The 72,089-nt window shown below is 42.9% G+C and overlaps 2 protein-coding genes across 2 annotated transcripts; one reads left to right on the top strand and one right to left on the bottom strand.

The window, feature by feature from the left end:
- Positions 1-34,226: 34,226 nt before the first annotated feature.
- TNFSF4 (TNF superfamily member 4) lies at positions 34,227-50,076 on the bottom strand. Its single transcript, XM_059674595.1, is given in 5 exon segments — positions 34,227-34,897; positions 36,841-36,889; positions 49,507-49,836; positions 49,838-50,014; positions 50,017-50,076. Coding segments are annotated over 5 exon segments (966 nt in total). The 3' UTR covers positions 34,227-34,547.
- Positions 50,077-63,928: 13,852 nt separating this feature from the next.
- LOC132220309 (repressor of RNA polymerase III transcription MAF1 homolog) lies at positions 63,929-65,501 on the top strand. Its single transcript, XM_059673272.1, is given in 3 exon segments — positions 63,929-64,409; positions 64,412-64,798; positions 64,921-65,501. Coding segments are annotated over 3 exon segments (771 nt in total). The 5' UTR covers positions 63,929-64,099; the 3' UTR covers positions 64,995-65,501.
- Positions 65,502-72,089: the final 6,588 nt, after the last annotated feature.

Raw genomic sequence — 72,089 nt, 5'->3', positions numbered from 1 at the left:
TGTTCTCTATGTGTTAAATTCCACAACAAAATCATTTAGAAAAGAGATGGATGGGTGGGAAAGACTCTGTTACATCAAAGTGTTCTTGAAGGCTGTGCCATGACACTGGGAAATCAGAGATGAGTAAGACATAGTCATGGCTCTCAGGAAGCTCCCATACACAGGAAGGGGTAGTGGTGACTGGAGGTCAGTCCAGAAAGGGAGACTAGGATAAGGTCATGAGAACTTTATACAAATGCTGCTGAGACCCTTGAACTTTTCCCAATCAGTAATAGAGAACCACTTGGGAGTTTTAAGGGGAAGCTGAGTTTTAAGAGGTATAGCTGAGAGTACAATATCTCTGATAGTCTTACATGTTTTAACTTTCTCACATGCATGCTTTCTTCCCCAATAGTTTTTAGCTTCTGAGAAGCTGTGTCACATCTTATATTTTCCAGAATAGTGTACATAATCCTTATGAGTGAACACAGTAAATACAACTTAGCTGCTTTAATTCTTTATGTTCAAATAGAAAGAAGGAAACAGCAATACTAGTTGAGTGATTAGACTGATAAATTATCTTAATATCTTGAGCCTCCTAAAACCTGTTGAGTAGTACTCAATTTTAACAGCATCACTAGGTTAGCTACTAAAGTTTGTTAGGTTCCCAATAGCATTTATCCCGTCTCTATCTCCTTTGATCCCCTTCACCATACCAGGAAAATCTAAAGAGCTATTTATAGCAAATGAGCCTCTGTCAGTACATATCTCTATAAAAATATAATTGCTTGCCCTGACCAGGTGGCTCTGTTGTCCCATACACCAAAAGGTTGTGCCTGGTCAGGGCACATACCTAAGTTACAGTTCTATCCCCAGTTGGGGATGCATAGGAGAGGCAACAGACAGATGTTTTCTCTCTCTCTTTCTCTCCCCTCCCTTCCTCTCTCCCTCTTTCTCTCTCTCTCCTCTCCCTCTCTCTCTAAAATCAATAAACATATCCTTGGGTGAGGATAATATATACATACTAGAGGCCCGGTGCACAAAAATTTGTGCACTCGGGGTTGGGAGAGGAGGTCCCTCAGCCTGGCCTGTGCCCTCTCACAGTCTGGGACCCATCAGGAGATAATGACCTGCTGGCTTAGGCCTGCTCCCGGGTGGCAGAGGGCAGGCCCAATCCCTAGGTGCAGCCCCTGGTCGGGCTCAGAGCAGGGCCAATTGGGGAGTTGGGGCACCGCCCCCTGTCATGCACAGAGCAGGGCGGATTGGGAGGTTGCGATGCCACCCTTAGTCAGGCTCAGGGTAGGGCCGATTGGGGGGTTGGGGCACCGCCCCCTGTCACACTCAAGGCAGGGTCCATAGGGAGGTTGCAGCGCCACTCCTGTCATGCACAGAGCAGGGCCCATCAGGGGGGTTGGGGCTCTGTACCCTGTCACACACAGAGCAGGGCCGATCAGAGGGTTGGGGCTCCACACCCTGTCACACTGATCCCGGTGCTGGGAGGCCTCGCTGCTCTGCTGATCCCAGGGCCAGGACGCCTCTCGGCTCCCCTGATCCCTGGCCTGGAGGCCTCTCGGCTGCTGATAACCATGGCCTGTAGGCCTCTCGGCTCCGCTGATAACCTGGCTGGGAGGCCTCTCGGCTCTGCTGATCATGGGTCCAGGAGGCCTCTGGGCTCCGCTGATCACCGGGGCTGGGAGGCCTCTCGGCTCTGCTGATCGCGGGGCCTCCGACTCCGCTGATCACGGGCCTGGAGCGGGCCGGGAGGCCTCTTGGCTGATCACCGGGGCCGGGAGGCCTCTGGACTCCGCTGATCACCGGGGCCGGGAGGCCTCTGGACTCCGCTGATCACTGGGGCTGGGAGTCCTCTCGCCTCCGCTGATCACTGGGGCTGGGAGGCCTCTTGGCTCCGCTGATCTCGGGGCCTCCGACTCTGCTGATCGCGGGCCGGGAGGCCTCTCGGCTCTGCTGATCACCTGGGCCGGGAGGCCTCTCGACTCCGCTGATCACCTGGACTGGGAGGCCTCTCGACTCCGCTGATCACTGGGGCCGGGAGGCCTCTCGGATCCACTGATCGCGGGGCGGGAGGCCTCTCGACTCCGCTGATCACTGGGGCCGGGAGGCCTCTCGGATCCACTGATCGCGGGGCGGGAGGCCTCTCGGCTCGGATGATAACCGGGGCTGGGGGGCCTGTAGGCTCTGCTGATCGCGGGGCTGGGCCGACTCTGGCCTCCGCTGATCTCGGGCCGGGAGGCCTCTCGGCTCCGCTGATCGTGGGGCCGGGAGGCCTCTCGACTTTGCTGATCCCAGGCCCTGAGGCCTCTCTGCCCTGCTGCTTCAGGGCTGTTTGGCTTCGCTCTGCTTAGAGCCTGAGTATGCAAATTAACCGCCATCTTTTAGCTTCTATAATTGAAACATTGTATCTTTTGGAGTTGTTGCTTCAGGAGCTCAGAGCCCCGCAGCTGCGGGGATCCTTGACTTTCTCCATCGCTGGGGCAACCAAGCCTCCTATTCTCAGCTGCCTGGCTGCCAGCCGCCATCTTGGCTGACAGTTAATTTGCATATCTCACTGATTAGCCAATGAAAAAGGTATCGGTCGTACGCCAATTACCATTTTTCTCTTTTATTAGTATAGGATAATTACAAGGTGAACAGGAGCCATAACTCTAAGATTTTCTTGTAGGCTGTGGGTGCTTGTTTGCAAGACTGTATTTAAGAGTCACTGCCCAGAAGCCAGGTTTGAGAAAACATTGATGGGAAAGAATAGAAAAGTCAAAGGACCAGAAATCATGTTACTGGTGTCAGCAGTTCCTCACTTGATAACACTTGCATCATGTCTGTGGGGGAATTTGAGAATGTAAGTTATTTTTAGAATTTTCTTTTCCATGTTCTGACAAGAACTCTTCCCTTTTCTTTTTTTCCCAGGGGTGTTTTTGTTGTTGTTTTTCTTCTTCTTCTTTTAAGTCAATGGTTTTGAGTGGAAAATGCCTGATAGCATGAAAAGGAGGAAGGAAGCTTCAAAAAAATCTCAGGGATTGAAATCGGGGTTCCAGTTTTTACAGGAACCGTGTCTGGTTCTGCACATGTGTGTGCATGTGTTTTTGAAGTAGAAATGGAAAAAAAAAAAAAAAAGAGTGGGTGGAATGCACCCTTCCCTAAAGAAAGACTTTATCCTTCTCTGCTAATCCTCAACCCACTCAGGCTAGGGCCGTGGTCGGCAAACTGCGGCTCGCAAGCTACATGCGGCTCTTTGGCCCCTTGAGTGTGGCTCTTCCTAAGCCTTAGGAGTACCCTAATTAAGTTAATAACAATGTACCTACCTATATAGTTTAAGTTTAAAAAATTTGGCTCTCAAATTTCTATCGTTGTACTGTTGATATTTGGCTCTGTTGACTAATGAGTTTGCCGACCACTGGGCTAGGGGAACATTTCAGTAAGGACCTAAGGAAAAAAGCCAGATACAAGCTCAGGCCCGATTTTAAAAGCTATATATGACTACAACTCCCTTGCCTTAAACCAGCAAAAAAAGTGAAGATCAGCTAGTAGTCAGGTTTGAAAACCTTCTTTATCCACCTGGACTTCATGATGTAAACTTCATCAGACATTTATCCAGAAAGGAGAGAAGCATTATCTTGGAGTGGAGTTAGGGGTGATGGTAGAATCTTCTAAGCAGGTCTCCTCCTAACATTCTCACGTCCAGGTGTGAAAAAATAAATAGAGATCCACATACCATATTCTAAATATTCGAAATATCTAAGAGGCTAATCTAAGAAGCTGCTAAGTTAAACATGTTCTATCATCTTGCATGGATTATAATAGTTTGGAAGACCAAGTTCAAGTTCAGAATTTGCAGGCTCTACTCAGAGTTCTCTGCTCAAATGTGATAGCATAGTGAGCTGGTCCCCAGCCCCTAGCCCAAAGTCTGATTCCCCTTTCCATCTTGGGCTCTATCCCAGAGTGTTTTGAGCCATGAACATGTGTGTGGGCACTCCAGTCTGCCCACACCAAAGGCATGAACCAGGAAAGAGTTGATAAACTGGACTTCATTGAAAGATACTGTTAAGAGAATGGAAAGATAAGTCACAGACTGGTAGAAAATACTTGCAAAAGACACATTTGAGAATGAAATGTTATCCAAAATATACACGGAAGGCAATTACACTCTTTAGTATTTACTCACTGGAGCTGAAAACATATATCTAACACAAAAACCTACAAATGGTTATTTATAGTAGCTTTACTCACAATTGCCAAAACTCGGAAGCACAAGTTGTCCTTCAGTAGGTGAGTGGATAAAGAAGCTGTTGTACATCCACACAATGAAATATTACACAGAAGTTAAAAGGAATGAGCTATCAAGCCATGGAGGGACCTTAAATGCATATTTATAAGTAAAAGAAGCCAACCTAAAAAGGCTACTTACTGTATGATTACAACTATATAAAAGTTTAGGAAAGTCAAAACTAGAGAGACAGAAAACAGATCCATGGGTTACCCGGACTTGGGGGGAAGGAGGGATAAATAGATGAAGCACAGAGGATATTAGGGCAATGAAAATACACTGTGTGGTCCAGTCGGCATGACTCAGTGGTTGAACGTTGACCTATAAACTACGAGGTCAGGTTTTGATTCCTGGTCAGGGAGCATGCCCAGGTGAGGGCTTGATCCCCAGTGTGGGGTGTGAAGGAGGCAGCCAATCAATGATTCTCATCATTGATGTTTCTCTCTCTCTGTGTCCCTCTCCCTTCCTCTCTGAAATCAATAAAAAATATATTTTTAAAAAAGAAAATAAGTGGGGGGGATGGGGGATAAGGACACATATGTAATACCTTAATCAATAAAGAAAAAAAAGAAAAGAACTCTGTGTGATAGTATAATGATGGATGCATGTCATTATACATTTGTCCATAAAATGTACAATACCAGGAGTTACCCTTATGTATACTGTGGTTTGGGATGATTATGATATGTCAGTGTAGATTCATTAATTGTGACGCACCACTGGTGGGAGATGTTGATGAGGGGGAGGCTATGAATATCTGGGGGCAGGGAGTCTGTGGGAAATCTCTATCTTCCTCTCAATTTTGCTATGAACCTAAAACTGCTCTAAAAGTAAAATATTTATTTATTTATTTTTTATTGATCACAAAAATGTGAGTTTATTTCTGTGCTCTCTACTCTGTTCCAGTGACCTACATGCCTATTCTTGTGCCAGTGTCTTTGTAGTGTAGTTTGATATCAGGTAGTGTGAAACCTCCTACTTTGTTTTTCTTTCTCAAGATTGCTGAGACTATTCGGGGTCTTTTGTGGTTCCATATACATTTTTGGAGTATTTTGTTCTACATCTCTGAGATAAGCCAATTAGGCAGATACATGCAAAAAAGAAATAAACAAGAATAAGCTCAACGTGGATTAAAGACTTAAATGTAAATCATGAAATCATAAAAATCTGAGAAGACATAGGCAGAAAAATTTCAGACCTTTTTCATAGCAATATTTTTGCCAATATATCTCCTTACGCAAGGGAAAAATAAACAAATGGAACTACATCAAACTAAAAAGCTTTTGCACAGCAAAAGAAACCATCAACAAAATGAAAAAGGGAACCCAATGAATGAAAGAACAAAACACAGTTGGTACCCCACCCACTCCTATCAGTTTCTATATAATAATTTTTAATCGTTTTTAGCATTCACTATGTTACAAATACTTGCTTGATATAGATTATTTTATGCAATCCTCTTTATCCCCATTTCAGAGATAGAGCATGAAGAGTTGTGGCCAGAAGGCACACAGGTAGTACTTGGTGGGCCCAGAACTTGAACCCAGGTATCTGGTTCTATAGAACACACTCTTAGGCTCTAGACCTCACAATCTTCCCAGATCCTCACCAGGCACAGAAAGAAAAAGCTGCATCCTGATCCCAGCTACTATTCCTGCAACTGAGGCTGATATATTTAATCTCTCTGTCCTCGTTTGTAAAATAGAGAAAATGCTTTGTTCTCCCTAGTAGTGGGCCAAGGGCCAGAGGAAATAGCTATGAAAAGTGCCTGAGCACAATGCTGGGTGTTCAATAAGTGTTGGTTCCTCCCTCCCTTCTTTCTTTGGCTACTTGACTGTTTTCTTTGACTCCTGTTTTTGTGGCTACTTGAATGTGCAATTCAGAGTAATGTTGTGGGAAAGGGGATCTGGCCCCCAGGGGGTCTGCCTAGGGCAGTGATGGCGAACCTATGACACGCGTGTCAGAGGTGACACACGAACTCATTTTTTTGGTTGATTTTTCTTTGTTAAATGGCATTTAAATATATAAAATAAATATAAAAAATATAAGTTTGTTTTACTATGGTTGCAAATATCAAAAAATTTCTCTATGTGACACGGCACCAGAGTTAAGTTAGGGTTTTTCAAAATGCTGACACGCCAAGCTCAAAAGGTTCGCCATCACTGGCCTAGGGCCTGCAGGTGGGTTCTTGACTTCCTGCAGGAAATTTTTTCACAACAGGAGTCCAGGTGAATTTTGGAGAATGTTTATTAAAGCTGGAGACTGTGAAACAAGGAAGGACTGGGAAAATGAGCCTAGGCTGGGCTGCTTTGGCTCACTAAGAAGTCAGAAAAAAGGGAGCCTTGGAAATAGGTTCAGGGGTAAACGCGGGATGAACTACCACCGCCGCATTGCTGCCCTGGTTGCAAGCCTCATGGTGTCCCTTAGACTAGAGTTTAGGAGATGCATGCCTGTGGGGGAAGAAAGAGGAGGGAGTGGAGGGCTCCAGCATGTGCCTGGGAGGAAGAACATGCACCTGGGAGGAAGAGAATGCAGGGACCTTCTTTTTGAGGGGTCTTAGGGGAGGATCTCAATAGACTATTCATTGGCTTCATGCTCATGTACCAAAAAAGAGGTTTAGTCTCTTAACTTCATCTGTCCTTGGCTGTGGTTGACAAGTGGCACTAATTGGATTTCTTCTATCTGTCTCTCTGATTTAAGGTGACTTAAAGCTATTTACCCTCTGGTTGGGGAGAAGTGCAAACCACTTAATTTTACTTGTCCTTGGTTAGGGAAGATAGGATTTATGGTTGCAAACTGCTGTTTAACTATCTGTTGGTTTCCCTATTTTGCTTGTCCTGTCTTACTGGCCTGTCTCAGTAATAACAGTGAGTTTCTTTCTGGCACATTTACTAACCAGACACGTCTCTCTACCTGTCTTATGTCTTCCATTTCTAATATGACCACATGATTGCTCACTGTGTTGTTTTTTTAACAGCCACCACAAATCCTAGTTTTTATGGGAAGGAGAAGATAGGGTGTAACTTTCAAATGAAATGCAAGGCTCTGCCAGCATCTAACTCTGTCATCACTTCTGGAAGTGGTCTTGTGAAGCACAAGCTGTTTTCTCCCAAGTCATCAGTTCTGTTCTGACGCAGAGGGACCAAGTAATGTCCTGAGGAACTCTGTCCAGTTCCTGCTCATGCTGTGGAAGGGCTGGCGTGCATTTATTCTGGGCTGCCACCTACTTTCTGTAACTGAGCCTCTTGTGACTGGGCAGCTTCCTGATTTTAGAGGTGGATCACAAACATGTCAATGTTGCAGAAGATACCAAGCATGCTTCCTAAAGAAAGGGAGGGATCCCGTTTATTAACACTAGTGGAACACTAGTGGACTCCGGGAATAATTTCCAAATCAGAGTGAGTAACACGCAGAGGGCTTCACTTTTTATAATCTTCTGGGGTCTTTGTCTTACAGATATGGTTCCGCCCCCTTTTGTGGGCTTACAGGAAGGCCCTCAGGTGTTGGGGGTCCCCAGGCCATATCTGATATCTGTCCTGGGGCCAGCGATAATGACCTTCTCCCCCCCCACCCCCCTGCCCTCCCCGGCAGTGCATTGTTCACAGTTTTTATGGCCTGACACACCTTGCAAGACCAGTTTCCTCCTCATCATGAGAAATAAGGTTGCTGGCACCGAACTACAGGATCCATTATTATTCCCAAAAACTAGCTGTTTTATTCTTTGCTTAAGGTAGTGAAAAGCAAGACCTTTCCATAGAGGTGGTGGTGGGGGGGGGGGGGGGGTGTTAGATCTTAAATTCAGAGGAGCAGAGTGATCAGGAACAGAGTCCACCTCCTGAAGCTATGTCTTCATTCTAAGAGTGGACCAAGAAAGCAGAAGTCTGAGCTGAACTGCTCCTCCCACAGGGCAGAAATGCCAATTTTTATACTAACCCCGAAAGTCCCCTGTGACTGTTTCGCCCGCCCACCAGAGATTCCTCCTGGGCTGGTCCCAGTGATTTGCATCATCCTCCCAGCCTAGTTACATCACTGAGGAGTGGAAGCCCTGGAGGGATCTGATCTCTGCCAGTTTCTCTGGTTTGTTGTTACTGTTCAAAGTGATTACTAGAGGGAAAGGGGGGTGGGAGGAAGGCAGAAGAGGGTAAAGGGGAGATAAATGGTGATGGAAGGAGACTTTACTTAGGGTGGAAACACATAATACAGTATACAGAGGATGTATTATAGAATTGGACATCTGAATCCTGTAAATTTTATTAACCAATGTTAGTTATTCGAATAGATTTAATAAAATGAGAGAGAGAGAGAGAGAGAGAGAGAGAGAGAGAGAGAGAGAGAGAGAGAGATGAAACCAGCCATCTGCTTCCTTCACTAGGCACATTCCTGAGGAGCTGTGGCTACTTGCAGGATTAGCCAAGCAAAGGAGGGAGGCTTGGGCTCGGAAGTGATGGATGGCTTCTTCATTTATGGATTGAGAGCCCAGATCCACCCTCAAAGCTTCGTTAACCTGCTTTTAATTCCCCAACTTAAGGTTGTTTAGTAGCCCGGTGATGTCTCACCTCTCTAATACCCAAATAAGGAGTTGGGGCTACTCTTGGAGAAACTGAGGGGCCTTGAGGTTCAATGTCAAGGTGACCCTGGCACCCAAGTGTGGGCAGTTAGACATGAGCAGAGCAAGGACGATGGGCCGGGTACAGAAGGTCACCAGGACATAAAGTCTCGGGTGCCTAGCAAAGGACAACTGTAGGGTGGGACCTCACCCCCAGGGTGACCTTTTCTCCCCTAGCATATTACCCCCTGACCTTTCCTCCCTAGAGATAACATCTACGCCTCAGTTGCATTTCAGCTCCAGGCCCAGAAAAATAGCAAACCAGACAAGCAGCCCCATGGCTGCCCTCAGGACCAGCTGCATTGGATAATGACCCCCTGCCCTGACACCAATCAATCAATCAATGGAGACCTAGACCCTGAAAAGAGACACCTGGAAAGCTGATGCATATTCTATTGAGATATTCCCCGGGGACCTCCTCTAAAATCTCCACCCTTAAAACCCTTAGGACAGAGGACCCAGTGCACTCTCCCTCCAGGAGCACTGCACCTTTCTCTTTCCCTTCCTCTCTTCCCCTCCCCCCAGGCACATTACCATTAGCTTCCTCACTCCCAAGCTCCAAGGGCCCTTCCTCTACCTCTATAACTTGTTTCATAAGCCCGTTTCTTCTAAAATTACTCATTCTACCTCTGCAATTTTCCAAATAAATGTTCTCTTATAGTTTGAGTCTTGGCTCTGAATTCTTTCCTGGCCAGAACTCAAGTACCGAGGTTGCTGAACCCAGGTCCAGTCTGACCCCATGGGTCTAACACAGGGGTGGGCAAAACACCTGGTGCTGTTCCTACAACACAAGGTCCTTAGATTCTCCTTGAAATTGTGCAAATAGCAAGTGGAACACTGACTAGTGCCTAATCCAAGGAGGCTTTGCAGGTGCTAATATTTTACCCTCTTCCCTTTTCTTTGAGCTCCTTGTTAATGTACAACCTGAGAATGTTGTGTGTTTTTTTGTTTTGTTTTGTTTTTTCAATAAAGGCTGGAAAGGACAACCCAACATGTTCTCCTTAATCCTTGGTGTACCTGTAGGTTGAGGGGGATTCCAGAGTAAATGTTAGGAGCAAAAATAGAATTTTGGGGACTAGCTATGGCAGCGGTTCTCAACCTGTGGGTCGAGACCTCTTTGGGGGTCGAACGACCCTTTCACAGGGGTTGCCTAAGACCATATATAATTACATATTGTTTTTGTGATTAATCACTATGCTTTAATTATGTTCAATTTGTAACAATGAAAATACATCCTGCATATCAGATATTTATATTACGATTCATAACAGTAGCAAAATTATAGTTATGAAGTAGCAATGAAAATAATTTTATGGTTGGGAGTCACCACAACTTGAGGAACTGTATTAAAGGGTCGTGGCATTAATAAGGTTGAGAACCACTGAGCTATGGTATAGGAAATATTCATCATGCTCTGTTAACCATGATTGCCTTGTGTTGGTTAAGGAAAGGACATTCTGACCTGGCTGGGAGTTGTGTGCCCCCAGGATTTGGGAGTCAACCTTTGAATGCGGTCCATTCTCATTTAAGAAGTGCCTATTATCATGGAAAGATTAACAACCTTGTTCCCCAAACTATGGAGTCCCACCCCACCCTCCTACTTCCCCATGCCTGTAATCCCTACTTCCCCATGTAATCATTGTCCTACCCTATATAAGCAGCTGGCTTATGGGGGGCTGCAGAGCAGATTTTTGTGGATGACCTGCTGCTCTCCCATACTGCTGGCAGTATTGGAATAAATGTTCATATATGATTCAACCCAGTCTCTGCTTAATTGGCTCAAGTAGTGACAGGCAGCACGAACCCATTGATTGTTTGGTTGCATAAAGACCTGGATATAAACATCCTGTTTACACTGATCCAACTCCCCAGCACCTCTCCCTTACCTCCACCCACAGCTCTCATCCACTTTGGTTTCCTGCTCAGCTGCAGCCTGCACTGATGTCATGGGCTTTCTGCCTCCCTTCGCTGACTGTACAGACTCCTCATGGACACCTGCCAGAGGTGGAAAAAGCTGAGCCAGGTTCTAATGAATGAAAAGGTAAGACTCATCACAGGACACACCCCATGGCACCTATTCCCAAGAGGCTTCCCAGGTATTGACTTGTGCTAACAGTGAAAGGGAAATTTCATAGGTGTAGGTTTCCACACCTCAACTTCAAACAACACAAGCTTGCTCAATCCTGAAACCAAAAAGGTGCTTTGCAGGTAATTAGTTTGTTCTAACTTAATTCCTTACATTTTTTCTTGCATTCCAAACATTGTTAACCAGGATTTGTGCCTTGGGCATGTTGTAGGTAGGAGGAAAATAAATATTTAACAACTGGTACTTTTTGACTGAATGCTCCAAACATAGTTCCTTTTACAAATTAAAGTTATCAGATCATTTCATAAAGCTCAGATCCTGTCTTAACTGCCTCAAAAAAATTTCTTGAATTAAAAAGGAAATAAAAGCCTCAAGGAGGGAAAAAAATCTTTGAACACTTTTTGAGTCAAGGTCAAAGCTAAAAATCAACAGGATGTCTTCTGTCCACCACTGTGTGCTAGTCTAAGGAGGGCTCACTGGAGATCGGAAACTTTTTCTTATTTCTGTGCAGTGTCTCTCACACAACTCTGAGGAAAAGGAGGTGTTAACCAGGTCAACAATGTCATAAAACCCAATTGGAACTGCACACTCAATGCTGCAAGATTCTCAGCCTCTTTCTCATTTCTGCACATATGAGCCTCAGCCTCTCTTGGAGCTCAGTGGCTTTCTCCACATTTGGATAAAAACATGGTCACGGACAGCTCTTGAGTTGGATCTCTCTCTCTCTCTCTCTCTCTCTCTCTCTCTCTCTCTCTCTCTCTCTCTCTCTCTCTCCCCACCACCCCCCCTTTCTCAAATTCAAAAGTGTTTGGGCCGAGAATTTATTAATTTGGCTTAGGAGACCCAGTGATTGGTCTGCTTTGCCCAGAGATTGGGAACAATGAGTTTTGTTCATAGAAAAACAAAAGTTTTGAATAGCTGGAGTGGGGAAGTAGCCAGTGGCTAAGATTATGAATGATCTTCTATATCTATAACAATGTTGGGTTTTATTTTAAATAGTGAAGGAGTCATAAGCACACTGCGATGGAGAAGAGAGGCTTCAGTCCATAAGGGTAGAGGGGAGGGGAGGCGGGATTGAGTCCATGTAGCCTCGCATCTGTGCCCATGGACCACAGTGTATTCCTCCTGCACATCTGTGCCCCATGCAGGATTCAGGCCCAGAGCGGCAATGACCTGGCCTTAGCCAGATCAGCCAGGAAGGGCAGAATCCTTGGAACACACTTACTCCTGACCCAGGGTAAAGGAAAGAATATTCCTAAGTTCTACTCCCATTGAGGCTTTTTTCTACTCTCTGCCCTGCCAACTGTGAGAGAATGCATGTGAGGGATTCAGTAATAGAGGGCAACTTTCATTTCTTGCCCCAGAATCATTATGGCCTTGGAGTGAGAGGAAAAAAAAATTACCTTTAATTGCATGTTTAGGAACAGCTGCAGGAGTGTCTCTAAAGTGTTTGAGAAGGGAAAGGTTTTCCTTAACTGTCTTAGGGTCCTTGGCTGGGCCTGAAAATTAAACTGAAAAAGATAGATTAACCCTTTTCGGTCCAACCTTGAGGCTGACTCGACAGACCAGGCGCTAGGAGCAGGTCCAACATCGAGCAATAAGAACATTAAAAAGTTCAACATTCAATCCCATCAATTAATTTGGACCAGACTGTTTAATTCCATAAATAACACTGGACTGCAAAGGGTTGAAGAAAAGCATAAAATTTAGTGGAGACAGTGGAGCCCGTAGAAATGGTTAAGCCTGAGCGTTTCTGTACTGTACTAGGTTTGATGAAGAGTGGAAAGTTAGGGCAAAACGTGATGGGACAAAGGGTGTGAGCTCAGGGTAGTGAACTGGGAAACTCAGCAAGACCTGTCTATTCAGATTCCTCTTAGAAGCCCTCCCTCCTCAGAGATAAAAATGCTCCTTTCCTCCAGGTATAGGGAGGGCTGCTTCCGATGAGAAGGGAAGGTTACCTGCCAATACTCAATATTCGAAGGCGCCATTTTGGAGTTAACCTGTTCTGAACTCCAGCAAATGACCTCTATCAGAATTAGTCTTGCCTAATTTGGCCTCCGGAAGAATAAAGTCTTGTTGTTTGGTATTGTTTCATTGCTGCAGAGCAGTTTGCTTACTGCTCTTCTCCCACGTGTTACTTGTTATTTATGATTAATGGTTCATGCCTACCAGCTTTAGAAAGAGGACTGAATGGTCCTTGCCACTGTTGAACCACACTGATAGGGTAGAAGCTGGTGAATGTGCACATTCTTTTCTCTCCTTTCACTGAGAACTGACATTCCATATCCGCTTCCTACTTTCCTCCTTAATTAGCAATAAACTTTGACATGTGTCATAGATTAATTTGTCTAAAAATTTTTGCTTAAACAGAAGACTGTCCAAAGGCATCCTTGCTGGCCCCGATAGTTAACCACATTGACAGCAAGTGTGTGTGGGTCCACATTAGGCCTGTACCAAAATCATAAATTCAGTCACATAAACCCCATAGTTCCCAGGCTGCTGAGTTTTGTTCTTTAGTAAATCCCATTGCTTAAGGGGGAGAAAATTAAGCATGCAATAAAACCCAGCTTCGACTTCTCCTCAGGATAGTCTCTTTTACAGTGTTTTCTCCTTTCCATTTTTTTTCTTTCTTGATAAAAATCTTCAGTCTTTTAAGTGCAATTATAATACACTAGAGGCTCAGTGCACTGATTCCTGCACATTGAAAGGAAATTAATTAGAAGGTGGCCGGTGGGGCCGGACTGGGAGAGACAGGCTGGACACGACCTGGAGCCAACCTCCCATAGTCCCTCCCTGGGCAGCTGCATGTGGGCGGTGCCAGGGCTTGAAAGGGGTCTTCAGAGTGAGCAAGGTGTCTCCAGCAGGTGGGGTCCCTCAGCCTGGCCTGTGGGGATCAGGCCGAAACTGGCTCTCCGACATCCCCCGAGGGATCCCAGATTGTGAGAGGGCAGTTCTCGGGTGATGCACCCTGGAATCAGGCTCCCTTCTCAGGTGCACCATACAAGAGCCACAGCTGCCAAGTCACCGCAGCTCATTAGTTCCTGAGTTAAGCATCTGCCCCCTAGTGATCACTGCACGTCATAACTACCAGTCGGAAGGTTGGATGGTCACTTAGGTTTTTATATATATAGACTAGGGGCCCGGTGCACGAAATTCGTGCACTGGGTGTGTGTGGGGGGGAGTGTCCCTCAGCCCAGCCTGCCCCCTCTCACATACTGGGAGCCGTCAGGCGTTGACCCCCATCACCCTCCAATCGCAGGATCGGCCCCTTGCCCAGGCCTGATGCCTCGGCCAGAGGCGTAGACCCCCATCACCCTTCGATCCCCTGATTGGCCCCTTGCCCAGGCCTGACGCCTCCGCCAGAGGTGTCAGGCTTGGACAGGGGACCCCCATCTCCCCCCGATCACTGGCTCTGACCCCCGCCCAGGCCTGAGACCTCTGGCTCAGGAATCATGCCTGGGCAGGGGACCCCCATCTCCCTCTGATCGCTTGCTCCACCCCCCGCCCAAGCCTGACGCCTCTGACCCAGGCTTCAGGCCTGGGCAAGGGGACCATCATATCCCCCCAATCCCCGGCTCCGCCCCCCGCCCAGGCCTGATGCCTCGGCCAGAGGAGTTGACCCTCATCACCCTCCGATCACCAATCACTGGATCGGCCCCTTGACCAGGCCTGAGGCCTCTGGCCTAGGTGTCCGGCCCGGGCAGCGGGGACCCGCAGCTGCAGCGGCCCCTCGATCGTGGGCTCCGCTTTAGGCCCAGGCAAGGGACCCCTAGCTCCCGGGACTGCCAGCTTCGACCGTGTCCAGCTCCCATCGCTGGCTCCACCCCTACTTCCTGCTATCACTGGCCAGGGCGGCAAAGGCGCCTGATTCTCCGATCATGGCTGGGGGGCAGGGCAAAAGCGGCCCCAGGGCCGCCTTTGCCCTGCCCCCCAGCTCTTAGCTCCCCCCTGGGTTTCCGATCACTGTCAGTGGCAGGGAGCTTCTTCCTGCTTTCCCTTTCGCCTCCCTGCATTGTGCCTACATATGCAAATTAACCGCCATCTTGTTGGCAGTTAACTGCCAATCTTAGTTGGCAGTTAACTGTCAATCATAGTTGGCAGTTAATTTGCATATAGCCCTGATTAGCCAATGAAAAGGGTATCGTCGTACGCCAATTACCATTTTTCTCTTTTATTAGATAGGATGGGTTTGTTAGTCCTGCTTTAACATTTTTACTTAAAAAATTTTTTTTGTTTTATTTCATTTCTGCCAATTTCCTTAGGACTTTTAATTTGTTGTTTTCCCTTCTACGTAATTAAATTCAATGCTTTATTTGTTTATTTCTTCATTGTTATTTTTAACAGTAAAAGCACTGAAGACTATGAATTGACCTCTGAGTATTTCTGTGATTTCACCCCAGAGGTTTCTGTATTATGAAGAGTTCTAATTTTTGTTATTTTTTCCAAAGTCTGTTATTAACCAATTGGCTTATGTCTCAAATTTTTAAAACACTTTTTATATGATTTTTATTGTAATGTATCTGAATTCCTGCATCAATAATAGTAATAACATAAGGTATTACATTTCTCATTTTATTACACTGTAACCAGAGGATATAACATGGAGAATTCCTTCTCTTGTTATTTTTTTAGATCCAAGGAAAATAATTCTACTTATTAAGTAATTCCTGGTGCTTGTCTTTTATTTTCCCTGAGAAAATTTTAAAGAAGCAAAAGTCTTGATGATACTCACTGATGTTCACAAACAACTTATATAGGTTCCTAAAACCAAACCAAGTGCACAAATATTTGATGCAATGAGTCTCCCAAATGTCCCTTGACGTGTATCCTGAAGACATTACAGTCTAAAGAGTTCTATAGTAAATTGAAGGGAAACTCCCCTCTCAGTGAGCCAAATTTTTCGCATCATCTTCTGTTGCAGTATAAAAATTTCCCATATTTTTATGTCCATCTCATACATTCAGACATTTTTCATTGAGTTTATGAGGATTTCTCTCTCATAAAATTATCATTACTCATTGTTTAATTATCTATTCCTCTGGCCAAATCCTTCCAGAAGGATTGATGCCACCATTTCTCTTTGACATCCTATTCTGCAATTACTTGTTTACACTTACTCATCTGCTGCATAGAAGACAAGTATCATGTTTTATTCACTTCTACAACCCCAGGGCCTCACTACTCACTGCAGAGATGTTTGTTGAATTCCACTTATTAAATTTTGAAAGCATTTTTTCTCCAACAAAACTCATATCTACTCTCCATTTCTTTAACCAGATTTTAGAAAGAGATGCCTGCTCCCTCATCTCACTCATGGGGGAGGTATGGGCCTTCATGGGGGCTACTGAGAAAGTTTAATATGTGACCACTATAGGCCAAAGGGGCTGAGGTCTGATGTCCACTCAGATAATCTCAACTCAGAATATGAACTAAGTGCTCTGGTGGCAAAGACAGGGAAAATGCTGTTATATTGAGATTGGCCAACACTCCCAGAATTGGTCAGGGCAAGGGATGTTGATGGGAACCAGGTGTGAGAAGTCACCTTGAGGGCTTATCATATGCAGTCACCTAAAGAGGCAGCAGAACCCTAGTACCAAAAAGCTGGAGATGAACGCCAGATTATCAGAAACTACGGAAACACAAGTAACCATCAAGATTAGAGAAGTATCTGCTCAGCACAAGAGAACTGAAGCCTGAGAGACTTGATCCTAGCCACCAAGTGCTTCATGAAAGACTCTGCTCTAAACATCTGCCATGTTTAAACTGACCATGTTTATTTGCTCAATTCAATGGATGCTTTTTCAATCCCTTTTACACTTCCTGATCAGCAAGTTCTTGGGGAAGGATGAGAAGATGGAGAGATAAAGAAAAAACCAGCTATGTTCCCTTTCCCACTAAAAGCTTCCAGGCTGAAACTGGCTGATCTAGGGAAGGGGGAGGTAAGCAATTAGATAAGGATTTGGGATCTGTTTAATATCTTCTCCTGGATATTCTAATTACTGACTTTAGGCCATGTTCATTACTTAAAGTGACCATACCTCCTGGATAGAAAATCCTTGGGATCCACCAAAGTTTTCCTCCAGGAGTAAGAGCTTATGTCCTCTGAATAAACATTAAAGGGGTCAGGAGGAGACAATGAAACTGCCCTCTGTTTATATCGTGAGTTATATGTGGTCACTCTACTGCTTAGACTTCATGCAGTGAGGGATGAAGGGCATTTCTGAAGCCAAGACCTACAGAGGTTATCAGAGCCAACAGAAGGTCAGCTAGGCCTCTTGGTTGCAAAAAGAAAACCTATTCTGGCTAGTTTACGCAGAAAGGGAATGTATAATGGGATGTTAGGTAGCTCAAGGGGTTGGAGACATAAACTTATGGCTGAGTTTCTAAAATCTCCTCCCAGAACCTCACCACGGAAAAATGCTGCCACCATTGACCCCAGAACCAAGCCACTGCCACCTGCACAGTCTTTTCCCTCGCATAGCTCACTGCAAGGTTGTGTGTCTGATTGGTAGAATCTAGTTACATGCCAGCACCATTTTACCCAAAAAGGCGGGACTTGATAGGAGAAAAATAAAAATATGGAGTCTATTCAAAGATGTTGGACAACCACAAAGGACAGATAACCTTGACTCATGGCCCATGAGTACTTAGTATGCCTTTTATTCTAGTTCCTTGTCCTGTTCATTGCACCATGGAGTGTTTCTTGCCTTTTTCCCCCCCCCAAATCCTGGAAGAATGTTAGGTTTTGTAGCTCCTCTTGGCAATAGAAGCTTCATGCCTGTTAGGATCCATGAAGATTACGAGTTATAGGGCCAGTTGCCTAACTTTCTTTTTCTGCTTTTTAATCAGAAATCTGAACATTTAGCTATGGCTCACCACATCCATGAAAATTCAGGAAACTCCAACCTACAATGACTTCTCTTTCCAATATAGTAGCAGTTTGTGTCTGTCCCATTCATCAAGTAACATCCATCACTGTAATGTTATTTGACTCTTGTTTACAAAGGCAGCTGGAGTGGAGTGAGGCAAACCCCATTACGGGTTATTTCTCACAGACCTTCATACATACACCAACCATGCCTGATACATAGTAAGTATTCAGCAACTGTTTGTATAATCATCACATTTAGAAGCCAGGACATCCCTGAGTAGTAAACTTCTGAAAAAACTCCAAAGTCATCTGTTCAAAGTTTTGCCTTGTTCTTAGCCTGTACCTACCTGTCCCTAGTGGCTATTGGGAGCCTGCCCACAGAATATATCAGCTCAGAGTTTGCTCAACACCCTGTCTCAGTGTCTCTGTATCCCAGTGTCCATCCCAGGTGTGCTGCTGGCTTCCAAGCTCTTTTTCACAATAGTGTTGTTTGTTGGCTTTGTTGCTTCTTTTCCATGGTGTGAATTTCCCTTCAATATTTGCTTATCTTTGCTTGGGGAACCTGGCTTTGGCTCTGTTACAGTTACCCTCATCTGCTTCTGGTCATTGTGGGAGGGGAGCAGGGCAGGAGGCTGGACATTAGCCTGGCCTCTCTGTCCCAGCAGGCACACACGTTGCCACCACTGCTCACTGCTTAGCACAACAGCCTAATTACCCCAAAATAATGACTCATTTTATCTACCTGATGAAAGCTCCAGGGTCCTTCCCTACTACTTGTCTCTGTAGAATCTAGGCTTGGAGTCCCCACTCCTTGGAGCCCACTCCCTTTATCTCTCCTACCTCCACCATTATTTTCTCTTGTTTGTGAGTTGGTTTGTAATTTTGCAGGATTAATTACTCTGTGGATTAACTCTCGTATCATTTTTACCCTTCCCATAGTCTCAAAATTTTACCACCACTATCGTAATAACTATCTAGGTCTATCTGGCCTAGCATTTATTACAAACCAGTAGTCCCTTAATCCTAGGTTCTCATTAACACTTTATAATTTGCAAACTTTTTGGACTATCTCATTTAGTTCTCACAACAACTTTGTCCTGAAAATGCACAAATGAAGACAGAGCAATTCAGAGAAGTTTGGTGGCCTGTGCAAAGTTGCATGGCCATAAGTGAAGGAGATGGAATCTCTGCACTTCATGCCCTTCAAGTAGGCAAGGATGCTCAGCCTTTCTGCACAGGCTCAAAATCCCCCTCCACAGCCTCTCTCCCCATTGGAACAACTATCTCACCTAACAGACCTACATCCCAAATCAAGTATGTTGATTTTCACTAAGTTTTAAGTACCTCCAATGCATACCTCTTTATTTTTTTTTTATTGCTTAAAGTATTACAATGGGTATTACATATGTATCCATTTTATCCCCCCGCCCTAGACAGTCCCCTAGCCTCCCCTATCACCCAGTGTCTTATGTCCATTGGTTAAAATGCATACCTCTTTAATACTTTAGTTACAAAGAGCTCTTTTTTATCTTACTAATGCAATAAATTTTAGCATCTACCTGGACACTGGGTAAACCAGCATCATAAAGCTAAATTGAGCATAGCAGAAGAGGATGTCTAAATTGATTAGTGATGTCTGCCATGCAGGAAAGGGGATGGTGACAGCCTCAGACACTGAAACTGATCATTTCTCCTCTCATTCTGCCTCCATCTTTCCTCTCCATTACCTCTCTTCTGCCAGCCAACTTTGCACTAGTGGGTTTAACACTCAAGTGTATTAGTTATTTCTGATTTTTTAAAGCCTTTTTTTTTTTATCATGGCATTTCAAGAGTATCTAGTTCACAACAGCTTTTAAGAGATTTGGCTGACTATGAGCAAATTTGTTCCAGTTCCAAAAAGAACTCAGATACACTGTGGATTTTATTTGTATTTCAGTCCATTCTAACATTGGATTGACCAGGGAGGCAGGAGGAGGTGACAGGTGATAAAAAGTTTTTTATATATATATATATATATCTTAAGTAATTTTAAACAAAAGTTGATCTATAAGTCTCAGAAATGCAGCTTCTTGGACCTCCTTTTATAAACCACCTTGTATAATTTCAGAATTCCATCTGCATACCTTCCAAGGAGAAAGTTTAGAAAGGACTCCTTGTTTCCATGATAGAACATAATGGCAGGGATTAAAAGAACTGGTTTTTCAAACTGTTGAAATGTAGCTACTTTATTTGCTCAGTTTTTGAGGGTGGACATTTCATCCTTTGGCCACATTGCAAGAATTATTGACCATCCCAAGCAAGTCCTCTATTTTAAGTGACAATTTATGTTAGGTATTTTAGACTCACAAAGTAAACCATATGCAGTAGAATTTACTCTTGGCCAACAAATATACCCAGTTAGGTTTTAGTTCTCCATAGACAGAGACCCCAAGATGAGCTAACTTTCAGCAAATTATCATTTCACCAGAATGGGAACAAAGGATATGAAAGTGTGAGTAACAATATAAACTGGGAAAACAAAGTCAAACTTGCGTAAAGAGTTGATGGTATCAGTGCAGCATCTGGCACATGGAGACCTCTCCAAACTCATTACTCAACCTGACCCTTTGGCTTGTGTGTGGTTTAAATTAGACACAATGTTTTCCCTGAAGAAATGGTCATCCTCACTTGATTTTTCCGCTAAGCCATGGTTTGTGGGAATGGAGAGGAGGAGAAAGAGTAAGGATTGCTACGGATAAAGACAGATCGTAGACAAAAGTGGAAATGTTCCATCTTTTCTTGCTTCTTGGAAACAGGAGGTGTGATATCAGGAGAACCAAAGGACCTCTCATCTCTTCCACAGGAACCACACTCTGGCTTCTTTTTACAGGAAAATAGCCCTGTCAGAAGCAGCTCATTCAGATAAATTCATAATTTTCACCGTGGTATGTATTTATTCACCCATTCATTCATTCATTCATTCATTTGTCACCACACATGCACTGACTCTCACCCTGGCTCTAAGGTGCCAGGATTATTATGAGATGTTAGAGATAAAAAGCTCATGCTCTCACTGAACCTAAGGCCTAGTGAAGGAAGCAGATAAGGAACCTCTCAATTACAATTGATACCAGACAAGATAAAAAGTAGAGATTTAATGAGAGTACACAGGAAGGATAATTATTCAGACTTAGAATAAAAGGGAAGCCTTCCTGGAAGAAGTGACAATTAAGACTAGAAAGAAGAACAGACATTAAACTCATCAAAGGAAGGGACGAAAATATAGTTAAAGCCGAGATAACAGAGAAACAAGTGTAGGGAACTAAAAGTAATCCATTCTGCTTGAGATGTCAGTTTGTGAGGATTGAGGACCAAAGTTGGTAGACATGGTAGAAGATGAAGCTGAAGAGATAGTGAGACACCAGGCCTTAAAGCTGCAGGCATTATTTAGAAATTGTATACAGCTATGAGGAATGGAAGTCATCCAAACAAGGGTTTAAATAAGATAGAGGGATTATTTTTCTCTCATGTAAAACAAGCCTAGGAGTAGGCCAGTCTGAACTATCTCCATGATGGAGGCACCATCAAAGATCTCAGCCCATTCTTGCTTTCAGTTCTGCCATCTTTAATGCAGAACCTTTCTCCATAAGATCATTTTTAAGGTCTCAAGGTGGCCACTTCAGCATCAGCTACTCTGTCTTCCAGTGAAGGAGATGAAAGGAGAAAAAAGAGCCAACAGGTTATAATCCCCCCTGAGTCAGTTCCTTTTTTGATGGAACTTTTCTGGATGCCACCCTTGAAACTTTGGCTTATATTTCATTGGCCCAAACTTAAACATACAACTATTCCTAGCTACAAGGAGTACTGGAAAATATAGTCTCTTAGCTGAGTGCAATTGCTCTCCCTCACAAAATCAGGTTTCTGTTAGTAAGAAAGAAGGAAAAAAAGATGTTAAAGACTAGTAGTCTAGTGGTGCTAGTGGTACCTTTTTCCCTTAAATACAGCTGCTGCTTTAGTAGATTGTTAGATTCAAGAGAAGTTTTAGATATTATACTGACAGATCTACCCATTCCATACATTTAGAACTTCTTGACACTAAGAATTAGGATGAAAAATTACAGATCTAAAACCCCACGGTTGTGAGAGATGTGGCAGACTTGATACTGGAACCCGTTCTAGCATGCCAGACTGGCTAGGTTTTAAAGGACACCCTTTTGTTGACTTACAGCTAAAGCATATGCAATGAATTATAGCATGCAAGTCGGTGGCAAAGTTTTCATTTCTTTCTTTGATCACTGCCACATGGCTACTAGAGAGCCTTGTGTTTGTGAAAACTCCAATAAGTCATTTGAAAAATTACTTTAGAATAGAGATGTGGAGTGCCTGATCCATTTGCGATCGTGGTGAATAAACTCTCAAATTTAATAAAACTGTAGTGTAAATCTACATCCTTGAAGGACATTTAAATTGTTCCTTTCTTGGTTCCATGCTTCTTGTCTCCGAGGTTACTTTATTTTGACTCTTGCATGTCTTGCAGTCCCCCATTCCTTTTCCTGTGACAGCCGAGGGCCATCTCAGCGCCCCCCCCCTCCCCCAGAGGGAAGATTTCTTTAGGAAGCTATGGGAATCCTTGGACTCCACTTAACCACTTAAGAATTTCTGCCAAAAGTATAATGAAGAGCGTGACTTATTGAAAGAGGGTTCCTGTCTTATTTATTTTTATGGGAAAACAGTTACTTCAGACCAGACCTTCTTGTGCAATGTGGATCTAGAACTGACTTTCTGCATGTCTAGACTTAGTTTGCGATACTATTTTTTTTCTCCAGTTCCCCCAGCCAGATTTTATTCCTTTTTCTAGTAAGACTCCTGTTGGGTGGAATATGTTATGTTTTCAATTGACACTGATTTAACAGGGCAGTCTGCCAAGCAAGAAGGAAGTCATGTCTCCTTTTTTTGGTCTAAGACCAGCTGGCTTCTTACAATTGTCTCCTGCTTGTAAGTACATAGCTGGGTTATAAGCTCCGAGTGACTGCTACAGCTTCCTTACATCCTGTACAAGGTAACTTGTTTTGTGTACAAGGAAGTTGTGGGCAGGTAATTAGTAATGGTGTAATTGCTTTTTTGTGGGTAGTTAATTATGGTATCTGAGGCTTGTCTAAAAATTATATCCATAGGCACCTGGCCAGTGTGGTTTAGTGGTTGAGCATCAACCCATGGGCCAGGAGATCAGGGTTCCATTCCCCGTCAGAGCACATGCCCCAGTTGGGGGCTCAACCCGCAGTAGGGAGCGTGTAGGAGGCAGCCAATCGATGATTCTCTCTCGCCATTGATGTTTCTGTCTCTCTCTCCCTCTCCCTTCTCTGAAATCAATTTTAAAAAATTTTAAAAAGAAGATTAAAAAAATTATATTCATAGTCATTAACTACCAGAAAACAGTAGTTCCTTGGGGAGCTATTTCCATACTACCAATCTGGACCAAAAAATCTATCCTTTAGCTATTGCATCTCTTGGGACGGTGAGAAATATGGATCTAGTATAAGAATTTTATTAACAATATCAGTGTTTCATCTCTGTACCTGTTATGTTTCTTCTAAATAAATCATTTATTCACCAAAAAATTTTTTCTGGCCAACTTTATACACTTAGCACTGTGTCAGGTATAGAAACTCATCATCATGGTGCTTGAGAAAAATACTTGCATAGAGTCGCTATAATGAAAAATAGAAAAAAGTAGGTGTCATGAAAGAATTACATAATGTACTAGTATAATGGGAAACCAAAAAAGGAAAAAAATTCCTTCCTCCTAGTGGAATTAACGAAAGGTTTATGGAGTTTTCTTTGACATGAGCCTTGAATGATGATTATACATTTAATTATACATGATACACAACACACTCAGAATAGTGTGTTATTAATATAACTATCATTAATACAGTTAGGAAGAGCAGTGTACTCGACTTATTGGGGGGATCATTTATATAAATTCATAAGTTAATAAATGTCTAACTACACTATGCTGTACACCTGAAACTAATATAATATTGAATGTCAACTGTAATTGGAAAAAATGTAATTTAAAAACATATTTTTAACATACTTCTCCTTTCTCTTCTACCCCTGATCTGTTTGAGGTTGTGGTGAATAAACCCTCAAATTTAATAAACCTCTAGTAGTGTAAGTATCTTCATTTGAAGCCTTATTTTATAAAAACTAGACGTTTCATGATCATCACAAGTTGTCTTTATTTTCATTGTCTCATTTTCTAATAGAATCTTCAGGAAGGGTTCATAGAAACAATATTCCCTCAGTTCCTAAAAGTTGAAAACAATTTATCTGTGCCCATTATACTTGAATCTCTCTTTTGCTAGATATAAAATCCTTGGCTCATACTTTCTTTTCCTTGAATATTTTAAATATGTTTTCCATTTTTTTCTGGCTTAGTGGAAAGAAACTATTTGTCATACATATTTATCTTTATATTTCCAGTACCTAGCATAGTAGGCACACAGTAACACACAGTAGGAGTGGATAAATGGATAAAAAATCATTGGTTATTTAAGAAGTGTTAGATTAGAAATCTGCCAACTCTGCCCTGGCTAGTGTAGCTCAGTGGTTTAGTTTATAGGTTCGATTCCCCATCAAGGGCATATACTTGGGTTACAGGTTCAATCCCCGGTCCCAGGCCTGGGCACATGCAGGAGGCAACCAATCTCTCTCTCTCTCTCTCTCTCTCCCCCCAACCCCCCTCTCTGATTTTCTTCCCCCTTCTCCCTTGCTCTCTTCGACCACTCTCTGAAAATCAATAGAAAAATTATCCTCAGATAAGGATTTAAAAAAAGAAGAAGAAGCCTGCCAATTCTGTCTCTGGTCTCCTTTATCTTATGAATTCAATACTCTAAAAATGAAAATTCATACACAAAATCACTTTGGACTTTCAAATATGGGCTTTGTCTAAAACAAATGGCATGTATTTGACCTAGTAACAAAATGAGATTTAACTGTAAATTGAATGGGAATTGTTTATTACTCACCTAAAAGAGTTTAAAATAGTCAGAATGTGATTAAAGGAAGATAAGTAGTATTTATGAAAAATATAAAAATGTGGTACAATTTATCAATGCTTTTTATTGAATGACTAGGCTTTTGAAGTGTATCTGGGTAATGTATACATCTACTTTCTGGGGTTTTGAGTCAAAGAAGATCAAGAATAATAGCTCAGCCATAACTGGTTTGGCTCAGTGGATAGAGCATCAGCCTGTGGTTTAAAGGGTCCCAGGTTCAATTCCAGTCAAGGGCATGTACCTTGGTTGCGGGCACATTCCCAGTAGGGAGTGTGCAGGAGGCAGCTGATCGATGTTTCTCTCTCATTGATGTTTCTAACTCTCTATCTCTCTCCCTTCCTCTCTGTAAAAAATCAATAAAATATATTTTTTAAAAACCTGAGAAGAACCACACAAAAAAAGGAAAAACAGCTTCATTAAAAAAAAAAAAAAAAAAAGAATAACAGCTCATTTAACAGCTCATTTTCATTTCTCACAAGGAAAAAAATTATCACTAAGTTTCTAGCACAGTGCTTGGAATACAGTAAGAGTAGATCAAATTTATGTCAACTGCCTGCTTGATTTACAATCATGAATGAAATTTTTGTAAATTGAAAGGGTCAAGAAGTGATCATAGAATTATAGAGTGTTACCTCTTGAGATTGATTATAAAGGGAGGACATAAATTGTCATATCCTAAAATATTGTGCATCCTAAATAAAAGTAGAGAGCTGGACTGAAATGACCTTTAGAGATTACTTCCTGGTTACTTCCTGCTTATGTTTCTACAATATTGAGTCTTCCTGTTGATCACTTTTATTTCATTATCATTCTCCTTTTAGCCTCAAACCTCAAAAACCAAGGAAGTTAAAGAGCACATAAATCAGGAGGAAAATGAAAGGGCTTTTCTATCCATCAGCAATAAAGAGAATTTATTTGAAAGTAAAAGTGCTCAGCCTTGGCATGACTCCAAGGAAACCCAAATGCTAAAAGTCTGTGTTTCAGCTCCTAGCATCCCTCGGTTCCCTCACACAGACAGGCCAGAGGAAGCTGAACAAAGTCAACCAGTTCCATTAACTAAAATGCTGATCAAGGCCATGTTTGACCATGCCCCATACACAGTGGCTCCAGATTCCTCAAGGGCACGGGTAAAACTGTAGAATGCCCTGCCTGGACACTCAGCAACCTCTTCCTAAGGCAACTCCCTGCCTGCTTCTTAATGCTACCCTAGTTGTCCCCCAGGCATCAGTCAACACTTAAGGCCCTTATATCCCATTCCCTCAAGATTGGAATGAACCATCTGACCAGATTTTTTGGAGGGAGGGGGAAGACAAGGGGGTGAGTCAGGAAGGGGGCAGGGGATGGTGGTGGTAAAGCATTAATAGGCTTTATGTGTCAGTTCTCCCAAGTAATATTTTTGTTGAAATGTTAACAATATCTTTCCATGGCTTGAGCCCATGGATCATGCATTGAATGAGTGGCTGTAACAACCACCATGGCTTGTTATTAGGGATATGATTGTGGAAGGTTCCAGGTTCCCCACATACTCTGTGATGAAGGTTACTTCAGGGAAAAGAAAATAATAGGTAGGTAGGTAGATAGATAAATAGACAGACAATTCCAAAGCATTGACAAAAACTTAATTTTAGAAACAGGATATATTTAAATCCTGTAAACAAATTAATAAATGTGCAGAGTGATTGAAATTCTCAGGGATTATTTTTTAGTGCTCATAACATCTCAGGTTGATATTTTTAAATATTACTTTTTAAACATATTTAATATTTTAAAAACCACCCAGTACGATCTTTATTAAACATTCACTCTGAATTTAATAAGAAGCTCTCTGGGTAGACAAAGAAACCCCCAAAGGAAAGAAAAGGAGGACTCGCCAGAAAAGCAGCTAAGTGAAACAGAAGCATGCAATATGTCAGAAAAAGAATTCAGACTAATGGTCCTAGAGTTCATAAACTGGATGGAGGAAAAAATCAACAACTTATGTAGGAATCAAGAAGAAATGGATGAAAAAATCAACAACTTATGTAAGAATCAAGAAGAAATGAAGAGTGATATAATGCAATAAAAACCACCATGGAAAGTTTCAACAGTAGACTAGGAGAAGCGAAGGACCCAATTAGCAAATTAGAAGACAGGGAAGCAAAACACACTCAAACTGAACTGCAATTGGAAAAGAAAAATTAAAAGACAGGAGGAGAGCCTAAGGGAGCTATGGGACAACATGAAACAAAGCAACATACGAATAATAGGGGTGCCAGACCAACAGGAAGAGGAACAAGGGTTAGAAAACCTATTCAAAGAAATAATATCAGAAAACTTCCCTGAGGTGGGGAAGAAAATGTCACACAAGCACAGAGACTCCCAAACAAGATGAACCCAAAAAGACCCACACCTAGACACATCATAATTACCATGGCAAATGTTCAGGACAAAGAGAGAATCTTACAGGCTGCAAGAGAGAGACAGAAAGTTACATACAAGAGATCTCCCATTAGATTATCAAATGACTTCTCAACAGAAACACATCAGGCCAGAAAAGAATGGACAGAAATTTACTAAGTGATGCAAAGCAAGGGACTGAATCCAAGAATACTCTATCCAGCAAGGCTATATCATTCAAAATTGAAGGGGAAATAAGAAGCTTCACAGACAAAAAAAGGCTAAGGGAGTTTATCACCACCAAGCCAGCAATGCAAGAAATGCTAAAGGGAGTGGTGTAAAAAGAAGAAATAAAAAACTAAGAAAGAAAACAGGCACAAAAAATAAAAATGGCTACAAAGAAGTACCTTTCAATAATTAACTTTAAACGTAAATGGACTAAATGCTCCAATCAAAAGACACCGAATGGCTGAATGGATTAAAAAACATGATATTTGCTGTCTACAAGAGACCCACCTCAGAACAAGGGACTCACACAGACTGAAAGTGAAGGTATGAAAAATATCTTTCAGGCAAATGGAAATGAAAATAAAAAGCTGGGGTAGCAATACTTATATCTGACAAAATAGACCTCAAAGTGAAGGCCATAACAAGAGATAAGGAAGGCCACTTCATAATACTAAAGGGATCAATACAACAAGAGGATATAACCCTGATAAACATATATGCACCGAAATACATAAAAAAACTCCTGGACGATATCAAGGGAGAGATCGACAACAATACAATCATAGTAGGGGACTTTAATACACCACTGACATCACTGGATAAATCCTGTAGACAAAAAATCAGCAAAGAAATAAGAAGCTCCATATATCTTTTCCCAAAAGCATTAAAAACTTGGTTCTTATGACATTCCTTTTTTTTTTATTCTAATGAAAGTATTTTTAAGCTTTAGTTTAACTGGCAATAGGTAGGTATTCACATGAATTGAGTCAAAATGAAAAGGGATATCGAACTTAGGCTTTTTCCCCAATCTTAATAAATTATCCTTATTCAGAAACCTATAATATCTTCTTTTGCAAGACATGATCCAACATTGTTAGCCGTGTCACTAAAGCCTCCAATATTTTGTCCTCAAACTACCCTTTAATCCTTATTACCAACCATGAACAAACACAAATTTCTATCTTAAGAAATAGAATGTGCTCAAATAAAGGAAAGAGTGAGAGCTGGAATAGCAGTGGTACCTCTTTGTCCACAGAAAACACCATGAGAATTCCTACTCCTCGGCCTTTGCATATACTGTTCTTCCCCTGTTATGTTCTCCTTCCTTTTTGTGGTCCAGTCTAAGTCCTAAAAAACTCTTCCATTATGGTTCAGTGTCCTCTCCATCCCTGAATCCCCATAATTCTCATGTTCATTTGATACTTTCTGCCTTGTGGATTAAATGACCTTTGTAAATTAATATTTATTAGGTATTAAGACCAACTATGTTACAGGCAATGTACTAGATACTCTTGTGTTCACAATAACCCAGACAGTATACAGGGTGTCCCAAAAAATGTATACACATGTTAATAGCTGATAGCTCAATTGATGTTTCTTTCTTTCAGATTTAACCTATTGGAATTAATACTTATTCAAAGTATGTATACATTTTTTGGGACACCCTGCATATTAATATCTCCTCTTTACAGATAAGGAAAGTAAGATTTAAGATTTAGAGTGATTAAGAAAAAAAAAAAAAGGCAAACTTGCCAGGGTCACCTAGCTCATGTACGACAGTCAGGATTTAAAACCAGGCTCCACACACCACAGTCTTTGCACCATGGCACCCTGTGTCATTTTTTTGGCCATTTCCCTTATTCACTGAATTAGGGTGCATCATCTTCTTAATCCAACCAGGACTCACTGAGGCATGTGGGCCTGGTGGGAAGTTACTATAATAGTCTAAAAAAAAGAGTTAATGAAGAGAAGGCAGAATACACAAACCCATGGGTGGGAATAGAGAGATTGTGGGAGAGAAGGATGACCCTGAGACTTCTGGCTTCTGGAATTATTATGCTGATTCTAACCAACATTATGAACCAGGAGCAGAGATGAGGAAGAGAATAGTCGAATGTGAGTATCCTATGCAGAGATGTTTATTACATCCACCTGGAGCTTCCCAGAACCTGGGTATCCTAGTTAAGAGCATGGTCTTTGGTGTCAATTATCCCTGATCTTGAACCTAAGCTCTACCATTTGTCAACTGCATGTCTTTAAGGATGTTACTTTATCTCTAAGAGTCTCAAGTTCTCATATGCAAAATAAGAATAATAATACCCACCTCAAAGAGTTTTAGAAAGATAGTATTAAACAATACATATAAAATGGCTAATATAATGTCTGGCATGTCATAAGTACTCAATAAATAGCATTTTATTGCTAACTAGAGGCCTGGTGCACGGATTCGTGCATTGGTGGGGTCCCTCAGCCTGGCCTGCGGGGATCAGTGGACCTCTGCACTGCCGCAGCCCAGCCTTACCCACCAGCTGCTCAGTCCTGCACAGCATTAAATAGTGTGTGAAGTGGCAAGCAGCCAGGGAGACTGAGCCCAGGTGGGGCGCCTCACAGCTCCTGCTTCTCCGGGCCCCACTGCGCCTGCCATGCCACTACTCAGGCGCACAGGGGGATTGTTCGCGGGAGAGGCTCACGCTTCTGTAGCCTGGAACAGCACTCCCACTGTAGGAGCACACTGACCACCAGGGACAGCTCCTTTGTTGAGCACCTGCCCCCTAGTGGCCAGTGCATGTCATAGCTACCAGCCGGTCATCCGGTCATCTGGTCGTCCTGTCGCCTAGGCTTTTATATATATATAGATAACACAGATGATTGCAATAGTGCAGGGGTCCTCAAACTTTTTAAACAGGGGGCCAGTTCACTATCCCTCAGACCGTTGGAGGGCCAGACTATAGTTTAAAAAAAAAACTACGAACAAATTCCTATGCACACTGCACATATCTTATTTTGAAGTAAAAAAAAAAAAAAAAAAAAAACAGGAACAAATACAATATTTTTATTTGCATGTGGCCCGCGGGGCCATAGTTTGAGGACCCCTGCAATAGTGTGACACCAGAGTAGAAGGCATCTGAGCTAGAGAATGGCTTTAGATATCATTGGTGTATGCACAATGGCTGATAGCCTAAGAGTCAGTGGAATACAGTTCCAATTTGTTGGTTCCTAGCTCAAACATGCTCAATGCCTCCTTCTTGATTACAGAACAAAGTCTAATTTATCATAGGCTAGCAATTTCTGATTTCTGTGCTCTTGTTCAGAAATTGATTTTTCTGAAATTTTCCCCAATAGTCTGCTTTATACATTACATACACTACATATATCTATGTACTTCATCTGCTAAAATGAAATTATGTATTCCCTATATACCTTTAACTTTCTAATCTCTATTTTCTTTATGTCTTCCCTCAGCCTAGAATACTCCTCCAAATACTATTCCCCCCTTCAGGGATGTCACTTCTTCCATGAAGTTCTTTCTAACGTCCTCAGAAGTACTTAATATTCTTCTTTCTGAAAGTTTATAGAAAATTTTCACATCTCTTTTATAGAACTTGTTATTTTATACCTAAAATATATTTAGATCAGTGGTTATCCAGCTATTCTCCACAGCACCTTTGGGATTCCACATAGGTGGGAGTGGGAAATGGAGAGGTATTTCTGGGGAAAGAAAACAACCCAAACCCAAGCATTTATTCAAGCACAATATAGCTCAGTTTACTGAGCCCACCTCCTCACCTGGCTTGTCTCCACTCCCCTATTGAACCGACTGCAACTGACAAGCCAAAAGAGAACTCCCCAGGCTCCCCTCATCAGGGACTTGGTGGATCTACCAAGGAAAGGGAGAGCAGGATAAATAAAACTCCAACACTCTAACCAGTAGTGAATTCTGAAATCTTTTATTTGTTCCCATGTAAATATCAATATTATTATTAGACTATATTATTAATATCAATATTAATACTCTCTGATAATCAGGAAAGCACTAAATACAAAATCAAGGCTTAAAATAGGGGACCTGCCCAGTATTCTTAAGAACAAAATATGACTTAGATCAAGGTTGGATTCCTTAAGTCATTCACTAAGTAGAAAGGCACTAGGTAACAGTTGATGAGGGAAGACTGTTAGCATGTCCAAGAAAAAAAAAATCCACATGGTAAAAGAAGTTACCTATCTTGACTCATAGCAACCAGTATATGGACACTTAGCATGTATTTTCACACTTTAGCACTATGGGCATAAGATTCTAGCAGTGGTTCTCAACCTTCCTAATGCCGCAACCCTTTAATACAGTTCCTCATGTTGTGGTGACCCCCAACCATAAAATTATTTTAGTTGCTACTTCATAAATGTAATATTGCTACTGTTATGAATCGTAATGTAAATATCTGATATGCATGATGTATTTTCATTGTTCGCGACCCACAGGTTGAGAACTGCTGTAAGGGGATCATTTAACAAGGGTGGAAGCAGGATTGAAAAATGGGAAAGTATTTGTCCAAAGTCATTTGGCTAGTTAGTGACTCAGTCAAATTAGAATTCCAGTCTCCTGACTTTCCATTCAGTTCTGTTTCCACAGAATTCTGTTATGTCCAGAGAAAAGTTAATTATCCTTTTGAAGGAGTGACTTAAATGAGACATGCATGTTTTGATGGGTGAAAGGTGGGGGAGTGAGGCTGCTGCATGGCAGAAATATCCCTGTGTGGGTGAAGGAGGGAGGCCAGCATGGAAGGGCAGGCCATGTGTACTCAAAAGGAGTGGGCATTTGCCAAGACAGGCCATGACACCAAAGATAAACATCCCACAGAAGAGTTATGCTTAGGGCTGGAATGTGCACGTCCAGGTGAAATATAGTCAGAAATTCCAAACTTTAAAAAGTAAACATACATTTTCTTAAATATTATCTATAGTCATAAACATTTACTTATTAGATATCATTCATTGAGTAACATCAACTTGCAGACCATAGTCAACACACACACACACACACACACACATACACTTAAATTCTCTGAGTAGTTGATACAGATTTATAGAATACTAGGGGCCCAGTGCACGAAATTCGTGCACTGGGTGTGTGTGTGGGGGGGGGGGTGTCCCTCAGCCCAGCCTGCCCCCTCTCACATACTGGGAGCCCTCAGGCGTTGACCCCCATCACCCTCCAATCACAGGATCGGCCCCTTGGCCAGGCCTGACGCCTCTGGCCTAGGCGTCCAGCCTGGGAAGCAGGGACCTGCAGTGGCAGCGGGGGCGGGGGGGGCGCGATCGAGTGGGCTCCACCCCTGCCTCTGCAGGATGCCTCTGGCTGAGGCGTCTGGCCCGGGCAGCGGGGACCCACAGCTGCAGCGGCCCCGCGATCGTGGGCTTTGCTTTAGGCCCAGGCAAGGGACCCCTAGCTCCTGGGACTGCCAGCTTCGACCGTGCCCAGCTCCCATCGCTGGCTCCACCCCTACTTCCTGCTATCACTGGCCAGGGCGGAAAAGGCACCTGATTCTCCGATCATGGCTGGGGGGCAGGGCAAAGGCGGCCCCAGGGCCGCCTTTGCCCTGCCCCCCAGCTCTTAGCTCCCCCCTGGGTTTCTGATCACTGTCAGTGGCAGGGGGGTTCTTCCTGCTTTCCCTTTCGCCTCCCTGCATTGTGCCTACATATGCAAATTAACCGCCAATCTTAGTTGGCAGTTAATTTGCATATAGCCCTGATTAGCCAATGAAAAGGGTATCGTCGTACGCCAATTACCATTTTTCTCTTTTATTAGTGTAGATTTTGTTCAGAACAATCGGCATAAAGCATTTAGCCCAATGCCTAGTCCATAGTAGACCCTCCATAAATATTCCCTATAGTTATGATTGGCCACCACTAGAGCTTGGTTACTCTTAACTTATGCACAATTTCTCTTATTTAGCTTTTTATTTAGCAGTTATTTATGTCTCCACAACAGATTAAAATAGAAGGGTGGGAATTTAATTGGAGATAGACACTTAAGAGGAGATGGAAAACTATGTTAAAAAGACAGAAAAAAATTCAAATGTGATGGAAACCATCTAGTGCAGGGCCATCTTTCTGGCCCAGCACAATTATTGTGATGCCACAGAATCATCCAGAAAAAGGTCTACATCCTGCATGCTCTATTTAAAATGGTAGGGAAACATTGCCAACCATTAAAACAAATTTTAGCCAAAATCTAAGAATCTACAAATTATCTAGAAATTTGCATGTGTTCACAATGCTGTGAGCCTGATACATCAGGAGGAACATTTATACTAAACATAAGGGATCTCATTCTCTTATAAGCCTTGGCGTTAGCTGATTCTAGTCTCAATAATTGATATAGGATCATATGTGATATTAGGATGTTTCTAGATAGAGATCATTGTTTTTCATAAGATACAGTAGGTTCTCAGTGTCTTTGACATAAAGTTGCATCTGATAATAGAATTGCTTCATTTTTGAAACTAGCAATGTGGTGGGGCTGAGTGTTATCAGCATAAGCTGAAGGGTGCATACATGTTCCATTGACTATCAGTAGCAAAGAATGTGTTTCACTCCCCAGACTCTTTAAATTCTTACTGGATTTTTGAGGGGGGAAATTGCTATTAAGAACATTTGGAGGCTGGGAAAGCAATGTGGTAGAGGAAAAAAAGCCCAGACACAGAGTAATCTTTATCTTCACCAAGTCCTGACAGCTGTTCACAAGTTGGTTTTCCTTCTTAACTGCACCCAGTGAGAGGTATTTAGGCAACATGCAGACTGCAACCCAATCCATCCTGGAGAGGCAGCTGCGGTTGTCAGTGGGTCCACACCACTTCCGGCTGATTCATCGCCCCCTCCTTGGTCATCTTCATTTCGACAGTGCCAGATGCCAGATTTCCAGCAAATGCTCGTCCAGTGTCTTTTTCAATAAAGCAAGTTTATTATGACCATTTCCTGACCAATAGAAACAATTGGTATCATGAAGAAGGGGCACCTATTTTCTTCTTCGGCAGAGGTACCTGACAGGCTTGAGGCAATTGTGAAGGATGAGGGCTAGGTGCTTTAGAAGATTGGAGGATAAATAAAGTTAAATGATACGTAAAATAACTCTTAAATATCCCTGAGTGGGAGTGGGGGAATCTTCTTCTGGTCACATCCTGTGTAGCCAGAGGTGGGGGCTGATCTGGGATGACTCCCCCACTACCAAGGAAGAACCAGTGTCCTGTCCACCCCCATTGTGGCATTCGAGCTTGGTGCCTGGCTTAGGTGTGGCCATCAGGTCCTCATTCAGCACAGAAACTACCGGGATTTTGATGAATGAGAATTAACTCCCCACCATTCACCTGGATGTCTGCACAGGAGGTATTGTGAGTGGTCACATTCAAGTAGACTTTGTCCTTGAAACGCAGAGAGGCCACGATAATGGAGTCAACAAACGTGACCTTGTCATGGGACAAGAGGGGTTTCCGGTTTATCCTGTAATGAAGGCTGAGGCTGAGCTCCTGGGAGAAGTAGCCCTTCAGGGAGATGAGATAAAACCCATCACATGGGATGGGGATTGAGTTGTCTTGTATCTTCATGGTTTCCTCCTTGCTTCGGGATGTGAGGATGAAACCTTTTTCATTGTCACACTCTAAGGAGGGTAGGACAAGAAGAAATAAAAAAAGAATGATTCCTTAGCACAACTTTGGGCAACAACATTCTTACACATCTAGAAACATAAAAAGAGAGCGATAGGAAGAGATTTTGAGAATGAGAGGAAGCGGGCATTGTGCTTTACCCATGGGATGGAAGAGCAGGTAGAGCTAGCACTGGCACCCAAGACAGTTCCTGATGGGGCTGGAACTCAAGAATGGAGAGATTAAAGTCATTGCGGTTGTCACAACAGACCTGCGGCAGGAAATGGAGCTTGGAGGTTTCCCTGATTTTCAGAACAAGGAGGGACTGGCAACCTCAGGGCTTCCTTGTTCAATAGCTCAATAGGAGCAAAGGGTGCCGGGAGGGCCATTGCTTTGAGCTCTTCCCTATTCTCTCTCCACCTGACTGTGAAATGCACATTTTCACATGCCCTGGTACTAGACTTCCCAGCAGCATTTACTACTGGCTTTTACCAGCAGTTGCTGAAACTTAATGATGCCGCTGTGCACAGAGTGTCAGTGGGCTCAGGCTCTGCCCGGAAAGAGGCAGGTGAAAGAGCTGCCAGAACAAAGGCCTGCCTCTCGCTTCTACCTTGTCACCAGCTTTTCCTGGGAGGTGCCTGGGGAAGAGCTGCTTTCACAGGAGGAAGAAGAGGAGGGGGAGGAGGAGGAGAAAGACGACACAGAGTGATGGCTTTGGTACCCTTGTGAGGAGCCATTCCAAGGGTAAGCCAAAAAGCCTTAATTTCTTTTCAATTAGCCCTGATATGGCCAAGCAACCACATCTCAGACTCCCCACTCTGGCCCATGTCCCTTGGTAATAGGAAAGAGTAGGTCCCCACTGCTGCACACACAATCAATAATTCTTGCTCTGAACCAGGCCCATGGGGGCATGCTTGAACTGGAAATGAAGACCTCTTATGGAGGGCAAGATGTACTTCCCTCAGGCTCAGGAGAACTTGATAGTGAATAGCCTTAAAGAAACTACTGGTGGCCCTAACCGGTTTGGCTCAGTGGATAGAGCGTTGGCCTGTGGACTCAAGGGTCCCAGGACTCAAGGGTCCCAGGTTTGATTCCAGTCAAGGGCATGTATCTTGGTTGTGGGCACATCCCCAGTGGGAGGTGTGCAGGAGGCAGCTGATCGATATTTATCTCTCATCAATGTTTCTCTCTATCCCTCTTCCTTCCTCTCTCTAAAAAAATCAATAAAATATATTTTTTTAAAAAGAAACTACTGGTGGGTGTTTTAGTGTTAGTCATGGATCCAAGTCATGCTGTCCTGGTGAAGTATCACCTGGCCTTCACACCTGGGGCCTCCCCCAACTCTCATTAACGTAAAATCTTGACCTATACCAGAATTACTGGCAAAACTAAATAAGTAAAGCCTTAGTTTCCTTACCTTAAAAATAAGAATAATTCCACCCTAGAATTGTTCTCAGTGGTTAGAGTGTCAGCCCACAGACTAAAGGATTACAGGTTTGATTCAGGTCAAGGGCACATAATTCGGTTGCAGGCTTAATCCCTGGCCCCAGTTGGGGGCAGTGCGGGAGGCAATCAATTAATGTGTCTCTCTCACATGGATTTTTCTATCTGTCTCTTCCCCTCCCTTCCACTCTCTCTAAAACTCAGTCGGGGGTTGGGGAATATCTTCGGGTTAGGAGTAACAAAAAAAAAAAAAAAAGAATAATTCCTGCTCAGAGGGTTCCTGGAAGGATTAGTAAGGCATCTAAAGGAATTAAGCACAGATTTGGCAACTAATGACTCCCCTTTTCTTCTTTATACACCTTCTTTGTCTCAAATATAAACAACACGCAAGGTCCAGGTATTCCAGGATTTAATGCTTCCCTAAGAAAGGGTGAGATCTTGTGTTCTGGAGGAAATGAAGAGATTCCGAGGGAAAAATTCTTTTTAAAAAAATCAAACTTTCGACAACACTTACCAGTAAATTGTGCTCCGATACTTTGAATTGGAGGATACTGAGGTGGCACCTGAAGAAAGCAAAGAGATATTTTTAGGAAAATAAAATGGTGAAGAAATGGAATTAACAAGTCATATTCTATGAAACAGAAATGGAGTAGACTAGAGAGGGAGCGACTTGCCAAAGACTTGGGTTTTTTCCATGGAGAATAGACCCAGACTGCCAACCTGCCCGCTGGCCTTTCTGTAACACCCCTTAAGATAAGTTAGGAGTATTCTGCCCTTTCATGCAAGCACCAAGGTCTGTGCTCAGCCCTGCCAAACTCTCCTTTGGTGTGTTGTTTTAGCTCACTGAGTCCCAATTTCTCATTTTGGATAACAGAGCATTTAATAGTCATCTTGTCAAGAAACCCATTCAGTCGCAAAGATCCATCCCCTCCTGAAGAAGGCTGTGCCCGATCCACCTTCCAGAATGCACTGGGAGTGAATTCTGGAAGCTTCCTAGCTCTAATGCAAGTGTAAAAGTGTTTTCAGGGCACACTACCAACTAAAACTAGTGTAATCCTTCAGAGTTTGGTAGATGTGAATATAGTCTATTTTTTACATCGGTTTTCTCCCTTCTCCTTAAAAGCTTGAAAACCTAATTTGAACCCAGAGAGTATTTAACATCAAGAAAGGAGAGAGGAAGCCCAAGGGTAAAATGTCTGCAGTAATTTGATGGGGAAGAGAGCAAAGAAGTTCAATCAGGAGCAAACTATAAAGTATATGAAGCAAAAAAAAAAAAAAGCAAAAGGCAGAATCATGTATAAAGTATATGACTGTGTATTTAAAAAAATAAAAATATGGCTTGCATGGGCATTGACTCTATCTGAAAGGACACACAAAACACTGTTTGCAAGTGTTGCCTCTGGAGAAAGGAACTGGAAGCCTGAAGTCAAGAATGGGAGTGCCCCTTACTTTTCATGGTCGACTTTTTTTCAATTTTGTACCATCTGCTTACATCACCTACTAAAAAGGGAAAGCGAGAAAAGAAAGCGCACTGTCTCTTGTGTCTGCCAAGAACAACAGCTCTCTCCGCAGGATGCTTTTTGGCTGATGGAGGTGTGGGGAGGAATTTGTTTTCATGCCCTGGAGTGTGTAATCCCTGCCTCCCACTCGCTGGCATACAAGTAGCCGCACTCAAGTGGATTCCTCTAGTGACTGCCCACGCGAACGAGGAATCCCCTATTTCCCGTAGAAGTCAAAGCACAAGCCTAACCCAGCCGAAACCAACAGGCCTGGGAGGTAGAAGGGAGAGACTTTTCCAGCCCTGCCAATTCATAATCCCCAGGGGGTGAATAAATGCCCCACTGCTCTCTAAGCCAGCAAGTCAGTCCAGCATGAACGGCCACCTGGCTAAATTCAGAGAGTGCAGGGCTCAGCAAACTGAGTTCTAATGCCAGCCAGGCAGGGATGGTGTCATCATGGGCAAGTTTCACAACTTCTCTAGACATCAGTTTCTCATCTTTAAAAATTACTAGAAGTTCAAGAGATCCCTTTCAGCACTAACCGTCCATGATCCAGGTTTCTGAAGTTGTAACCCTAAGTCAATTTTCATAGAAGAGGAAAAAACAAGGCTTCCTCATCCCCAAACTTACGTCAAGCCCTCTGATCTGAAAGCCCTCATGATTGGATTATTTGACTGGCTATGCAAAAATCTCCACATGGTTTCTGCAGTTCAAGGAAATCTACCACAGTTTTGAAGCGCCCTGATGATGTAAGGGTAGTAGTGACCCAGGGGATGTTCTCTGAGACCAAGAGGCTGAGAGGCAACAAGGAAAGCTCACATGACTTCCTCTCTTGGTTAGAGCTACTGGAACTCCAGACTGAAGCTTTCTGTTCCTTGTCCTGATGGTTACTCAGTGTTAGAAATAGACATATTCTCAGAAGTCTCTAACTAGCATCAGTACCATTAAGTTTAGGCAATGTTGTGAAATAAAATAAATGGTCCTTCTTCTTGCTCCCTGCCCTGCCCTAACTCTTCCCCTCACCCTCCATACCTGATTAACTCATGCGGATAACCCCACTGCCCAGAAATACCCCCACAGTGCCCCATTCAAAGTTCTCCATGGCCCGGCTCCAACCTCCTGGTCAAACTTCATTTCCACACATATCCTTTCTGTGTCTTACATTCTAGCCAACCATTTTCTCTAATCTTTTTGCCCTTGAATAAGCGTGGTAAGATGAGACAGAGAGCATAGCCTTGAGGGTCAGATTCAGTTCAAATTGTGACTTCTCTAATTTTACGAATTTGGAAACATTATGTAGCATTCCTGAGCTTCAGCTCTCATGCCAGTGAAAATAAGGCATATTGTTATTGGAATATTCCCAGGAGATGACTGTGAAGTTTAAATAAGATAGCATATGTGAAAGCACCCAGCAATTTGCCAAGTGCATGGTAAGCTTTAGAAAATACTTGCTTTCTTAGTTCTATCCAACAAGAATGTCCCTTCATCTCTGGTAACTCTGTCATTCCTCGTTTCTTGGCTTCACTTATGACAGCCCTCACACCCAGGAGGGAAGCCTGAGCCCTGAGTGCTCCCTTTGTGCTCTTGTGATGAGTTCATGGTGAGACTACCACCCTGCCAATCTGCTGTGTGTGCCGACTTCTCTCTCCTCTGAGCTTGACACTGAAGTGGACACAAGAATGGAATATTAATAAAATCTACTTAGGGGTTCCTCCTCACTCCAAATTTGAATGGGAGTGGGGGCTACTTGTGTGGTATAATGGAAATCATACGGGAATGGAGGGGTGGAGTTGAAATCTTCCCTTTCTTGGTCTCAACTTATCTATAAAAATACAAGGTTCAACTAGAACATGACTTCTTGTACACTCATGCTTCTGACATGGTCTCATTCAAACATCAGGGCTGTACTCTGATTGTGGTGTGTAGACTGTACTACACAGACAACCATGTAGAGTTGGCTAAGGAGATCTCTGGAGAACTTCGTCAGTGTAGACTGACAGGAGTTTGGAGACAGTGTGGAGTCTTCAGACATTTCCAGATTGAAGAAGCTTTATTGTGTAGCTTGTCCTTGGATGTAGAACTCCTCTGGGACCTTTGATATTTTCTATTTTGTTAGTCTCTGGAGAAGATCTGAGGATTTTTCTTGTGCTGATATATATGTATATAAAAAGACCATGTTTGTGTGTGGGTAAAAAAAAAATCTTCTGATATTTACCCTTATGAAAGTATTTGAGGGTCTAAGATTAATTTGAAGTATTTTCACCATCAGTACTGATCAAGATTAAAATATTGGGTTTTAGATAGTTGTCAAAATATTCAGATATATTTCAAAATACTCCAGAGGTTCTCCAGAGACGATCTCCTCAGCCAGCTCTACATAGTTGTCTGTGTAGTACAATTTGGCCCAACCTTTAGCTGGGCTCTGAAGAGGTGCAATTGACCTGACGGTGGGCAGCAGCCCCAAGGACAAGTACAAAGTAGACAGGTGCTGCAGGAAGAGTCAGAAGTAGGTCCTTTTCTGGCCTCTCACAGTACCTTGAACACTGAGCTGTTGGAGAACAAAACTGGGAAACATCTGATGTTCAGCCTTTACCCAGCAGCCTGTACCATGTTCCCAGGAGCTCATCTTTGGAGAGAGTTTCTAATTCTAACTTACTAGGATGTTGGCAATTATTTTACTCACTTGGCATTTGTCTTGCGGGTAATTCTTGGCAGGAAGGAATGAGCCTCTGGAAGGTATGAAACCAGGGCATGGGCTCTACCTTCACTCTGTGGGCCTTGCCCTTCCTCACTTGATACCCAGCCACAATGTCAAGATGTTAGGTGGGAGAGGGGTAGTGTGGGAGTCAGTGGAGCACGGTGGGGAAACAGATCTGTGATGGGGACTCCCCAGTTCACCATGCCACCTCCACTGGGATGTGAACATCTCCTCCCTGTGCCTTGGCTTCATGTCAGAAGAGACCTGAGAGATCATGAATGCACACCCTCACCACCTCTCAGGGTGCATCTCAAGGAGCCTCTGCAGGGGAAGATGGAATTTTCCATCCTCAGCCATGGCAGTCAGCTGGGAAGCTAGACTCTCATCCTGAGGCATTCGGTGGTGCTCAGCAGAAACAGCCTCCTTACCAAGGGCAAGGCCTTACCTTCTGATCAGGAAAGTTCAGAACCCCACGCAGAGAGGGGACTAGGAAGAACGGGCAAAACTGGTTCTTTGCCCAAGCAGCCTTCCACATTCAGAAAAACCTCATCCCGAAAGTTACATTTCTTAGAAACGAAGATGTGTGGCTCTGAAAACCATGTTGAATAAAGAGTCTATTGGGATCTAATGCCACAAAGAACAGCCATTTTAATTATTATCCCAAACCCTCTCTTTCTCCTTCCCACCCTTCACCATGACTGTCAGCACCTTTCTGCTATAAGCTCTCTCTTAACCTTCATTCTCTTCTCTACTACACAATCCATGCGATATCCTAACATAACCCCCCCTCTCTAAAAACTTCCCTTTTTCTTGTCACAATTACTTAGTAATGGCTACCCCACAGAGAGGACCCTGTCCTCTCTATCTCAGAGAATAAGAACTGCAGGTTCATTGTCTCAGAAGCTTAGCAATTAACAGATTCCTACGAGGGATCTCAGGAATGAACCAAAAGCATCCAACTTTTGCTGTCCTCAAGGGGAAGATTTTCTCATATCTGGGTTTCCCTTTCCACATGAACTGGGGAAGTCCTCAAAGTATACCCACAGAGGCATCTGCCAAAACATTTCTAAGAACTCACTTCCTCACCTTGGTGATTGGGTGCGTCTGCAGCATAACATTCTGTAGCAGCTTAGTTTCTAAGCAACTGGAAGGGTCAGTTACAGTGTACTCACTGTATTATCATACATCTCACCCTGCCTCAATCATAATGGAGTTCAGTTAAGTAAATGTTTGCTGAGCTAAGAGGGATCTTAGCCCCTAAGACTATGCCTGCTCCTTAGTTAGGGACTTCATAATCACATAATATTAGACATTGGCTCTAACCAACACTTTGCTTCTTTTAGTGTCTGCTTTAAACACAGGGTTGGAAACTCTGGGAGGGCAAGAAAGACCATGTCTTGCTCACCATTGTTTCCTCTGTGTCTGACAGGTAATTGACACTCTACAGATACTGTTGGGATAAGTAAATGAATCAATGGTTTATAGTGAGCTGAATAGTGTCTCCTACAAAATTAACATCCACCTGAACTCTGTACATGACTTTATTTGGAAAAGGGGTCTTTGCAGATGTAACATGAGGTCCACTAGATTAGGGCTGACCCTAAATCTGATATAACTTATATCCTTAAAGCAGTGGTTCTCAACCTTCCTAATGCCGCGACCCCTTAATACAGTTCCTCACGTTGTGGTGACCCCCATTTCATTGTTACAAATTGAACATAATTAAAGCATAGTGATTAATCACAAAAACAATATGTAATTATATATGTGTTTTCCGATGGTCTTAGGCAACCCCTGTGAAAGGGTCGTTCGACCCCCAAAGAGGTCTCGACCCACAGGTTGAGAACCGCTACCTTAAAGAAAGGGGAGAAGGCATTATTCGGTGTGGGCCAAGGATGGTGCAGGGCACATGGAGGTCAGCGTCAGTGTTCACAGTAGCCCCAGCCTTCGAATTACTTGCTAGGAGCTGCTTGGTGGTAGCTACTGCCTACACCAGAGCCACTCAGCCCTCATGTTCATCAAGCTCTCTCGCCTGCTGTCTGAGAAGCCAGAAGACAAAGACTCGCTTGTACAGAATTTGCCCACTTTCAGCAACTTGTCCTAGTCTTTTTTTTTTTTTTTTTTAGAAATGGGCTTTGTGATTTTCTTTAAAATATATTTTTATTGACTTCAGAGAGGAAGGGAGAGGGAGAGAGACAGAAATATCAACAATGAGAGAGAATCATTGATAGTCTGCCTCCTGCACACCCTGTACTGGGAATTAAGCCCACAACCTGGGCATGTGCCCTTGACCAGAATCGAACCTGGGACCCTTCAGTCCACAGGCTGACACTCTAACCACTGAACAAAACTGGCTATGGCCCTGCATGACCTTTTTTTTTTCTGCATGACCTTTCAATATGAACCCAGACAAGTCTGTAATGCCTCATGTTTCCTCATTGTAAAACTGCACACAAATATCTATCTTCCTCCGAAGTCATGGTGAAGAAGTAGAAACAAAAGTGGGCAAAACATCTGTAAAAATGAGAGACTGTTTATTACAGGTGACACTCACCCCCTAAAAAAGGCTTTACATTCCTAGTCTTCATCATACCATGTACAGGGTCAGATTAAGATCTTTAGGGACCTTGGAAGCTAAAAACATTAATCAGTCAACACAAATAATTCAAAATATATTTTATATTACTGACCTGTAAAGTAGGTATTTTACAACTTATTTTATAACCCCAAAGGGCTTTTATATTTTTCCTTAATGACTATTTGGATGCTTGTTTATCATTTTTTGTCATGTTCATTGTCAGTTTCCTCCTGACCTTTGTTGAAGAGTTTCTCTGGTTCTCTAGGCTTATGCCCTGGCTACCTACAGGGAAGCCCAGCCCTGAGGGTCCATCATGAAAACTCACTGGACCCCTCTGTTCCCCATATTTGCAATGCAGCAATAAGGGAATGAGACTTTCTAACCACAAGCTCTTATTAAATTAGTATTAGAAGAACTAAAGTGTAGGTCTATTTGTCAATTTTTCTATCAATCAGAATATGTTCTTAAATAGCAGTTACATGTTCTCAAAGTAGAAAAATCAATACAAATTAAAAACCCACCTAAGTTGTATTTCAGAATAAAAGTTCTGCTGAAAAGAAAATAATTAATTACAGTCATCCCCCTTTACCCATTGGGGATATGTTCCAAACAGCCAGGGGATGCCTGAAACCACGGATAGTACCGAATCCCATATATACTATGTTTATCCTATACATACATACCTTTTCATTTAAAGGAAGCACTTTCTGGCTTCTCTTAGGCATAGCAAAAGTTCCAGCATCACTACTCTTGCACTTTGGAGCTATTATTAAGTAAAATAAGGGTGGCTTGAACACAAGCACTGCGATATCTCAACAGTAGGTCTAAAATCCAAGGTGGCAACTGAGTGACTAATAGGCCAGGAGTATCTACAGCTGTGGAGATGCTGGACAAAGGTATGATTCACATCCCAGCTGGGGTTTTTTAATCCTAAAAACTATAGTAAGGAAGTCAAAGTCCATGAAATTAAGGTTAACCCTATGATATGCTTTCTGAGATTTGAGTTATGGTGTGTGTGTGTGTGTGTGTGTGTGTGTGTGTGTACACATGCTACAAGGAAAACATTTCAGTGGTACAGTGCTTAGGGAAGCATGTCCTTGAATAATAACCATCATTTCCAAAGCTCTGTAACACATTTGCTCTTCACAACTACCAAATCCCAATTTTGAAAATGATTAAACTGACGCTCAGGGAATTTCAGGAAATTTACTCAGAGTCACAACATTAAAGACTGAACTGAACCAGAGCCTTGTAATTTCTGGCCCAACATGCTCTCCTCTATACCTCAATGACTTGCTCTAAACTTGGAAATGTTTTGTATTTTTTGTAAGGAAGTGTGTTGATTCCTTCATTTAAAAAAGATATGGATATTGAAAGTATGAGTGGCTACAAACAAAATACACAAGCCGTAGGATGGTATGGAATTCTCTTTCATCCTAATGCAACCATATGTTCCATTTGTGACCATTGATGTGAAATAACCTTTTGTAAGTCAGTTATTTTCACTCATAACAACACTGTACATGGCTCTTCTCACCTAAATTATTCCAGAAGGTTAATGTTAATTTTCCATGGATGCAGACAGAATCCCTGACATGAGTGGAGAGTACAGGTTCTCTGAAAGTAGACACAGAAGTAATTTCTATTAAAAGAAATAGGATTGGAAGGGCAGGTGATTAGCCCCGAGGCAGGACTGGGTCTACTCTGTGCCTATAACGAGGGGCTGAAGTCAGAGAAGTGGAATCGGGAGACTCTATCCCTAAATCTACATTGGGAACTCGTGTGTGTGTGTGTGTGTGTGTGTGTGTGTGTGTGTGTGTGTATGTGTGTTTCCATACTCGGACACATGTGACATTTCCAGCATGAACCCAGTACTAATTTTTCTATCCTATTTTCAACTTGGGTCAGTACTATATCAAAATTTTTCATTTATAAAGTATCAGATGAGGCCTCCCTTGTTCGTCCTCTTATACCTGTTGAGTATTTGGCTTCTCAAAAAAGGTTTTCTTATCTTGACTCCTTGAGAAAAGTGTAGGCTTCATTAAACCATCTGAGAATGGTTAGTTTTATTATAGCGCCCCCTAGTGCTGCATGAGATTAGACTCACTTTCTTTTTTTAAAAAATATATTTTATTGATTTTAAAGAGGCAAGGAGAGGGAGAGAGAGATAGAAACATCAATGATGAGAGAGAATCATTGATTGGCTGCCTCCTGCACACCCCTTATTGGGGATTGAGCCCGCAACTCAAGCATGTGCCCTTGGCCAGAATCGAACCCAGGACCCTTCAGTCCACAGGCTGAAGCTCTATCCATTGAGCCAAATCAGTCAGGGCTAGACTCACTTTCTATCTATAGAAATATGTTGACCACAGAACAGAAGCGAAATTTGGAGAAGCAGCAGTTTGGGTAATTTTTCCTGTTTTTTTGTTTTGTTTTTTGGTGTGTTTTTTTTTGTTTTTTTGTTTTTTGGTTTTTTTGCATGTAATGGAAGGAAGTGTGTTCCCTAGCATGAGTCACAGCCCTTTCAAGCTTTACCTTCCACCATTTTGGCCTAGGAACACTCAACTTCAACCATTTTGAACAATCAACTGAACAAGTACCTAGAAAACCTTCTACCCCCTTCCCAACCACTACCATCCTTCTTATCTACTTAAAGACTTTTTACTCTTCCTTTTAATATCAGCTATAGCATTACCTCCTTCCCAGCTCTTACCCTCTCTAGTTTTCTTAACTGTAAGTAGACTATGTGTAATGCCCGCTCAAAAATGCAATGATTCTATACATTATTATTAGTACCCCCTTTAGAGCTTCCAAATACTTAATGACAAATCAGTTCAATACTTCAGATGTTTCTTTGTTATTACCATGGAATCGCTTATGAAATGTAAATTCATTTGCATTGAAAATCATTTATTTGCATGTCTGGCTTTTTTTTTTTCAAAAAGGAATTTCTAAAACTCTTGTTAGATTACATGGGGATACATTTAAACTGAGTTAATCTGAGACAAGATTTTTCAGGCTAAAAAAAGCGTCTTTTTTCTCCCTTAACAATACAAAAAAAAGTCCAAGTTATAGCCTTCATCAAGAAACTGAATTCTAATCAGATCTGGTCAGCTCACTTTACAGTTTCCTCTACTTCTGTTTTACCCGGCAGTAAGTGTTGAGAATATAAACCTTCAACTGAAATTTGCTAAAGAATTATCACTAAAAGCCTCACATCTATAAATTGCCATGATGAGGGAGATACAAATCTTGGAAGAGCCTAGCTTCAATCATCCAGAGATACACAAATAAAATTTATAAATTATATTTATAAAAATTATATATATAAATGTGTAAGTTATATTTGTAAGTTGAGCTACTTTTCTGCCATTGTTTCAAGCTAAGTAATAGGTAAAACTAGAAGCCTAATACTTTAAATAAATATCCAAAGAGCATGTATTATTTTTGGTGACAGAAGCACTCAGTTTTATAATTTGTACCATAGATATTCTTCTAGCATCCACTTCTTTCCTCCTTCTAAATAGGGTATTTTGCTAACACATAACAGGTTATTTAGATATGTACATAGTATATAAATAAGCATAAATTACAAATATATATGCAAATTTGATTTCCTTCCACCCCTTCTTAAGAACCAGGAAATTCATCTCAGACACAAAAATCTACTAACTTATATTTTGTATTTCTCAAAATCTCATTCCATTCTCTGAATATATGTATAAAGTTCATATTCATAGAATATTGAGCTGGAAGAGATCTTTCTGATCATTTGATCCAATTGCTTACACATGAGAAAATCAAAGCCCAAAGAGGGAAGTGACTTATATGAGAGGGAAAAGTCTATCTTTTATTTTTCTGACATTCCAAAATGAGAACTTGTGCTGTGCACAGAAATCAACCTAATGTCATGGAATGATGAGGGGAAAGTTAATTGCCCAAGGAATTTAATAACTACATCTGTGTTTTACAGAGCCTTTCATATAATCAGTTATTTCATAAGGCTAAAAATTAAATCTAAAATATGAGGGAAATTATGATTATTCTCCAAGTATCTTTTTCCTACAAAAAAAAAAATCCAACTTAACTGGGTGAGTGATGAGTACTCGGCTCACTTGAGATAACACCCAAATGGAAATTCATTGCAATATTACAGATCACTGCAATATTGTTTTATAAAAGTAGAGGGTTTTTGCATCATCATCTAGCCAATGCTTCAACCAAAATTCCAAACAATTTTATCAATGAGTTTAGAAAGTGTCCCTTTTTCAACAGCTACTCTACACCCTTCTCTCTCAATGTCGCCCACTCCCTCTCTCTCTTTCTCTCTCTCTCTCTCTCTCTCTCTCTCTCTCTCTCTCTCTCTCTCTCTCACACACACACACACACACACACACACTGCTACCACCACCATTTCATCAAGTTCCAGGGAGAAATATATATGATCTATTTGTGCTATCTCCCCCTCCCCCCGCAATAAAGTATATGAGATTAAATGTAAGGACCCATTGTGCTGCATCCTATAACAGTATGAGATATTTATGTTAGCTCAAACAGTCTAGCTAGAAATAAGAAAAAATTAAAATTCATATCAAGTCTGTGCCAAAAAATTCCGTATCCAGAGTATATGAGAGCACGTTTCTTGAGCCACCAGCTCTACTGTACCTCCTATGTCTTTGCTTCCATTTCTGCACCAGGATCAAAGAATGCTCCCCATGAATTCTACTGTTCTGGAAACCAGCACTCAGCTTTCCTTCCACGCTCGATCACAGAGCTGCTGGGTGACTTGGCAGAAAAGATCCCTCTCCTTCTCAGCATCCCCTGGGTATTTCTAGTCCAGGGCCACTCTGCCACCAGCGGGCTATATGCATCCATTTCACCTTTGGCTCTCTCCTACTACAGCCCTAGTTGAGTCTTGACTGGAGCCATCTGTCCTGTCTTTTCATCGTCACAGTGTCTGTGACACTGTGGTTATTTGAAAAAGCACTCTCAGGGCTCCCAGACCTGGTGCATGCACTCAGCTGTTCTATTTTTGGTTACGCTCTTTGTTTTCTTCTCGGAAGAGCCTAATTCCGGTCTGCGTCTTAGGCACCCTGCCATGGACACATTGCACCACCCCCACACTCGCGACCCAAATTGCCTATTCTAATTGCACCCAAAGGGTTCTGCAGAGAGAAAGAAAGGCATGATGAGGAGAGGGTGAGTGTGGTGTTCTGCTCGCCAGTCTGCAGACTTGAGCATGACACCTGCTACACTTCTGGAATCGGGGGATGTGAGCCCTCTTTGCAGTACAGTGATCACAACCACACTCTCACCAGCCTCTCTGCACTGAAAACCCCTGTTTCCGGTGGGCAGAGGCAAGCCCAGGCGTCTGCCAGGACTCCACTGGTCTTATCCTAGTTTTGTTTGAGATACTCAGACTCTGACCTGTCCATCAGAAATAAAAGTTCCTATTGTCTAATCTTTACCAGGGACAGACTTTTCTAAACTCAAGCAACCGGCCAGGGAAACAGTATGATCAGACTAGCCTCAACAAGGGAACATGGGCAGACTGTACATTTATTTTCAGTGGAGTTGCCAGCAGTCAAGAACATCCTTCAAGACTGAATAGTATTTGCAGGTCTGAACAAATACATAAGAAAAAAGAAATGTAAAGGGGATCAGAATAAAGAGAAGGGAGATTGCAAGGAATATCTTCATTAGGTGGGGGAAATACTAGAAAGATGCACCCACCACATAATATATTGGATAAAGTATAAAATAGACAAAGTGATGTCTGTACGTTGTAATTGGTAGAGAAAAACTGTGAGAATATCAGGGTAAGTTGTTGGAGTAAATGTTTGGCCATGTGCGCGGATGCACGGAACACACACATCTCTGCCTTTAAAAGAACTATTAGCTACTTAAAAGAACTTACTATTGATACCTTCAGCATTCTTTGCAAAGCAGGAGCAAATGTCCACGAGTGCCTTTGGGTTTTATGAATACAATGGCAAAGTGGAACTGAGCTCATTTTATTTGCTTTTTATATTAATTCCCTGATCAGACGCTAACTAAGAAAATAGGTAAACCAGCTATATCAATGACTCGAAGCTTCAAAGTGACGGCTCATAAAAAAATACCAGTATTCCTGCATTGCCAAGAAAAAGAGAATAATCCAGAAGCAGCGCCCCTGCCCTACCTCCACTGTGCCCCACCATTGCCACTACTGAGAAAAGGGAAGGAAAAAGGAGACCAGAGGGTGTTTAACCACACTTTAAAATTGCTAGGGTGGGGGGGGAGGGGAGAAAAAAACAAACACCTGGACAATTTGGTTATCAGATTCTTTCCAAGTGACCCTTTGCAGCTATTGGAGCTGCCATCAGCGTGAGCTGGTGGCAACAAGGTGCCGGGTGTGCATCTTACCTGAGGAGCATAAAAGTGCAGGCAGATGTAGGTGAGGCACAGGAGCAGCCCCAGCCCCTGGACCACAGAGGCCACCAGCATGAGCTTGTGTGTCTGGAATCTCAGACCTGGCGCGTTTCTCACATTCTCATCCAGGGGCTGGACCCCTTCCATCTTCACAGTCTGGATGCAGCAAAGATGAAAACTGAGCCAAAGGGGGATCTGAGAGAGAATTGAAGTCTCCCCTGCCAAGAAAGGGCTGAAGATAAAACCAGGCGTATCAATCAGCAAATCCACAGAGGTGGCAGGACCAGAGATAAGAGGCAATTGAAAGAGCAGAGCGGACTCTCTTCAGTTTTAATACTGCCGCTTTGCAGCAGGCGGGGAACTTCTTTGTGACTAATCTGAATTTCCCCTTTACTTTCTTTCTTCTTTTTTTCTTCTCTGGGCTAACAGGGAGTTGTTTTTGTGGCATCCCAGTTCTGATTTGAGTGACTGTGAAATGGCAGTCATTGACATGTGCACTTTTCTTAATTTCTCATTGCACCAGTAACCAAACTGTGGGTCACTTATAAAGATAAAAAGCATCATCCGTTGATGTGGAAGCTCGTCTATCCCTCCCCCCAGGTGCCTTAAATCACAGAAAATACTTAAGGAAAATGCTGGAAACTAAGCTTTGAAACCATTCTACAGATTTTAGGGAGAAGCACACACAAATCATTCTCAAAGTGGAAAAAAAGAGAAAAGAAGAAAATAGGATGGTGGATCATGTAGAAATAAAGGAGTGAGATCCTCTAATTGTATTCCATTACAGTGTAATAAATAAGCTAGCATGTAGTGAGCTTCTGTGGTCTTCTTCTCATTTGATCCTTTCGGGTGAAGTTAGCAAACACTTAGATGGTTAATGTTAAGCAAAGTAGAAAAGAAGCAGAAGAGTATCCTGATTTTCCCCCCTTCTGTCCATTTTACTTTCTCCCGAGATGTGCACAAGTGAATGAACGGACTCAAAAAAAGCTTTGAAGGTTGCTCCTTTCTTTGAAGTCAAGGGTGGACTCAGAACTTGGAAAATAAGAGTATTCTATCAATTGACAGACACTACTTACCCTTTACCACTGAAATAAATGGCAAAATCATTTATAATGTCAAGTTCAAACTGACAAATATTTACTGAGTACATAGTAATAAGCTTAGTGCTATCCTGGATGACAAAGGATGATGGGGAGGGGCTGATTAAGACAGAATTCTCTCTTCTGGGACAAATGTGTCCCTCTGAGCTCCCCATTAGTCACTAAACTGCTGTTTAAAGAAAGAAGGGAGGAGGAATATTTTTATAATCAACAATAGGAGTTGTTTTAGGCATTTAGTCTTATAGAAAGTGGATAGGAGACATATTCCAAAGAGAGCTTGTGGGACAAGAAAAGTGCATTTATTTTTCATTATAGTATTAATCAATTAAAATATGATTTAATACCCTCATGATAAACATTATGCCTTGCATTTGGAGGACGCACTGGTTTTCAGAAGTTCAAGTTTTTGCCTGAAAGATAAGGGAACTGAGACACTGTATCATAGATGCCCAGCCAAAACTAAAAATCAAACTTACCTCAAAATGATCATTCCCATGAGCAAAGTATGTGTAATGTGCAGGGTGTGAAGGGGGGAAATGAAATAAAAGTCAGTGCATAGAGCTCAATTTTTGTGTAATTGTTAATAGTGATAGTAAATATTAAAGTTGATAAGTACTTATGCATTTATTTTAAAACACTAAAAGAATCACAGCAAAAAAAAAAAAATTCTTTAAAGCTAAGATGCTATTGGAAACTGATGAAACCAGCTGAAAAAAAAGTGAAAACTATTAGTGCTAAAAACCAAAGAAAATATTTTTAAATGATGGCCAAAGGTTGAAAAAAAATAAAAACACATTTACAAAGTGCAGACTCATGCCCTGAGCAGCATCTCTTTTCACTGTTAACATAGCTTCTATGAAGGAAATTTGGCAACGACCATATTTCCTTATAGACAGAATTGTGCTACAGAATGATTTCCATTTGGATGTTATCCCAAGGAAACACAGTGTCAACTATATCAACATTTGGGCGGACACATCTAAGACACAGCTCTCATCTCCCATATCTCAGTCTCCGACTGTCATATTTTGCCTCCTTGTAATTTTTGTTGAAGTTTAAGTAATACTTTACATTTAATTGTTTGTTTTTCATTGAACACATTCTCACAGCCTCTTCACATTCTTTGTGGTAAGACAGGGACTGCACACAGAAAAATAAATGCAAATTGACTTGAAAGTTCCTGGAACCTTTGGATAGACTAGGGAAGTGTTTCAAAATTCATCATTGGGCTGGTCTAGCAGCTGGAACACCATCAGAGATACCACTGATGGCATTGCCATCTTAGAGCAACGGCAGAGTCCTCCATCTTCAAAGCTGGCATGTTTTGAAAGAGATCGAGTATGTTCCCTGAATCTATGGGCAATATTTTAAAGCATCTCACAAAGGTCAAATACACAGACACACCTGAGCAAACCAGCCTTGAAATGGAAGCCTCAGACTTCATTCAAGCAGTTACCTTTCCAAAGATCATTAGTCTCTAAATGTACACCCCTTTCAAGACTACAGAGAAGTAGGGAAAATAAAATGCCTTCAACAACTGACAGAATATCTTCTGTATAGAAAGCAGCAAAAACTTTTTTTGATTTTGGGTTTTTTGTTGTTATTTTGTTTGTTTGGTGTGAGGTAGTGTTAAACTCTGTACTTTTCATTTGTTTCTAAATCATTGTCCATTTCAACAAGGATGAGCCAGGTACCTGCATAACGGTGCTGAGGGAAAAGACAGGAGCAGACCATATTCTCAGTCCTCCAGGAGGTCAGAGCCAGGGAAGTGTTGGCTCCAGGTGGCTGTGCAGGAGGAAGGGCACCCGGGGGCGGATCCCATGCAGACTGCTATTAGGACTAGGGCAGCTTCCTTGAGATGAGTCAAGTAAACCTCAGAAAAGCCAGAAGCCATCTGGCCTTTGGGGGAGTGGGAGGGACAGTGCTTGCCTGGCAGGGAGTGAGAAAACGCAGCCTGGTCCAGCAAGCATTTCTTCGTGCATTTCTCATCCAGGTATCTGTGAGTGGAGAGGAGGACGGTGAGGAGAGTGGCCCAGGAAGAGGATGGGAAGCTGTCGCGAATGGACTTCTGTTACTAGTTAAGAATTGGAACTTTATCCTGAAGACATTGGGAGAACATGGAAAAGTTTGAGGCAGAATGAGATATAATTTTATTTTAGAAAAAAAAATCACTCTGTGTAAAATAGAAATGGCAAGGGGGATCAGAGAGACCATCTGGGAAGCCAATCCAGGGGGTTGTGTGCCAGCTGAGGCAACAAGTGGGGTCCCCCACCCCTGCACTCAGCTCCCTGAGCCCTCCATACTGGACAGGGAGTTCATCCTACAGGAAGGGGAGTCTTCATTGTCCCACAAAGGTGTGCTCTGTGGCCCAAGCCCTGAACGAAGGGCTGCCTCCACCCAAACAAAAGCCACTTTTTCTAATTTATAAACTCAAAAAGGGTACTGTTCTAATTCACACAAAGACAGCAGCATGAGTGGGGCAGTCTCAGGCTTATGTTTATTTAAGTGAGAAATAATAAGGTCCTAAATTCAAGCAGAGAGGATCCTGAGAGGAGAAGGACTATTTTAAGTCAACAGACATTTTGAGGGCCCATCTCTGATTTCACAAAGGGGGTCATAACTAAGCTCTTCTCTGACACAGGTGACAGGAGGATGCATGGTGATGGAAACCAATGCATTACCAATGTCAAAAGCCTGATTAACCATCTGTCTTTCGTTGTTGTTGTTGTTGTTAATCCTCACCTGAGGATATATTTTCCATTGCAGAGAGTGGAGGAGAAGGAGGGAAAGAGAGAGAGAGAAACATGGATGTGAGAGACACATCAACTGGTTGCCTCCCACATAGGCTGGGAGTGAACCCTCAACCCAAGTACGTGTCCTTGACCAGGAATCAAACCTGGGACCCTTTATGTGTGGGCTGACGTTCTAACCCACTGAGTCACACCAGCCAGGGCAGCCATCTGTCTTCTTAACCTGCTCTTGATCCTGCAGTTCCTATTCTTCACGTTTTCAGCACTATAGGACCTCAAAACCCCGGAATCAGCTTTGACCCTTCCTTGTCCCCAATCAGTCAAGCTTTGTAGGGCTGAACTGCAGTACAGCTTAGACTTCCCTCCACATTGCTGTTCCTGCTGCTTCTGACCTAAAGTCCTTATTTGGGTCACTTGAACTCCTGGGTTAAACTTCCATTCCCTTTGTGCTTCAACAGGCTTTTAAACCCAGTGACGACCAAGATCCTATCAAGGGCCTCCATCTCAGAGAGGATAAAGTTGAAATTCTTCAGTGTGATATTCAAATCACTCCATCATGAAACTCCAAGTCTCCTCTCCAAACTTACCTACCTCTGTTTCCTAATTATTTCTGACATATCCTTACCCTTCATCTCTCAAGGGCTGGATGCCTTGAGAGGTCGTGAGCTTGCATTGTTCCAGAAGAGATTAGACAAAACTCTGAAGGAACACTGTTCAGGGGATTCTAGCATTGGGTAGGGAATTTGTCGCCTCAGTAGTTCCCAAAGCCTAGCTGATCATCATAATCACTGGGAGTTTTGAAAGATCCAGATTTCCAAACTCGTTACTCTAGAAATTCTGGTTGAATCATAAGGTTGGAATAATGCCTTATGAATCTGTATTTCTACAAGTTTCCATAAAAGCCAGATGTGAATCCCCCCCACCCCCTCCCACCCCCCGCCACATGACCACTTAAGTTCTCTTTCACTGTTACATTTCTGTGATGAGAAGCCTTCCCTGGGCCTTCAGCAAGAATGCAGCTGTTTCCACCAATTTTGAGTGCATTGATCATGCTTCGTCTTGTCTTATAGCTATTTAAATTTATTTCAGTCTCCCCCATTATGTTGAATGGTTCTGAGGTCAGGAGTCCAGTACTGCACTCACTCGCAGGGCTGGGATAGCCTTTCTATAAAGATTATTTGCCAAATTAAATTGAATTTGCTTGCTGCCAATCTGCAGCATGCTACTTTCAGGACAAGAACAGAATGAGAGTATTAACAAAACTGAAAATGGCACTATTAAACACAGAAATCTCCTGATAGCTGGACTTTGAACTTAGACGTGAAGAATGAGCAAACTTGAAATGTGTACTTTTCATTGAAACCGGATGTACAGTACTGGTTCAAATGCAAATGTGAACCCACATAATGACATTCCTTTTGGGTTTCAGACTCTTGAGACCCTCCCTTGTCAACCCCTTTTCTCCCAGGGCTGACTTTCCCTTTCATTCTTCATGTTTGCTACTTTACTTTATCTTGAGTTTACCCCTGGCAGTTATTTTAGGGCATGATGATAGATTCTAAAACTTAGTGGCACAAAACAGCAACAGAAATGTTTGTGTCTGTGGAGACATGCCCATGAAGTAGTACAACATTATGGAAAGCAAAGCAAAAATCTAGACAGATTATTGGCACTCACAAAATTACACTTTAAATTGTGCATTTAAAACACATGTGCAATGCCAAGGACATGTGGAAATTTGTAAGTAGATCTTTTAATTCATAATAGAATATAGGCAATTTTCTCTTTTTTAAATATATTTTATTGATTTTTTACAGAGAGGTAGAGGGAGAGGGATACAGAGTTAGAAACATCGATGAGAGAAAAACATCGATTCAGCTGCTTCTTGCACGTGCCCGCAACCCAGGTACATGCCCTTGACCGGAATCAAACCTGGGACCCTTCAGTCAGCAGGCCAACGTTCTATCCATTGAGCCAAACCGGTTAGGACGGCAATTTTCTCTTTTAAAAATCAACTTTATTAAAATATAATTACAGACAATAAGCTGTGTCTATTTAAAGTGAACAATTAGATGTGTTTTGACAGTTGTATGTACTCATGAAGCCACAATCCCATACAGAACCTTTATTCATCCCAAAAGCTCATTTTCTTTAAGTAGTAATAATTCTAAAAGCAAATCTAAACTGAATACATAAAACATTCCCTCCTCCTTCCAAAATACATTTATTGGGTATAAATTGGAACCAATGTAAATCGATGATTCTCAACTGGGGGCAAGTTTGTCCCCCAGGAATCATTTAGCAATGTCTGGAGACATTTTTGGCTGCCTGGATTTGGGGTGGGTGCTGCTGCTACCTAGCAGATAGAGTCCAGGGACACTGCTAAACATCCTGTAAGGCATAGGACAGCCTCCTCTACAACAAAGGATTATGGTCCTAAAATGTCAATGCTGATGTTGGAAACTCCGGTGTAGATGTCCATGTCCTTCATTGACCATGAATGAGGCAATATAGTCTTTGCCTTTACTTATTGTCCTGTCTGAAATGCCTCTCCACCTCCCAACAACAAATCTATGAGGAGGGTACTACTTTTCTCCCCATTTTGTCATTGAGAGAAGCTGAGGCTTAGCAAGATGAAGTAACTTGGCCAAGGCCACAAATTTTGTACGTGGAAGAGCGGGGATCTCAATGCAGGTCCTTTGACTGTAGAGCCTGTTCTTAAAACCTATGTGATAAATATTGATTTTTAAATGAAAATATAAGCTCTCTGTCTGGGCTGGGCACTTAGTAAACAATACATTCTGAGTAGATATTAACATGCCAAATGCACAGAGCTATGAGTTTAATAAGAAAAAGTTTCCTATTGATTAGATCTTTTCCCCCCCAAATTATTGGTGAATGGGAATACATGTTTCTTGGATGCCTTCCGTATCCCAGACACTAAATCCTCCTTTCATTTAAACCTGCAGGCATACTCTGCTTGGTTATTACTAACCACATCTTTAACATGAGGAACCAGACTCTCAGAGTAACTTAACCACAATAGTGTTGGGATTTGAGCCAAGATCATCTGGGTTTGTCTGTTTAACTATACCAAACTCTCAGTAGATAGTGTTATAAACTGAATGTTTATGTCCCTCCAAAATTCATGTAGTGAGCCCCCATTATGATGGTATTTAGATATGGGGCCTTCATGGGGTAATTAGGTCATGAGGGTGAGGCCCTGGTCTGATGGAATAAGTGCCCATAAAAAGAAGCACCAGAGAGAAGCACCAGATCTCTCTCTCTCTCCCCCAAGTGAGGTTACGGTAAGAAGGCAGTTACCTGCAATCCAGGAAGAGAGCCCTCACTAGCATCTGACCATGCTGGCTCCTTGCTCATGTCCTTCCAGCCTCCAAACTCTGAAAAAATAAATTTTTGTTGTTTAAGCCACCCTACAGTGTTTTGTTATGGCAGCCCGAGCAGACTAAGACAGCTGGAAATAATAAATACTGTACCAAAAGATCATTGTTTTCTGAACTCCATTCAGGTTTGTCCACACATTTTATTCTGTCATCATCAAGTTCTTCTAAGGAACTCTTTTCTGAATGTACTTCCTATTTTGGAGCTACAGTGAAATAAGCCATATATAGCACATAGAACAATATATCTAGACAGAGTAGACCTTAACCAGATGGTATTGTATTGTGTTTTCTTAAACCTTTAAGTGCATTTCAGTGTTTATTCTTTCACTGACATATGTTAAATTAGCCACCTCCCACAGTTTTCTGCAAGTCCAATCAGCAGTCTCTCTCTGTTTAAAGATAGAATTCCCTAATCTCCCAATCCCCAGTTCCACTGTATATGGTTACTTCACTCATTTCCACCTCTTTAGGCTGTACTGATAAGTCAGTGAGGTAGGTCCTTTCTTCAGAAAATCATACACCCAAAAAAAAACCCTTCAGCTTTATGCAAATTGGCTTAGGGGATTCTTCCCAGCCTCTCCTTTCTAGTTTCTGCTATGTTACTTGGGTAGCATTACCCAATCACACCTCACAGTATGGTCCATATATTTCTGAGCATCCTAGGGAGAGCTCAGCTGCTCCACACATCAGTCCTGGTTGATGTTTGTCACTTTTGCCAGCAGTTCTCCCTTGGAACCATTATTCTTCCTGAGTCTTCTGGCCCCTTGCATAGTCTTATCACCTTGACATCCCAGACGGACCTCTCTATCTCCCTGTTCCTGTTTTCTGTGGATTAGGTCCCCTTTACAGCTACTAGAAACATCTACTCACAGCACTCGAGAACCCAATGCCTCTACCTCGAGGGTCCCTACCCACTTCATCACAGTCTCCAGATGGCAAGGGAAGGGCCCACTCAGTGCCCACCAATGAAAGAATTCTAAGACTCCTTATATGTAGAGCCCCCTTGTTTTACGCCCTCTAATTACTAACCCAGGGATAGAAGGGCAGAATTCTATGAGAGACAGAATTCCTCTAACATACAAAGAAAACCACATTAGCTGTTTCCTACTTACCCCCAACTCTAACTTTTACCTTATAGTAAAGCTCCTTCATAATGCATTATATGTGGGATTCCATTGCTACAAGGTCTTTTCCTTACTGCTTAGAAAAATAAAAGGGATAAAATTTTGTTGATTTGTTGATTTGTTTGCTTGATTCATGCTAACAATTTATACAAGCAGTTAGATACAGGAATCCAGGCAAAATGGGAAATTCCTGGACTATTAGAGTTGTACCAATAAAGAAGATAACAAATGGTCAGCTTTGGAGTGTGCTTTGCAGATAGAGCAATGAGACTTACTGGATTACATATGGTAACTGATGGAAATCAGGGAATCAAAGATGACTTCAGGATTATCTGGCTGAATAACTGTGCAGTGGTGCCATCAACTAAGTTAAGAGGAAGGCTGAGGAAGAGCCCATGGGGGGAGGCAGTTTGCAAATCAAGAGCTCTGTTTTAAACAGCTCATTATTTAAGCACCACAGAGGTGCTTAAAATGACTCCAAGAGTCATTTCCTTTTCCCCATTTTACAGATAAGGAAACTAAAGCACAGAGAGGTTATGTAATTTGACCAAGGTCCATTTGCTCACTCACTCTTGGTGATATTTCTCTTTACACAGCTGTGGAAAGGTTAAGGCTGCTGAATTTGAATCCCAGGACCCCCACTTACTAGTTGTACAACCTTTTGGCAAGGCATTTAATTTCTCTAAGCCCTAACTTTTCTCCTCTTGAAAATGAAAATTTCTCTGCTCAGAGTTTGTATGTCAGGAGAGACAAGATAGGCCATGAGCATGACCTAACATATAATAAATGGGTAGTAAATGTTAGCTAATGATATAATCGGTCACTTCCAAAGCTAGGAATATGTAGTATTATCATCCTGGATTTACTCCAACTAAAAGGACCCATCTTGGAGGTATATCTTGTCCTTCCAAATGGCCTTCAGCCTTGGTCTTAGTTTTATTTCTCACTAAGACTACAGAGCAGAATGCGAACCTGATGGCTTGTGGTGGGTACTCTCTGTTATCTACATCTAAAAATTAGGGTGGAGCTGGGGCAGGGGGATTACTAAGTGAAACCTGAAATGAAGCTTAAGTAAAGAAAACATCAGAGGGAAAGACAAGATATGAAAACTCCACCAAAAGGGTCTAAAATGACCTTAGAGAAAAAGTCCCAATCTTAATCAGGGAAAGTTAGTTGCATCAGTGAAAAAAAAAACACACAAAACCACACATGATACAATCAGACAATAGAGATCTTAACACTGGGAAGCCAAAGGTGAAGAGCATTCAAAAGCATTTCCCCCTTTGGCTGACCTCACAGGAAGAACTGGTCCAAAATGAGCAAAACTGTGCAATTCAGTACCTAGAAAATTCCTTCCCTGGGCCCACCCCAGAGCAGCAGCCTCGTCCACCATCCCCATGTTCACCCAACATCAGAGTGCCTTTGGAGATGCTATTCTTTCTCTATCATGATAAGCCCTGAATACACAACAGTGAAAAATCAGTGCCAACAGGAGGGGGGAGGGGAGAGGGGGGGTGGCCCTTCTGAAGTCACCAGAATGGTGCATTTTAAACAGCTTTGAAAGCTGTAGTGAGGATGTGACCTTAAGACTCAAATGAAAAACAATCAGAGGAAGCAAGGCAAAGGCAAAACCATGGAGAGACAAGTAGAAATGGCAAAAGTGTAATGACTTTTCTCAGAAGCATGGATGCACCCCACCGCAAATTCAGCCCCATCCCAGGCAAGCATTCTCCAGGTTCCATCCTGGCTACACCTCTGGGGTGGGGTCTCTGCTTCCTGCATTCTGAGGACACTAGTAAAATGGTTATGAGCAAGAGTTCGGGAGACTGGCTGCCCCAGTTTGATCCCCAACTTGCCTCAGCTTTTCAGTCAAAATAGCGGAATTATTGGAGTAATTGGACAAGTTTCTTAACCTTTCTAAGCCTTTGTTGCCTCATTAACAAGTGTGGGAAAGAGTATGGTGATTGTGTCTCGTAGCCAACTTCCCATGGTTGCTGTGAGATAATACTTGTAAAGGACGTGGCACATAGCTTTAAATAAGTGTTTACACTTCTTGTATCATTTTCTGAAGTTTCATTCTGGTTAGACCAGGATTTCTCATGGGAATGTGTCCTATGAAGGTGAGGACCTGGTCTGAGTAGGGCTGTGATTTCCTCTTGTACATTATTTTGGTCCTCCTTCTTTCTTCTTCCAAACATATCAGAAAAACTGTTGGCAGGAAGCAAATAGAAAAGGGAAGGGGAGAAACTCTGTGGGGTCCGTGTCTTGTTTCAGCAAAAGCTCCACAAGGAGAGAAACCCCAGGGGAAGGAATATGTAGTGGAAAGCATAGAGCCAGCCAGTTCGTGCTGGGGTCCCCCAGACAGTGACAAAGATACAAATTAGGGGGTTTTCTGGGGGCTGGGGGGAGATGCTTGTCAACTCCACAGCCACTCTGGAGGGATATACCCCAGCCCAAAGCTCCCTGGTGATTTCCTCCTCAGAAAAGGCAGCCTGGGATCATGGCTAGAACGCTAGACTAGAGGGCAGAGAGCCAAAGGTCATACTAGGATCATTTATTCTCAAACCAGGTCATTTTGTGAGTGAAAGGGAAGACTATTCAAAAGTCTGAGTCAATAGCACACGCCAGCACTGTCTGCGCAAGCCAAGACATGGCCACCCTGGTCAGTATTCAGTACTGTTCCACACTACACACAAACGCAGAAGTAGAAGGTTAGAAGATGTATGCTGGGAAAGAAAGAAAAAAGGGTAGGTAAGTGATGGAGGAGGAAACACACATTTTTTAAAAGCACTTCTGGTCTACCGGGACTATGTAAAGCACATTATATTCATAATCTCATTTAACCCCTGCAGAGTGGGAATCACAGGGGAAGTAATGTAGGAATGTGAACTCAGGACTGTCTGAAGCTAGAGCACTTCATCCTGTGCTTCCCTAAGCTACCATCCTGGTCCCAGCACTCATGACCCCACTGGTAGGCCACAATGGTAGGCTGAGCTGGGCAGCATGAGCAGATGGACAGAGAGTATGATCATGGAAGCAAGCCTTCCCACCCAAATCTTGGCTCCCGCTAGGCCTGTCCTTCCTGTCACCTGGACCCTCTGCCCACCATGTTCCTTGCCACCACTTTACAATTAATTGACCCCAGTGCTCCCCAATCTTCTACTCATCACTCATTCTCTCTGCCTATCTACAAACCAGGCTGGTTCGTGGTTCTGCTTTATTGCCACCACAGTGTTTTATTAGTACAGTTCTGTTTCCTGCCTATTCTGGCCCGTTATTAACTACTGCACATTCTATGTCTACAAGGCCTGGATGACAAAAGTGGGTTCAATCTTTCCTAATTAATGCAGCCAGTGAACACTCCACAGGCACACCAGGAGTTGCTTTCCCAGTAATGGGAATGAGTCATCCACAGCCTCTTGATGGGCTCTGTGTTTGAGAGATTCATACCTGCATCTCAGATGTGTTACATGTACAACACAAAGCCAGGATGGTAAAAGGTTTCATCACATACACCACATCCTTGATGTGGAATGATTCAATGTGACCAGCCTTGAGAAAGAGACTGAGGTTGTCTCTAAGCTCAATGGGAAAGAGGGTTTTGTCAATTCTGTGTCACCGTGGACCAGGATATGGTCATCCCTGGGATATTCCTGAACTAAGGACATGGAACAGGGCAAATTCCAGTCCTGGAGTCGGATCTTCCTGCCACATACCCTGGCCAACTGAGCCACCCTTCCCCAGATTCTCTCACATTTAGCCTTCTCTCTATTTCCTGCTTTGCAGTAAGAGAAAAAGCCTTACCCAGATGGGTTCAAAGTCATCCTCTCACTGCACTTCCTTTTCCTAGGCTGTGTTTTATCTAACTTTATTCAATATACTAGAGGCCCGGTACACGAATTTGTGCACGGGTGGGGTCCCTCTGGGTGGCCTGCAGGGATCGGGCCAAAACCTACAGTTCAATGCTACCTGCAGCTCCTACCTGCTGCTCCCACTCATCCCGGCCCCACTGTGCCTGTCACAGGCTCGCACCCAATCAGTCACCTTTGGGAGAGGCTTGTGCTGCCACAGCAGTACTCACTAGCCATGAGCCCTGTGTCTGGTGCCCTCCCAAGGGGAATGGCCTGTGGGATTGGGCTGAAACCGGCTCTCTGACATCCCCAGAGAGGTCCCAGATTGCAAGAGGGTGCAGGCCAGGCTGAGGAACCCCACTGGTGCACAATCAGGCATGGGACGGACCTTGGGAGGGCTCCAGGGTGTTTCCAGCCCATCTCGCTCAGTCCCGATCGGCCAGACCCCAGTAGCAAGCTAACCTACTGATCAGAGCATCTGCCCCCTAATGGTCAGTGCACGTCATACGGAGCAGTTGAGCAGCCTTAGCATATCATTAGCATATTACATTTTGATTGGTTGTTTGGTTCTGCCGTTCAGTCTATTTGCATATTACCCTTTTATTATATAGGACAGTGATGGCGAACCTTTTGAGCTCGGCATGTCAGCATTTTGAAAAACCCTAACTTAACTCTGGTGCCGTGTCGCATATAGAAATTTTTTGATATTTGCAACCATAGTAAAACAAAGATTTATATTTGGGTATTTATTTTATATATTTAAATGCCATTTAACAAAGAAAAATCGACCCAAAAAATGAGTTTGCGTGTCACCTCTGACACGCGTGTCATAGGTTCGCCATTACTGATATAGGATTTGCAGATAAACTGGCCCATGTCTTTAGAACCTGGAAGAAACTAGGGTAAATAGAATTTTAAAAGAGCACTAAAAATTCTGTTCTAATTGGGGAGATGGAGAAGTTGAGTTTTCTGAGCTTTCTAACTCAGAAAGCATTTTTAGTGGTGACAAGTGTCAAGTTCTGGAGTCATTCTACTGGAGTTTGAATCTTAGTTTCGCAACCCACAGCAATTAGACTTTAGACAGTTACTTTATATCTCTAAGCCTCAATTTCATCATCTGTAAAGTGGGGATAATAATTATACCTATGTCAGACTAAATGTAGCCCACCAGTTTTCAAACTTTATTCTAATCTCAGGACTGCTTCATACTCTTACAAATTATTGAGGATGTGTAAGAGCTTTTATTTATGTCTCATATCTATTGATTTTACCACAGCAAAATTTAAAACATAATTTTAAAGCTATTTATTCATTTAAAATTAATCCTATTACCATAAATAACAAATTTTATGAGAAAACTATATTTTCCAAATAATTAGTGAGAAGAGTTTTACAATTTAAATGTCTGGCTTGATGTAAGGTAACTAGAATCACATATCTGCTGCTTTGGTTGAAGTAGATGAAGATAACCTAACCAATCACAAAATGTGTAATTGGAAAAGAGAGGGTATTTCAATCGTTTTCAGATATTGTGGATATTTGGATACACAACAAAACACAACAAGTGGTAGTTTCTTAAAGATTAGTTGCCACATGGACTCAAAAATCATATCAATGAACTTATTATACTGTTACTTTAAGATTCATTGGAATATGTTGCATTTTTAAAGACCCATGAGTGAATTTGCAACATAATCCGTTGGTCATCTTAAAATATTGGTTCATTGAGTTATACAAACCTTCCAAACATTGACCCATGGCATTATGCAATGGCAAAAAAAAAGTCACATTCATTAATATCACCACTGAAGTCACCAGAAAAGTCAAGTATTGGAAAGCTATCTGTCTCAAGGTGGCAGTTGCAGGTTTTCCAAAACTAACTTTCACTTGAAAGCTTGAGTTTTACTTATTTTGTTTTGTTTTGTTTAATTTTGTTTTGTTATCATTGGCAAAACACACACACACACACAGATTCAGAGGCATGTGGCCAGGCCTTGGGGGCGCTTGTTGGTGTCCAGCCCGGGGAGGCAGAGGTCGTCGGTCGCTAGCTCGTTAGCTGGGGCAGGACCATCGCGATAGTTGGGCGTCCTGTAGGGGCGAGGTTATGTCGCGGTGGCAGGGCCGGGAGTAACGGGATGTCGGGATGTCGCCGCAGAGCTTCTTCCCCTGGATACAGTGCGGGCCGAGCGGAGGCCGCGGTCCTGAGGATCCCGCGCTGCCCGGAGCCTGCACTACCTTCTCACTCGCATCGTCGCCAACCGACCTGACCCGGCGTGGTTCTGCCCGGCCAGAGAGAGCTTCGAGCAGCAAGCAAGGCAGCACAAGCCCCTCGGAGCACAGGACGCCCTCCCCAAGGACATGAAGCTGTTGGAGAACTCGACCTTTGAGGCCATCAACTCACAGCTGACTGTGGAGACTGGAGATGCCCACATCATTGGCAGGATCGAGAGCTACTCCTGTAAGATGGCGGGAGATGACAAGCACATGTTCAAGCAGTTCTGCCAGGAAGGCCAGCCACACGTGCCGGAGGCCCTGTCCCCACCCCAGACCTCGGGCCTCAGCCCCAGCAGACTGAGCAAGAGCCAAGGTGGCGAGGATGAGGGCCCCCTCAGCGACACGTGCAGCCGCAAGATGCTCTTCTACCTGATCGCCACGCTCAACGAGTCCTTCCGCCCGACTTCGACTTCAGCACGGCCCGAAGCCACGAGTTCAGCCGGGAGCCCAGTCTCAGCTGGGTGGTGAATGCGGTCAACTGCAGTCTGTTCTCGGCTGTGCGGGAGGACTTCAAGGCCCTGAAGCCACAGCTGTGGAATGCAGTGGACGAGGACATCTGCCTGGCCGAGTGTGACATCTACAGCTACAACCCGGACTTGGACTCGGACCCCTTTGGGGAAGATGGCAGCCTCTGGTCCTTTAACTACTACTTCTACAACAAGCGGCTTAAGCGGATTGTTTTCTTCAGCTGTCGCTCCATCAGTGGATCCACGTACACACCCTCGGAGGCAGGCAATGAATTGGACATGGAGCTGGGGGAGGAGGAGGAGGAGGGGGAGGGGGAGGGGGAGGGGGAGGGGGAGGGGAGGGGGAGGAGGAGGAGGAGAAGGAGGAGGAGGAGGAGGAGGAGGAGGAGGAGGAGGAGGAGGGGGAGGGGGAGGAGGAGGAGGAGGAGGAGGAACTCAGAGATGGAGGCAATGAGGGCAGATCCGAGGAGACCAGCCCCATGGAGGACAGAGTCCCTGTGATCTGTATGTGAGGAGGAGAAGCAGAGGTCCAGCTTCATCCAGCGTCAACCAGTGCCTGGACTTGCCCACCTGAGGGGCCCCAGGGCCTCTCCAGCTGCTGGCCAGACCCTGGCACAGCTCCAGCCCCAGCGCTGCCCACCTAGCCCTTTGGTTCCAGCCTATGGACGGCCACTCATCCCACAGGCTCTGCTGCCCACATTGTGGCTGGACTGGACAGACAGCACGGGGCCTGGTGGGAATAGCCACTGCCCTGCCCAAACGAACTGACTGAGGCAGGGACCACTGGACCACAGAGTTTATTTTTGTATTTTGTACCCTGAGCCTGCACACTCCAGCCTGAAGGGCCTGAGACCCAGCAAGCAGGCCTGACAGTCGTCCTCCCTGGCTTGGGCTGCTCTTGGTGCCCACCTGTACCCCCACCTCGCCCACTGGGCAGCGTGCACTGAGTGTCACTTTGCTGCAGCTTGTTTGTTTCCAATAAAAGTTTATGTGACTTAAAAAAAAAACAAAAAACGCCAAACCAGTTTGGCTCAGTGGATAGAGCGTTGGCCTGTGGACTGAAGGGTCCCAGGTTCGATTCCGGTCAAGGGCATGTACCTTGGTTGCGGGCACATCCCCAGTGGGAGGTGTGCAGGAGGCAGCTGGTCGATGTTTCTCTCTCATCGATGTTTCTAACTCTCTCTCTCTCTCCCTTCCTCTCTGTAAAAAATCAATAAAATATATTTAAAAAAAAAAAAACCAACAACTGCCAGTTGTTTTTCTTGAAGCAATTGGCTTATTTTTGAGAAAATGTCTGCCAAACACTCAAGTATAAAAAATCAGAAAGACCAGCTAGCTCTTTGTCAGTCTTCAATGTTTTTTCAAGTAAAAATTGTGTTCCATTGATAAAAACAACAGCCATTCAGTTTCCAACTCGATTGCACATCAGACAATCATATTTCAATATGCAGTGCAAACACTGTACGCCCTTCCCATTTCATCACCTGCAGTCCTATAAAGCTCTACACTCAATGAGTCAAAGTTTACTACAATTAATTTTGCTGCTTCATCAGCACACTCCTAAGTAAAACTGTTTTTTTAATGACTATTAAGGTGTGGCATCATCACCTAAACTTATATTAAAGTGACAGCAAGCTCATCCACCATCAGCGCAAATGTCAACACAGTGAAAAAGGCAAGAATATTTTAGTATTGCCATGAAAATAATTTTGACCTCACCGACCTCATAAGGAACCCCAGGGCCCACAGACCACACTTGAAAACTACTGTTGTAAGATGAGATATTAGCAAGCTTTTTTGGTAAAGGGACAGATAGTAAGTATTTTTTACTTTGCCAGACCTTACAGACTCTGCCACAACTACTCAACTCCACCATTGTATCACAAAAGTAGCACAGACTGTACATAAACAAATGAACAAGATTGTGTTACATAAAATTTTATTTACAAAAACAGGCAGCAGACAGGAGTTGGCCCCAGGCTATAGTTTGTTAATCCTGGTATAAACCATATGATATAGTGAATAAAAAGTACTTACCACAATACCTGCCCTATAATTTCATTACAATAATTAGTAGTAGCTATGATAAGATTTCTTAGCTCTCTCTCACACACACACACACTCTCACATCACAGCAGGATTGACAAGACTTAATGATATAATACTGCCTTCTATTTCCTGCTTTTCATCCTAAGTTGAATAATCAAGTTAACCCAACTGATTGCTGAAGTGATAGATTCAAATTAAAAAAATAAATTATAAGAAGGTATTAATAGAAGTTAAGCAAAAATAGATTGAGTTTTAGGAGTTTGCCAATTCACTTCACAGCAAGGCATGGTTTATTGGACAAAGATAGGGCCAGCTATCTGGAGCTCTTATTAACTAATTTGTAACCTACAATTCTCTGCGCCTCAGTCTTCACATGTTCCAAGTGGAAGACATTGTATCATCAGCTTCCTATTGCTACAATAGCATTGTATAACACACACCACCTACCAACTATGAATGATACATAACAATCACATACATTTAGCTCATGAATCCGTGTGTCAGCTGGGGGTCAGCTGACAAAGGCTTGACTAGATTGAGAGGTTTTGGCTCCATGTGTCTCTCATTCTCTTTCTGGGGCCAGCACAGGAGTCTGGGCATTTTCTTCTGATGGCAATGGAGACAGGTACAAGATGGCAAAACAGAAAGACCTGAGGCCTCTTGGGCCGCAGGCTTGGAATTGTTATCCCATCACCTCAACCTCATTCTATTGGCCAAAGCAAGTCACATGTCAAAACAAAATCAAAGTGTGGGAAAATATGTCCCCTTTTCAGGCAGTGGAAGGTCACAGTAACATGGCAAAGACTGTGGTTCTAGAGAAGAACTGGGGCCATTATGACATATATTACAATTTGTATCTAAGATCACTTTCATCTCTAGTAAAAATTATAGTATATTTTCAATTAAAAGGCTATGTGGTTTGTTTAAGACATTAAGACCCTAGTTTATTTATATAATTTCTTTAAATTCACTTGTGCCAGTAAAGGGAAAGAAAGGACAGGGAGGGGCAATGAAAAAATTATGGAAATGGGGAAGAAGAGTGGCATAGGTGTGGGATGTGAAGAAAGAGAGAGGAGGAGGAGGGAGAAAAAGAGAGAGAGACGGGAAGGAGAGAGATGTGATAGAGAAGGGAGAAAGTAAGAGGATGAGGAAGCAATGTAAGAGGGGAGAAAATAATGACTAAATTTGTTCTTGGAGAATTCCATCAAAATATAAATGGAACTAGCAAAATTATTAGAAGCCTATTTAGTAAAACAGTTTATTCTTAGGAACTGGGTTTTGAAAAGATCTCTATTATGATTCTACCCAGAATGAGCTGCATGGAAAATGTGGCTAATATACACTTTATTTTTAATCATTATGTAAAGCTGGTTTAGCATAAAACCGGTCTAATTACTTTAAACTTGCAAAGCTTTTATTATAAAACAAATAAAATTTCATAGAAAATTATCTATATTTAAAAACTGAAAGTGACATTTCAAATCATACTTCTTTTAACTAAGCTAATTTGCTACCAGTTTCAGATTATATTCATAGCTTTACCCCATCTTTTCACAACATTTACTGATTGGTGTTGGCAGTTTCAGACTTGACGTCTCTGATTTAATACTGAGTTTGATTTTAAAGAGTTTCCACCATATGTTCTGTTATTTTCATCTTGCATGTAATTCCATTTTTATATGTTTTCTTTATTAACTACTTTCTACAATAGAATTTTAGTCCTATAAGCAAAAATAAAATTTTTGGAGAAAAGAAGTCTCAAAATTTGTATTTGCGTTAAGGTGCTATTATGACCAAAAGGTTAACATATGTTTATAACTAATGACTTAGAAAGCTGGACTCAGCCAAGAATCTGAAACTGTGATGATTAACATTTTCCACCCGTGCAGCCTCTAAACTCTGAAACTGGTTTCAACCAAATCATATTCGGAAGCAAACGATATGTAGGAGGCAAGAGCACAAACCAAAACTGAAGCATCTAGGTTCCAGCCCCAACTATCCTACTAATTAGAGGACAAGTGGCCAGCGTAGGTCTTGTTAGAGGGCCTTTACATTCTAACTTGCTTTTTACCGGCTGCTTTTAGAATCAGAGAATCACATTAGTTGAGGTTTAGAAAGAATTTTTTGCATTGGAACCCATCCACCATCCACCAACCATACCACTACCCCTCACAAAGGGCTACTCAAATTCACCATATCATTCAATCATTTCAGAATCAGTCTGCTCAGCTCTCCCACATATTACAGATTTGACAGTGGCAGGGCTGCAGGCCTACTAGCCAGCTCCCAGAGACAGCAGAACACTGATCACCTCCCCTCTTTTTGTAAGTCAACCTTCCTGAAGGCATATGGCTGCCCCTGTGGTAGGCAGTTAGACAGACATAGCGGAGCAAAGACAATGGGTTAGGTACGGAAGATCAGCAGAGTAGAACGCCCCAGGGGCCTGGCAAAGGACAGTCGTAGGATGGGTGACCTTTCCTTCCCTAGCATATCGCTGGTCATGCAGTTTGGACCCCCTGACCTTTCCTCTCTAGAGATAACCTCTACGCCTCGGTTATATTTCAGCTCCAGGCCCAAAAAAGCAGCAAAACCAGACAAGTGACACCAAGGCTGCCCTCAGGACCAGCTATATTGAATAATGACCCCCCTGCCCTGGAACTGACCAATCAATCAATCGAGACCTAAACCCTGAAAGGACACATCCTGAAAGCTGTTGATTGTTCAGTTGAGATCTTCCCCGGGGACCTCCCCTAAAATCTCCAGCCTTAAAATCCTTAGGATGGGGGGGCGGGGCCCGCACCGACCCAGTGTGCTCTCAGCCTGGGAGCATCCTGGCGCCTTTCCATTCCCCACCTCTTCTCCCTTCCCCTCCTCCACTTAGCATTACTTTCCTCACTCCCAAGCTCCAAGGGCCCTTCCTTTATCTCTATAACTTGTTTCCTAAACCCATTTCTTCTACAAATTACTTTTTTAAAATATATTTCATTGATTTTTTACAGAGAGGAAGGGAGAGGGATAGAGAGTTAGAAATATCGATAAGCTGCCTCCTGCACACCCCCTACTGGGGATGTGCCCGCAACCAAGGTACATGCCCTTGACTGGAATCGGACCTGGGACTCTTCAGTCTGCAGGCCGACGCTCTATCCACTGAGCCAAACCAGTTAGGGCAATAAGTTCTCTTATAGTTTGAGTCTTGCCTCTGAATTCTTTCCTAGCCAGAACTCAAGTACAGTGGGGCCTTGACTTACGAGTGTCCTGACTAACGAGTTTTTCGAGATACGAGCTGTCTCTCGGCCGATTTTTTGCTTTGAGTTGCAAGCTAAAATTCGAGTTACGAGCCAGCTTCAGATACCCCACCGCTAGTTGGTGCAGCGAACGTCACAGTGAACGCCACAACATCAGCCCAGCATCACGTGTCTCACTCGTTCACAATTGATTTGACATATGAGTAATTTGAGTTACGAGCTCCGTCACGGAATGAATTAAACTCGTAAGCCAAGGCCCCACTGTACTGAGGTTGCTGAACCCAGGTCCTATCTGACCCCATCAGTCTAACACCCAGTGTTGTTCCCACCGCCTACAACACCCCCATCCCAGGTCCACGCCCCCCATACACCCCCACTCAGGGCCTAGCCATGGAACTTTTTCTTTTGATCCAGTTTACCTTGTTCTGCAATGACTTTCTCACACTCTCCTTCCCAGCCCATCCTCATAGTCCTCTGTGCCCAAGAGCAGCTTCCTCTGCCCAGGAACTTGCATCTCAGTTACTTCCCCTAATTCTGACCTAAAGAACTGTAACCAATTTGTGATTGCATAGTAAGCAGATTTTTATATAGTAACTAGGATCCCATAGTGTCCTGGATTAGGAGGAAAGGACCTGGAGTCTAAGCCTTGGGGCAAGAGGCATAGAACAGTAGTTTCAATCGCACTGTGCGTGCGCACCCGCACGTGGTATTTTGTGGAAGAGCCACACTCAAGGAGCCAAAGAGCCGCATGTGGCTCCCGAGCCGCGGTTTGCCAACCACTGGTTTAGCCTATTGCTCCTGGGCTACAAGCCTGCACAGCAGGTCACTGTACAAAACCACCTGGGATGGAGTTTATATATATATATATTTTTTTAATTGATTTCAGAGGGGAAAGGAGATGGGGAGAGAGATAGAAACATCAGTGATGAGCCCTAACCGGTTTGGCTCAGTGGATAGAGCGTCAGCCTGCGGACTCAGGGGTCCCAGGTTCGATTTCGGTAAAGGGCATGTACCTTGGTTGCGGGCACATACCCAGTAGGGAGTGTGCAGGAGGCAGCTGATCGATGTTTCTCTCTCATCCATGTTTCTAACTCTCTATCCCTCTCCCTTCCTCTCTGTAAAAAATCAATAAAATATATTTTTTTTAAAAAGAAACATCAATGATGAGAGAGTGGTAAGAGCACTCAGTCTGTTTTTGGAATAATCTGGTTATGCTCCTGCTTTGTAATCCACCCTCCAAACACCAAGAAACTCAGCCAATCCTGGGTCCCTGGACCATTCAGACATTTAGACCCCCATCTTTAGACAGGGCAGAAGAAACATAGATGTTGCTTAACAGTGAATTTCCTGGGAAATAGAGGATAGAATTATTTTGCCTAGTATTAGTGTCCTCATTTTATTTTGCTTGGAGGGATTAGTCCCAGAGAAGGAATTTTCCTGGATAGGCAGAAAAATGTCCTGTGAGAATGTTAACTTCCGTGAGAAAAGCTTTTGCCAGTGTGATGAAGTTAAGGACTTCAGAAGATTATAATGGGTTATCCCGGTAGGCCCAATTTAATCACAAGTGTCCTTGAGAGCAGAGGACCTTTCCAAGAGGAGATGTGACTATGGAAAAAAAGGTCAAAGAGAGATGCAGTATTGCTAGCTTTGAAGATGGAGGAAGGGGCCAAGAGCCAAGGAATGTGGGCAGCCAAGAGAAGCTGGAAAAGACAAGGAAATGGATTCTCTCCTAGACTCTCCAGAAGGACCACTGTCCTGATGACACCTTGAATTTAGCCTAGTGAGATACATGGCAGACGTCTGACCTACAGAACTGTAACCAATCTGTGTGGCTTTAAGCCACTAAGTTTGTGGCTTAATTTGTCACAACAGCAGTAGAAGCTAATATTCCTCTCTAATTTTGGCAAGTCTGAAAATAAAAGGCATCTAGCCATTCCCAGAAGAGAACATGAAAAGTCAAAGATAAAAATCTTAACCATTTCCTATGACTTCCCCTTTGCTATCACCAGCCTCCTTCTGTCATCCTCTCCCACTGCCTTCTCACACCTCACTCAGCAGCTCATGTGAGGCGGTGGCATCTCCGCCCCTCTCCTCCTTTGATCCCATGCCCCAGGACCTACCAGCCCTTGCTTTCTGTATCCCTGTCTTCACTCCTCGCCTGGTGTGTGCTAAGACTATTTCACAGTCCCCTCTTTTATGTCTCTGCCCTCAGGTTGGTCCCCTGTCATACCACAACAATTCTAATCACCACTCTCTCCTTAGTAGACTGCGTAAAGTTTGTCCTGATTAGTCATTAGAAGTTTTCCAGAACTG

This window comes from Myotis daubentonii, chromosome 18 (genome assembly GCF_963259705.1).
Source record: "Myotis daubentonii chromosome 18, mMyoDau2.1, whole genome shotgun sequence".
NCBI classification, from domain to species: Eukaryota; Metazoa; Chordata; class Mammalia; order Chiroptera; family Vespertilionidae; genus Myotis; species Myotis daubentonii.
The sequence above is the reverse complement of the archived record's forward strand: the minus strand, read 5'-3'. Positions and strand labels throughout refer to the sequence as shown.